At 40.3% G+C, this 68,907-nt stretch overlaps 9 protein-coding genes across 11 annotated transcripts in view; 1 reads left to right on the forward strand and 8 right to left on the reverse strand.

The window, feature by feature from the left end:
• Positions 1-129, reverse strand: part of snx29 (sorting nexin 29) — a 141,358-nt gene extending 141,229 nt beyond the window's left edge. The window contains exon 1 of the mRNA XM_053340905.1: positions 1-129. This exon is cut by the window's left edge and continues 232 nt beyond it. The gene's annotated coding sequence lies outside the window, so the exon portion shown is untranslated.
• A 2,582-nt stretch (positions 130-2,711) lies between these two features.
• On the reverse strand, positions 2,712-5,205 carry LOC128381002 (transmembrane protein 238-like). The gene has a single exon (XM_053340925.1). It carries the CDS (start codon positions 5,083-5,085, stop codon positions 4,579-4,581), a length of 507 nt encoding a protein of 168 aa, XP_053196900.1. The 5' UTR covers positions 5,086-5,205; the 3' UTR covers positions 2,712-4,578.
• A 2,936-nt stretch (positions 5,206-8,141) lies between these two features.
• On the reverse strand, positions 8,142-11,809 carry rsl1d1 (ribosomal L1 domain containing 1). Of its 2 annotated transcripts, none has more exons than XM_053340916.1 (9): positions 11,746-11,809; positions 11,338-11,477; positions 11,078-11,216; positions 10,617-10,765; positions 9,768-9,869; positions 9,255-9,348; positions 8,879-9,001; positions 8,593-8,766; positions 8,142-8,486 (listed from the first exon to the last, which is right to left on the reverse strand). In XM_053340916.1, exons 1-9 carry the CDS (start codon positions 11,782-11,784, stop codon positions 8,349-8,351), a joined length of 1,098 nt encoding a protein of 365 aa, XP_053196891.1. In that variant the 5' UTR covers positions 11,785-11,809; the 3' UTR covers positions 8,142-8,348. The 2 variants fall into 2 exon arrangements, with proteins under 2 accessions (XP_053196891.1, XP_053196890.1); XM_053340915.1 differs by having other exon boundaries at positions 8,142-8,489.
• Positions 11,810-12,515: 706 nt separating this feature from the next.
• On the reverse strand, positions 12,516-25,100 carry gspt1 (G1 to S phase transition 1). Of its 2 annotated transcripts, none has more exons than XM_053340911.1 (14): positions 24,744-25,100; positions 24,432-24,485; positions 21,986-22,252; positions 21,862-21,895; positions 21,389-21,466; positions 20,290-20,470; positions 19,876-20,030; positions 19,570-19,710; positions 18,683-18,776; positions 14,749-14,829; positions 14,354-14,527; positions 13,692-13,781; positions 13,433-13,601; positions 12,516-13,272 (listed from the first exon to the last, which is right to left on the reverse strand). In XM_053340911.1, exons 1-14 carry the CDS (start codon positions 24,937-24,939, stop codon positions 13,220-13,222), a joined length of 1,767 nt encoding a protein of 588 aa, XP_053196886.1. In that variant the 5' UTR covers positions 24,940-25,100; the 3' UTR covers positions 12,516-13,219. The 2 variants fall into 2 exon arrangements, with proteins under 2 accessions (XP_053196886.1, XP_053196885.1); XM_053340910.1 differs by having other exon boundaries at positions 18,683-18,800.
• A 228-nt stretch (positions 25,101-25,328) lies between these two features.
• On the reverse strand, positions 25,329-28,753 carry dmc1 (DNA meiotic recombinase 1). The gene is made up of 13 exons (XM_053340924.1): positions 28,697-28,753; positions 28,326-28,370; positions 28,085-28,231; positions 27,891-27,973; positions 27,489-27,541; positions 27,336-27,377; positions 27,153-27,225; positions 26,844-26,935; positions 26,680-26,753; positions 26,352-26,466; positions 26,119-26,179; positions 25,907-26,023; positions 25,329-25,539 (listed from the first exon to the last, which is right to left on the reverse strand). The coding sequence occupies exons 1-13, from the start codon at positions 28,751-28,753 to the stop codon at positions 25,470-25,472; spliced, it is 1,029 nt and encodes a 342-aa protein (XP_053196899.1). The 3' UTR covers positions 25,329-25,469.
• A 1,078-nt stretch (positions 28,754-29,831) lies between these two features.
• tomm22 (translocase of outer mitochondrial membrane 22 homolog (yeast)) lies at positions 29,832-33,049 on the reverse strand. The gene is made up of 4 exons (XM_053340930.1): positions 32,780-33,049; positions 32,300-32,418; positions 32,027-32,144; positions 29,832-31,068 (listed from the first exon to the last, which is right to left on the reverse strand). Exons 1-4 carry the CDS (start codon positions 32,867-32,869, stop codon positions 30,994-30,996), a joined length of 402 nt encoding a protein of 133 aa, XP_053196905.1. The 5' UTR covers positions 32,870-33,049; the 3' UTR covers positions 29,832-30,993.
• A 2,221-nt stretch (positions 33,050-35,270) lies between these two features.
• On the forward strand, positions 35,271-46,279 carry tmem184ba (transmembrane protein 184ba). The gene is made up of 9 exons (XM_053340912.1): positions 35,271-35,565; positions 35,660-35,717; positions 37,667-37,903; positions 38,933-39,098; positions 43,467-43,557; positions 43,676-43,843; positions 44,161-44,330; positions 44,418-44,612; positions 45,609-46,279. The coding sequence occupies exons 3-9, from the start codon at positions 37,667-37,669 to the stop codon at positions 45,836-45,838; spliced, it is 1,257 nt and encodes a 418-aa protein (XP_053196887.1). The 5' UTR covers positions 35,271-35,565; positions 35,660-35,717; the 3' UTR covers positions 45,839-46,279.
• Positions 46,280-49,650: 3,371 nt separating this feature from the next.
• On the reverse strand, positions 49,651-56,002 carry maff (v-maf avian musculoaponeurotic fibrosarcoma oncogene homolog F). Its single transcript, XM_053340927.1, has 3 exons — positions 55,938-56,002; positions 52,984-53,051; positions 49,651-52,737 (listed from the first exon to the last, which is right to left on the reverse strand). Exons 2-3 carry the CDS (start codon positions 53,014-53,016, stop codon positions 52,294-52,296), a joined length of 477 nt encoding a protein of 158 aa, XP_053196902.1. The 5' UTR covers positions 53,017-53,051; positions 55,938-56,002; the 3' UTR covers positions 49,651-52,293.
• Positions 56,003-60,350: 4,348 nt separating this feature from the next.
• The window catches only part of csnk1e (casein kinase 1, epsilon), a 9,096-nt gene continuing 539 nt past the window's right edge, over positions 60,351-68,907 (reverse strand). The window contains exons 2-11 of the mRNA XM_053340914.1: positions 67,977-68,074; positions 67,776-67,886; positions 66,509-66,657; positions 64,610-64,838; positions 64,279-64,449; positions 63,986-64,134; positions 63,682-63,880; positions 63,446-63,588; positions 61,838-61,903; positions 60,351-60,526 (exon numbers count right to left, since the gene is read on the reverse strand). Coding sequence (XP_053196889.1) covers positions 61,871-61,903; positions 63,446-63,588; positions 63,682-63,880; positions 63,986-64,134; positions 64,279-64,449; positions 64,610-64,838; positions 66,509-66,657; positions 67,776-67,886; positions 67,977-68,052 — 1,260 coding nt within the window. The 5' untranslated portion in view covers positions 68,053-68,074 and the 3' untranslated portion in view covers positions 60,351-60,526; positions 61,838-61,870. The remainder of the gene's footprint in view (positions 60,527-61,837; positions 61,904-63,445; positions 63,589-63,681; positions 63,881-63,985; positions 64,135-64,278; positions 64,450-64,609; positions 64,839-66,508; positions 66,658-67,775; positions 67,887-67,976; positions 68,075-68,907) is intronic.

Below are 68,907 nucleotides of genomic sequence, written 5' to 3' on the forward strand. Positions count from 1 at the left end.
GTGACATGTAAGAGTTGTACACAGACTGGTGAGCAGCTGATCTGCACTGTGCACAGGCCGGAGAGTGATTTTAAAGTCATGAAGTCAGTTGTCTACAGTGTTGAGAAAAAGAAATGAAGTGTTATCAGTTAGGACCCTGTGACACTGCGAAAAAGGGAAACGGAGTACTGACTGATCCGTATCCAGGTCACATGACACAACACACAGCTGTCATATGATCAGGAAGTCCTTCCGGGACTTGTAGTCCTACGCGAAAGGTGTTATGGGACTACAAAGGTATCATTTTCAGGATGGCAAGTAATGTAAGCCTCAGATGGAGAAAGTGATATTGACTTAACTTCATTTATTGTCCAGAAGGAAGGGCTTCTTTTTTTTTTGTTACTGAAATTAAGCTTCAAGACTTTCATCTCTTCTTCCTGCTACACCAGGGGGGCCACGTGGATCTGTGTTAGCAACCACTGTGATGACCACTGCTGTTTTATATATAGGCTGTTATAAGACAAAATACAGTTACTGTTCATCAAACTTTAAAGTAGGGACTCTAATGTTAAAAAAATAGACAGGAAAGGCTCAATCTCAGTCTGTGGTTACTTTGTTACTGTCCCAACTTTCTTGTACAACAGCATGAAACTAGATAACAGCAGTAAAACATATTTGACATGAGAGGTGACAAGAAGCTATAGTCTCATACAGAGGATCTTCCTCAATTTAAAAAAAAAAAGTAAACTAAACTAATATATAAATACAAAGAACAATGACAAAAGAGACACACAAAATGTGCAGAAAATGTCAGCACCCATCATCAGACAATAATCACATAAAAAAGAAAATATAAAAGAAAAAACAATATGAAGAATGAATTAGGCATAATGAATTAACTGTGAGGACTATTTCTTTTTAAATGTTTCAATATATAGCAAGTTCTTCAATAATATGTAGCTTGGCGATCCGTATCTGTACACCACCATATCTGAGATAAAGGTTTTCACACCCAAATCAATCAGATAGTTTCTTTTTATTTCATTAAATTGTCCAATATAAGCACAGGATATGTTTTAATTGTGTCGTCTTCAGTGTGCAACAGCCCCATATGCTTGTATTGGACAGTTTAAATGTGATAAAAAGAAACTATGTACTTGATTTGGGTGTGCAAACCCTGCTTTGTACTTTTGGACTTTGGACAGCTCCCCCATGTCTTTTGGTTGCTCATAATGTTTTGGACATTTTCCTCTACCATGTTAAGTTTTGTGGGTATGTTTACATTATGGGTGATAGGTGAAGATCAGTACCCTCTTAGTTATTAAATATAGATGTTGGATCTGATGAATATTCATATATACTGAAAAACATACTGGGAGGATTCGATGTGAGGGGGAAGAGGAAGCAGCAAGAGAACAGTTTATCACATTAAAACCAGCAGAACAAATGGCTTTGTTTTAGAGAACAGCCATAAAGCAAGGTGTGACATTTCATTTAGTCTCAAAAGCTGAAATAATTCAGACAAAGCCACAGTTGACAGAGATACTGATTTATGGATATCAGATGACCTGATCAATGGGAATCAGATGACCCGATGAGTTCACCATAGTGTGTTGAAATCTGCACTCTGATCATAGTCATATCTAATCTAACTTGTGTTTTAGTGTCTATGTATATTCCAACAAGTCCTCATCACTTTTTTTTAAAAGAACAGTCTTGTATGTTCATATCTGTGTGTGCTGCTTACAAAAACAGACAGTCAGACCAGAGCTGGAATAAGAGATTTACTTTGCTTTGCTTTTAAATGAACACTTTCTTCTTTCAGTGCTTCACACATGAAGTACAAAAACATCATTTTGAAATAACTCTAAGCATTTATTGGGCTTTTTTACTCAGTAAACTGACAGATGAATATTCACACTATGTGGTGCTTTACTTTCACATGGTTGACTCTGTTTCTGTTCATTTATACATTTCTAGCACATATAGGATATTCAACATTACTGTAAAATGATAAATCAGTGAATAGTTATCATAACTTTTAACCAGGTTGGGAAAGAAACAGTACAGAATTCAGAAACCTCTCATGTTGACAAAGAAGGAATCACTTAAAACCAGTAGTGTATATTCATAGTACAATTAGGTAATAAATTAAATTAATTGTTATTGTACACAGATTATACATTGGCCTCTCTTAATAGTTTTTCACAAATATCTGGCTATAAAATTAACTGGACCAAATCAGACGTTATGCCCATATCAAAACCTGAGTATTAATCTTATGGGCAACATTAGAAAAATGATGCAGGCTAATCTCCCACTAATCATATGAAACATTGAGTCCTTTTTACATAACTTGAGTGAACTGAATATATTACTATTGGGTAGGGTTAACACTTTACTCAAAACCATATAAAACATCTAAACCAGACTTTGCCTGCAGACACCACACAAAAGCCATCAAATACACTGATATACTACAAAATAGCCATTACACACTGAATGTTTAATTCCTCAATATGCTGTAAAATATACTGAAATTTAGTGAAAAAGAAAGTTCTGTAAATATATGCAAGTGATAGCAGAACACAGTAAAATTATTTCCATGTATTTACCAACATTTTTTTTTAAGTGTTTGTACATAAAGGAGGAAACCACATGTATTCAGCCTCAGGTCTTTGTGTATCCAAACAAGTGAATTGATCCATAGGTTCCAGATGTGATGACTTGAGTTAATGTTATTGAATGCCTGTGCTTTCTCAATGAGCACATGAGTGAAAACACGGTGATGGTGTTTATAGTTTTCTGTATTTTGGTAGACGGTGTCATGGTTTGGGATGTTTAGTTAACAGGCCCAGTTTTAGTGTGTAAGCAATTAAGTGAAACTGTAATAAAAATGGTTATAATACCAAAGGTCAACTACATAATTACTGCATGTGATACCACTCTGCCTTTTTGAACAGCTCCTCAAAGAATTTAATAAATGTGTTGAATTGTTTAGATGTCAAGGGAAATAGCCTTTCTTTAATTGCACTAAACTATACTCAAAGACATCAGGGGACTCTCTCTTCATATAGGTTAGATTGGTATCATTGCTCATTCTCACTTGCACGGCTGTCAAAATGCATCAAACCCCCTTACAGAGCCCCTGATATTCAAACATTTGTGACACAGACAGGTCGGTCTTTGCCGGTTCATAACCCGGTATTAGAATTTTCTAGAGAAAGTTGGAAAATGGCACACAGTTATGTTAAAAGTTATCTGTATTTGACATCTGAAACATCAGTATGGTTTAACTCTAAGATTATAGCCAACAAGCTGTTCTGCTGGTACTAACGAGACTAAAGCAGGAATCCTGTAATTAAGGGACTTATATGAAGACGGTCACATTTATCTTTGAGTATTTATAACAATATTACAATCTGGCAAGTAAAGATTTCTGTCTCTCCAGCTCAGGCATTGCCACCTCTCACTGCTAAGATCTGGTCTCAACACAGTCTCTGAAATTCAAAGCCAACTACAACATGTCAGCCTTAAAGAGCGGGGGCACATCAATTTTCTATGACTTCATCAGACGTGCCATTGTCTTGGGAGACAGATATTGGTGGAATACACTGAACAACAACAATGGAATGAAGCTGTACTGCATTTCACCAAGATCCTTAATCATTACCACTGGTACCCAAGCGGAATGAATAGACCCAAATCAAGAGATGATTTATGTTGGCATTGTCATGAAGTTGGAACAATGATAAGCATGCTATATAACTGGGACATGGTTCATGATCTGTGTGCCTGATATGCATTTTAAGTCAAACAAAAATGTAAAACTTTACGAACTTGAACACCTATTAACTAAACAGTGTAAAGGCAGAAATAGATTAACTTTATATGTATTTTGCTTACAAGTTAAAATAGATGCCTTGCAACTATCTATCCTGGGAACTGCCTGAGTGAGTGTATCTATCATAGGTTACAAATTTCAGACTTGGTACCAGTTCATTGGGAACAAAAGCTGTGTCCCCAATTTTGGGTCAGTGGTTAAGGTTAGGGTTTGAGTAAGTCTCTAGGAAATGAATGTAACTCTATGTAATGTCCTCAAAAGTGGCCTCATAATAAAAGTGATATTGCTCCAGAGGAAATTTAGGTTACATTTGCTTCATAGAAGATATTTATTGAAATAAAAAACACACGTTCACATCACCGGTGTGTTTAGTTTTTCTGTACTTTATCTATAGACAGATGATTAAATAGTAAGTGTGAAGTTTAAATGTATCTTTAGATATATATAATATATAATAAACAAGAAAAAACATCCTTCAGATAACATATCCTTATATAACAAATATAATAAAATACCGACTAACGAGAAAGCTATGGTCATTTGCAGCACTGTGTTATGGTGCAAGGTTTAAACCTTATCAGGTAGATAAGAGCATGTGGATCTTATCTAGACAAGACTTCATTGCTGTGTAATCATTAGCATATTAGCAGAGCAAACACAAAATCCTTTTCAACAGAATAAACTAATGAGAAAGGACACAAATATTATCCAAGCTTAGAGTCTCTTGGTGTTATTAAAAGTCTTTGATGGTTAGTTCATATTGACAGCGGCTCTCTCACAAGTTCTTTTGATGAGGAGGTAAAGGAGGAGTCAAAGATAGTGGAGAGCGAAAATTCTGTGCTTGGCGGCTGTCCAGTGTTTGAAGATGTGTTGTTGCCCGTGGGGCCCTCTCTGAAAGGTCCACCATTCCTTCTGAAAGAGTTCCTGAGCCCATTGGAGAGGCGGTCGGACATGCGCCTCACAGCCCGGCTTATTCCACGTTTCTTCAGTTTCATCAAGCCCACGTCATCCTCCAGCTCCTCAGGAGGTACCTCAATGTTCCCGGAGTACCAGAACACCCACCAGATCAGGCTGAGAAAGATGATGATGGCCCCGGCGTAGATGAACAAGTCGTGGATAATCAGGCCTCCAAACACCCCCACCATCATGATGAACACACCGAGTATGTCGTGGGCCACTGCAAACCAAAATGAGCACTTGCAGCGTCCAACTCCTCCATACGTCCTCTCCATGACTGGCTCGACCTGGACAACTGTTGACATGATGACAGCAGAGGTCCTCCAAACCAAAAGCTTTCTGTGAGGCTTTTCCCCAAAATTAATCCAGATGTGGAAACAAGAAACAAGAGCAGGTGCTGGCAGCTGCAGGACAGCAGAGCCCTGACTGACAGACTGACAGACTGACTGACTGACAGAAACACATGAAACAATCTGCAGTGGCAATGACCAAAGTACAACGAGTGCGAGTGGTTATCAGCAAGAAGTCACACCAGTCATGTGACCAAGTAAACAGTTGCATCATCAATGACAAAATGACAAAAAATAGTGTTTGCACTTTCATAGGATCAAAAAGTGATAGTCATCTTCTCATTCAAGCTCCCTGGCTGTACCCTTTCCGTCTCTGCTTCTCTTTGAGTATGGGGACCCACACCAGCCCCACCACCACAAACATCAGTCCTATGGACAAACAGGCGGAGGATACAGAGCGGGGTGCCTCCGTCACCCCTGAGGACTGAAGCAAGAAGAGGATTGCGCCTGCAGCAGACATCAGAGACCCCATCACCATCGCGATGATGGGCTTGTGGAGGTATGACCAGCCTGGGGCCACTTGGGCGCCTACGTGAGGGTCTGGACATAGGCTTTGACTGCCGGAGTCATCTGGAAATGAAGTTTCTCCAATTGCTTCCATGGTTGCTTCACAGAAAGATGCCTGGGTCCGCTTTGTTTCTTCCCTCTGAGAACCTTTAACACATGAATAATTAAAGAAGCAGCCACCGAACGTGCATACCTCTCCAACTTTCCTCCTTAATTCTATATTGAGTCGTCCTGTTCGCTCACCCAGTCCCTGATGAAATCAACTGTAAAAACGCAGCCACCTCCCAGCAGTCACATGAAGAAGATACATCATCTGTAAGATCATCAAGCGAGTGTCTGCGTGATGCATCGCTTATTCTCTTGCCCAGAAACCTGTTAACACACTGTAATTCCAGATGGCCCGCCACACCCACACAGCAGAGGGAGGGCCTGGATGAATACACAGACCCATCCCACCTGTTGACAACAATATCATCAAACCCATTTTCTGGCCATATCTACTGATCATCTTGTCACCACCAAAAACACACAGTACACTGAATCCTGGCTCCTTGAAAAATGTAGAAAAATCCACCTTCTGATTCACCAGATCAGTTTGTGGACAATATGATAATTTGGTCATTTTGCTACAGAGAACATTCAAGTGTTGTAAAGATGAAATACCCAATAAAACATAATAAAAGTAATCTGCCCCCACGTAGCAATATTGCACGGGAGTAGCAGGCAGCAGCTGTACAAGCCTGAGCATAATCCCATTAACAATAGGCATGTCATTTGATACAGCTAGCAGCTATACATGCTTTGCTCTGATGGCCAAATTCACTGTGAGTAAACACTTCCCAAGGCTAATACACCTCAGATGTTACAGCAAACTAAACAGGCCATATTTAATAGCTCCATGACATTTAGTAAACTGTATAGCCTTCACCAGGTGATTCTGAAATAACCTTTAATGTGAAACCTTGTCTTGCGGATGTAAATGGGCAGATCTGTTTAAGACATCTACAATAAGTGAAACAAATAAATCATTCACTCACAAAAGCTAAAGGCATCATAATTCAGTTGGATGCATGTTCATTCATCTTTAGTGAGCCTTTCTGCTACATCATGATGTGTCAGTTCCTATAGACTGGGATATGCTATTTTGAGCATATTTAACCACGAATAGCTTAAATCAGTGATGATTTACGTAGACTGGTTTAGCTGGTGGTGGTATTTTCATTATTTTCATGTTATAAACAATATCTTAAAGGATAGTTTCACAAGACAACAGTGAACTGAAACAGGTTGTTCTCACTGTAATCATTCCTCTGTTCATACTGAACATTAGAAGAAGCTCTTCAAATGGGGGACAAAATCCACTATTCTTCATAATCCAGGGTTCTCATTTTGAGCAAAAATTTATTTAAAGGTTTGTGTAAAGATAATATAAGGCTTCAGATGCAGAACATAAATACATTTTTTTATTACGATTGACTCTCTTAATGGTCAGTATGAATAGGAGGAATTATTACAGAAACAGGAACGTGTCAACATTCATTTGGGCAAAATTATGAACCTATCCGCTAATTCTTGTAAATTTTAAAAGCTTAATTGATTTTTTTTAAAAGTGCCCAACCCAATATTATGTACTTTAATAATCTTCACTCATGTGGAACATATGCTACAATGAGCCCACTCCATTGTTCCCTAACATCGGCAACATGTTGAATTCCCCATAAGTTAGTTGAGTTTTTTGTGTACCAGGCCTTTTTTTTTAGTCTTCTTCATTGATGAGTCCATCTCAGGGCAACATTTGGGAAGCAGCCTGCCTCCATTTGAAACAGATGGCACAGATTTCACAATCTCCTTATTTCAGTGATAATGTTCTTGCTTTTGTTTTTTTCTGTATCATTCTGGAGGTGGTGATCTTGTTACGGTCACATAGACTTCTCAAGTATTCATCAACCCTTTTATCAGCTTTGGTTTCCTGCCAGGACTTCTGGTTGTAGGCTGTACCGCATGAAATGTAAGATTTTGAGGAAAAAACAGTGTGCACTTTCTCCAATCTCTCTGCCCTTGCTGATAACATTGCCTTTGTGAGTGCAGTTGCCAAAAAATGAAATCTATTATAAACTGCTGCTAGAAGTCTTTTATTAATGTGCATCGTCTGAGTTTTGTTGATGTTCAGACCTGTTTACTTGGCAAAATCTCAAGCGTGTCTACTTGTTCTGTTGCATGCTGTAGTTGTGGCAACAGTGGCTACATCACAGACAAAGCTGCCTGAACAAGGTCCACTAAAGCCTCTGGCTTTATCTGCTGTGGTGTGGGACACGCTCCAATCCACAGTGAGGAGGAAGAGGACTGCTGAGAGGATGTAAGCTTGTCTCACTTCAGGCTGAGTGTGGAACCACAGAGAGGATTTTACCCATTATGACATTGTAGTCAGTTTTCATATAATGATTAAAAATTAAAATTCCAACTCAGTATGTAGAACATCAATTTTACTGTATATGAATACTCACTGAGCGTCATAAGCATTTTATTCTTACAAAGCATGTAGAAAACACAACATAGCCATAGATCTTTTCCAATAGAAACGTTTATAATTTGCTTCAGTCGAGCAAACAAAACAAACCAGGCTGAATATACCCACCAATCACTCTATAAACAATCTGCTCCTAGATACTGTGTCAAAAGTCCATGTTGAAAAGGTGATGTGCCACTGATGGTTATTTCACTTTAGGCACTTTCCTTTTTACTTTGGAGTCACTCTTGCCAGCCTTCTTGGTCATTTTGCCTTGAGCTTTTGCTCCTTTCTTCACTAGGGCAGGTTTGGGTGCTTTCTTCAGCTGCTTCTTTTTAGCAGACTGCTGCAATAAAAAGACAAAATTATTCCAAGCACAGAATCCAAACTGTCAGATGAAATACTTTTAGTTTAAGTGTTTAAATCTTATAGCTGTGAACAGTGCTGACCTCCAGTTTGGGCTTTTTGCTCGGTGTTTCTATGGGAACCAGCTGTGGGATTTCTTCCTCCTCCTCCACCTTCTTTTTCTTTCCCTTCGCCGCCTTCTTCCCCTCTGCCTTTCCCTCTGCGGTGGTGTCTGTTTGCTTTACGTCCTCTGTGTTTTTCTTTTTGGCAGCATCTCGCTGTAATTCACAAATCACACAAGCTTTTTGTTTTACAGAGTATTTATTTTACAAGTGCTTTCAATAAATATAGCTCAAACAAAAAAAGAAATATTTTTATTTTTATTCTCACCTTTTGCTGAGTCTGCTTCTGTGCTTCATCCAGCACGGTGAGGTCGCCCAGGTCTGAGGTGTAGATGGGCAGCGCCACTGAGGTTTGACTCTTTAAGTGGATAATCTTCACCAGTGGTCCTTTCTACACACAGTAATGACAGAATCAATCAGTGAAAACAAGCCAAAATGATAACATTTGCATATTATAATTTGGTGTATAAGTGCTTAACCTTGTAAGAAAACGTGAACAGTGGCGAAAAACTGAATTGTCAACATCGAACACATTTTATGAGTGAATTAAGGGAATGTTGAAGTTGATTTTCTTCTCCTAAACAATTTGGTCCTGATCTTTGATGTATTTGCAAAACTGGATAAACGCAAGATAATTCTCTCACCATATTTAGTTTGGCCACCACTGTTTGAACAGCAGCCTCGATGTTTTCTGTCACCTCATCTGCTGTCATGCCGGAGTGAGCAATACGAGCCATGCTGCAACACAGACCACCATGTGAGATAATGCTGAGTTATGGCGTGAAAATCTCAGGTGATATTGTAAAAGGTAAACAGGGATTGTAATAGTTCATATGAGCTAGACGTTAGATATTGTGTATCAGAGTTGTAGAGACAGGCTCCATGGGAAGAGGAGGTCCATCTGGATATACAGTGAAGTTTCTATGGCACCAGCGTTTGCCCGAAACAAACACTCAACACAGTTTGAAAGGGTTGCTGTTGGTGCATTTTCTAAAGACAGGCTGCGCACGCACACACACACACACACACACACACACACACACACACACACACACACACACACACACACACACACACACACACACACACACACACACACAGGTGATTAAAACTGCCTCGACTTATATTAGGAACATGAGCAGTAGAGAAAGTCTCACCAGCAGCAGCCCTTGTTTGTGACCTTCATGTTGGTGCCCTGGATGACTCTGTGGATGTCTCTGGCCAGCTGTTTGCTCTGCAGGTTCACAGACAGCGGCTCCCTGTTGAAGACAAGAACATGGTAACAACACTGCCACACCATACAAACACACACCAAAAACCCAGTAGTGTCCCAGTCTATCTGAACTGGTCGACTGGACCGAAACACAATACAATTACTGCTCAATGCTTTAAACCAAGGATTTTTTGCTTTAATTTATAGGCTTAAAGCATGTAATATATTGTATTAGATAGATTAGACAGATATTGTGTATCAGAGTTGTAGAGACAGGCTCCATGGGAAGAGGAGGTCCATCTGGATATACAGTGAAGTTTCTGTGGCACCAGCGTTTGCCCGAATCAAACACTGAACACAGTTTGAAAGGGTTGCTGTTGGTGCTAGTAAGAAATTCATTTTCATTTATTTCATCACTGACCGTTATTACTAGAGAAAAAAGTGAATAATTTTGATGATAAACCAAGATCTCGGTTTAAAAAGGAGCATATTGGTTTTTCAAGTGCATTTACTGATGTTTATTTAATATAGAGTCCAGAAAAAATTTATTGATATGAGTCGGTTCCACTGATTTCTAAGGTGTGTACGTTTTCGGATTCTGGTTTGAATTATGGTTTTGAAATGAATGCCTCAGGCCCAAAGTATTGAAGAGCTGTCAAAGATTAACATCGGACAAATATCACGCACAAAACTGACCATGAAGTTGTTAAAGTCATGTTTGTGGTGGGATTGTTTTGAGGATACTGAGTTATTAAAGGCAAAACACGAGTAACCGCAACATGATAATTCTTACTTCTTCCTCTCGTAGAAATGTTTTCCGAGATGGGAAGGCAGCAGGCGGCGGATGCGGTCATCGGAGAGGAACATGTCGAAGTTCCCCAGCAGACGGCGTTTGGCTTCAAATGGTTTGTACTCTGTCCTCAAGGTCTTGTAGGGGATGATCTGCCCCGGATACAGAGACACATCATGTTTAACACTTGATGCTAAAATGAAACAGATCTAAGAAGACACATTTTCACTGCTGTAAAATCTTGCGAAGAAAGTGCAGAGGTAATGGAGTGTTTAGTTTCTGTGTACTTTATCTATAGACAGATGTTTAAAGTAGAGAGTGTGAACTTTAAAGGTATCATTTTTTATATGTAATAAACAAGAAAAAGCTAATATATGCTCCTTATTTGAGCTGATCGGAGTGTTCAAGCTCTACTGATCAAATCAGAAGGTGTCAGCGCTCATTAAGAATAGACTGGTTGGTACCTCAGTGACATTTTTGACGCCCCTCTCCTCCAGCAACTTCTTATAAAACCTCTGGGTCTGGTCTGCTGTCATTTTGGGCTCATCTCTGGTGAACAGACAGACCTCCTCTGCCTCTGATCGCTGGCCATGGGGCAAGGGACTAAGGACAGGACGGTAAACACAAGAATGACATTTAGGGACATAAGCACATCTCAATGAAGTCTCTGGTTAAGAAATGCAGGTGAAGCACGAAGCTTCATGTTCCTGCCTGATGTACTCACATGCGGATGGTCTGTGCTTGTCTCGGGATCTTCCAGAAGGTGAAGAGCAGGCTGATCTGCTGAGACTCGTCCAAGAACAGAGAGGCACTGGTGGACTTAGTTTTTAGGAAAGCCTGCAGGGCTTGGACGGCTTTTTTCACCTGCGGAACCAATTTATGTCATTACGTGTCAATTCAATACACACCAACAGAGTTTATAGAAGTATTTTTAACAGTGTCGACGGGATTCAGTCTTGTTACAGTGCCACTGTGAATTAGCTTCGTGGCTAAACTAGTCAAAGCTACCGTGTTAGTTCGTTGTTTAACTTCTAGCTGCTGTCAACTCATCATTAATTTCTCACAAACACATAAACAAACTTGTATTTGCCAACGTTTGGACGCAACAAAGCAAAAAGACGGTTTATTTTACCTGTGACCGGTCCAACGCTAACTCTGTTTTTTCAGCCATGCTGTCTTCTCTGCTTCACGTGTGCTGCACCGCCACGCATGCGCAGTAGCTTTGCCCCGACGTCACACAATACAAACTGAAACTTTATTAGTAAGAGGAAACTAAAACAAAACAGGCACAAACCCTGCTAGAAAATGCTTTTTAAACAGATATATTTACTATACTTTTACACAAGATAAGATTTACTTTAAAAATGTCAGAAAATGTATTTGTATTAAAATGTATGTATTTTAAATTAGTTGCTCTTCACTCATTTGGTCCTTTTGTGAGACTCTTCTAGAAAAAATTGAGTTTTTATCAGCAGCCATATTGATGAATTATTTTGGAAAGATGAACTTTTGGAATACTAGAAGAAAAAAATATATATATATTATTTTACCAGCTTTATTTCATAGTCCTAATAGCAGATTCACAGGTAAAATTATTAACTTGATTTTCTAAAAGGAGGTCAAACAGTATTCAATTTAATTTTTCTATGATATGAAGGCTGTAAAAACTATGAAAGCCTATCTTTTGCTTGAATGTTTTTATATGATCTGTAAGTTTTTTAACCCTTCCTCTGCAAACCACAAGATGAATACCTTGATATTCTGTATATGATGTGTATATATATTTAATTAATATTGAATCTTTTGGTATCAGTATTCAAAATGATCAGAATTAGTAGAATTGATTCCCATCGGCTATTCATATGTCCGTCCCTTCATAGAAAGAAAACAAACACGTTTCTGTTGCAACTTGATCATTTATTTTCAGTTTAGATTATGTAACAGCTGTGTGTGTCTGTCTGTGTGAGCGTGTGTGTTTATCCTTGGTTCATCAGAGTAGTATGTGAGCTCAATCCAATCAAACCATCTCATGTGGAGAGAGACCAAACCAAAAAAAATTTGGTACAGCAATCCTTAAAATCAAATAAAACGTCCGTCGGATTCTTAATCCCACTCTTAAAAAGGGAGATGTTCTTTGCAAATTATAATTACAGGCTAACGCTGGTTTGTTTTTGCAGGATATGAAATCATTCTGTAGTGTTTTATTTTTTTTTAATTTTCATTTTTCTTCCCCAAGCTCAGTAACACTGCATCTCCATTCTAAAAACAAATGGCGTGGCCGGCCGACAGCGCCGTCAGCCGTGTGAGTACACAAGGGGGGGACATGTAGCTACATTAGTGGCATAGCTGAGCTCTCAATATGAGAAAGCTGACACACTGGACTTGGTCTCTCGTTTCATATTGTTCGTCTAAAAAAACTGATTCAGTCTCGTTTTCTTCATTCATTTGATGCAGTTTATTTCTCCCTCTTCGCTCCTTGTTGTCGTTGTTCTTCTCTTTCAGCATAGTTGTGTGTAAAAGAGAGAGCAGCTGTTTGGGTCGGCTCTAGCAGCGTTTCTCCTCTGGTAACGAATTGATCGACTCCATGCAGGCTGCCACTTTAGTATTTAGTCCTTTTCTGGCACCAGCTTCAGCACTTTGCCGATGGCGATGGTTTTGCCTGACGGAAGGAAGGAAGATGTGAGACGTGAAAACTATTTCTCATTGAATTACTTAACTCACTCGTGCATTTAACGTATATAAATACACAATGTTATGTTAGCAGCTAAAAACTGAGATGATTTTATATTACAAAACACACACTCCCACAGTGTCCTAACCTTCATCCCGCAGTGTGAATCGTCCCATCTGAGGGAAGTCTTTGAAGGTCTCTAAGCAGATGACTCCTGCTGCCCGGAGCCTGGCGATACACACCTGGTCCTGCTTAACAAAGCGTGGTCGTGTTTTGCTTTTCTCGCCCGTCTTCTTGTCCACCAGACAGATTAAGGCCTGCGGTCAGGAATTCAAGAGTTCAACCAGAGTCCGGCGAAACCAGGAGGTGACCAATATAAAGACCTATGCTTGTAGGCGGTAACTTACTGTGATCTGCACTTCTTCGATGCAGGTGTGGATGTGAAGGACCGCGTTGTAACCAGGACAAATGATTGATTTGTGCTCGATGATAACGATCTGAATCACACAAAAAAAGGGAGAAAATTTTAAAATGAGAAGTCACAATCACAATATATGTTCAGGATATACTGGAAATCACATTTAATTCACTCGTCATGTTTTCATATATACTTCAAAATTTAAAAATTCAAAGTGCCACGTGTCAGTAAAATGTGTCTGTATCTTTGAATGATAAATAAGGAAGTGCCAGTCACCACAGCAGCCTGCTCTGCTAACATTGCATCCAAAAAAAATTTAAAAAAGAGAAAGAAAAGCTGCTGACTGCCGGCTGCCTGTTAACAGTGGCTCCGCATAAACGTCTGGCTTTAGAATTGATCAGGTTGCGGCACAGACATCCCACCCACAAAAGCCCTGCTTGGACAGACCCTGACCCCCCCAACCATTTGTTGCTGTTGCTATGCCAACCTGTAAAAAGGATGCATGGATTGTTGGAGAGCAGCAGACAGGAGAGGGGGGCGGCAGTGGATTAAATACAGGAGCATATGGTGTGGAGTTTATTTGTTAGTAATTTTTTTTTAAAGGGATAAATCAGACTACTGATGCCAGCAGGAAGGGATTGTGGTCTTCACCTGTGCGTCAAAGGTGCGGCCGGAGTGGCACAGGTTGTCAGGGCTACAGAGGATGAACCCAGGTAGGATCTCCTCCTCCTCAATGCCCTTCAGCCTCAACTTCAGATTCTCCCCTGGGGTCGCATCATCTGTCTCCACGTCATCGCTCAGCAGACTCAATACCTCCACTGTGTGCTGTAACACACAAAGAGGCGCTTGTAAATATGTTACCTAAACACATTATCGCTGCACTGGAACCGGATCCAAATAGCTGAAACCTTTCTGATAAAAGGATCGTCTTTCTGTCCACGCTGCAGTACATTTAATACAAGAATGAAGCCTCTGAGTTATTTCTGGGAGGAGGGGTTTATCGGTCTCATGTGAGAAGGACCAAAGTCACACAGAGGAGAGCTCACCCTGTTTGGCATCATGATCAGCTGCTGAGCTTTACTGATGGATCCGGACTCCAGTTTCCCGAGGATGACTGTGCCCATGTCCTGCACACACACACACACACACACACACACACACACACACACACAAGCACACACATAACAATTAATTGGGAAATCAAAAATATAACATAAAAGTTCCTACAATTGAAACAAGGACAAGAATCTTTGTTTCCTTCAAATGTTTTTCTGTCTGAGAAGTCATCCTTGGAAACTGGAAAGGGGCAGGCACTTCCAAAAAAAATACTTGGCAGGTGATTGGATGAACAATCTGTCTGAACAATCACTGTCTTAACTTGTGAGGCAGTTGGCTTTGCGAGATCACAACATTACGTAAGACTCCTCATAGGACGCTATTCAGACACAAGCGCATAACTTTAAGCCTGACGAGATGGATTCTTGTGTGATCTTGTGAATCCAGCTGCCTCCAAAGGTAAGGAATGTGCATCCTGTTTCATTAGTGTATGGCTGCAACTAATGATTGTGTTTCTTCTTTCTTCTGATTATTTCACAATGAATCAATTAATTGTTTTGTCTATAAAATCTAAAAAACTGTGAAAAATAACAGTTAAAAAGGTCAAAGGTGACGTCTTCAAATGTCTTGTTTTGTCTGACCAACAATACAAAACACCAAAGATATTGACTTATTATCATGTAAGACAATGAAAAGCATGGACAAGCAATTAGACAATTTTGCTTAAAAACATTAACTGCGTTGTGATGGACAATGGACAGATGTGTGTGTATATAAAATACAACATTACACTGGTGTTTTCTGACTATTAAACTAATCTGACAAACATTTGCATAGTTCAAATACCATGTCAGAGGAAATCTGGCAAAAACCAAAAGTGAAAACCTAATTTTATTTCAGAAAGATTGGAAAACTATTTTAAGTTGAACTAGTGTAAAAGTAAATCACCATAAACACACATAAGATTTGGAATATTACCATGATATATTGAATCTGAAAGATACAGGCCGTTGGACAGAGATGATAAAAATCTGTGACTATTACTTATATAATGAGGTAGATTTTTTTCCCTGTAATATCCTTTATATCATGTTTTACAACAAATATGGTTTTAAAAAAAAGTTCAAAATTCAAATTTGATCCGAAATGAGGACGGAGCATTAAAGGGTTAGTGTGTAGGATTTAGTGACATCTAGTGGTGAGGTTGAAGATTGCATACATTGAATACATGTCCCTCACCCTCCTTTCAAAATGAAACTATGGTGGCCGCAAAAGTTACAAAAAATGTGAAAGGCCCTATAAAGAACTCATTCTAAGGTAACGAAAACACAATCATTCTTAGTTTCAGGTGATCACACACTATTTAAAACATACTTCTGAATATTATATTCCATTTCTACCTCAAGTCTGTTTGACAAGATGCCACTAAATTCTACACACTGCACCTTTAACTGAACTTACTACAACGGCAATGATTAGTAGATTGACAGGAAATGAAAGCAAATTATATTGATACTTGAACAATCATCATTTTCTTAAGACAAGATGATCAAATTCTCTGGTTCTAGTTTCTCAAATATGAATAATTTCTCTATGAAAGTAAACTGAATATTTTTGGCTTGTGGACTGTTGATAGGGACAAAATAACACTTGAGGACATCACCTTGGGCATCAGGAAACAGTAATTGACTTTTTTTTTTTTAATTAAAAAAACATTTTATAGACCAAACAACTAATCAAGTGATCAAAAACAACAAAATCAACAATGAAGCAATCGTTACTTGCAGCCCAGCATGGAACAGAAGAAAAATAACTCTCCGAAAAAGCCTCCCACTTTATGTGGATTACATACTATAAATTATTCATTTATGACATTTATGTCAGCAAATGGTTCAACCACAGGCCAATGTTTCCACCATCTTTCATTGAGGGAATAGTGGAAGGGCTACCTATTTTTAATTTACTTCTTTTAATTAATTTAAGAGTAAAAAAAGATTTATAACACTGTTTTGGATTGTATTGGAAGGCAATAAACAAATAACATCCACATAAATCTGCTCTGGTCCAATAGGTTAAAGTTGTGTAATTAAAGCAGTGTTAAAATTCACACATCTAGATGTAATTTGGGGTAGATTTATGAGGCTTAATTCTAACATCATGTACAGTTCAAAAAGCATGGTGCAGTCACTTTTAATGCCTCTTCTTATGTCGGAGCTTTATTAGATGCAACAAGATTATATTCACTGGGATTATCACGCCTTGTGTTTATTTTGTTGTCGACAGAAGATTTTTTGGAAAATTCTGTAAAAGTTTTGATGTTAATTATGAAAGTCAAAACTTCTGCTTTCATCAGGGGGCCAAATATGTTTTGCAGGAGGGGAGGATTTGGCCCACAGGCAGCTATTTGCCCACCACTGTTTGATGAGTTATGTAAAATTAAAGCTACCAAAGCTGTCACAGTACATATTCATTTAACCCACAGAGTGCCACACATAACATACCACACAATCAGCAATACTGTTGACATATTGAACTATGACGTTGTTATGTAAGTTTGTGTTTATTTTTGATTCTTTTCGTAATAAAATATGAATAAAATGGGTAAAGAATACACACTTGTAATCTGTAACTTTTACCCATTAAATATTCTTGCATCATAAGTTGGGCTGCTCCCTTGATTCTTTTGAATAAGAGTCATTGAATATTAGTCTGTCATGCAACACAGAATGAAAGTTTTTCCCATCATCTGAAAAAAATGCCTTGGAAATGATCCAAAATGCCCCCGAAGCATATTTCACGAGGCCAAAAAAAAAAAAAGCCCTCCTACCCCGGTATGAGCTCATTATATCGTGATTTTAGATGCTGGCGGGTTTACATAGTGGGATGTTTGGTTTGTTGTTGATTAATGTGTATGAATAATTCCATGAGAGGTGGGTTATGTAAATGACAAGACACTGAATACATCCCAGCTCCGGAAAAAAATAAATAAAAATGCAGAGCAGTGGAGCACACAATTATTACACAATACTTATAATACATGGAATTTTGGAGGAGAAACCACTGAACGCTTCCTCTTGTGTATGCAAATTTCAACAATGTGTCAGTGATAATAATAAAAACATGAATCACTTCTGCAAAAAACAAAAAATCAGCTATAGATTTCTACATTAATACAAACTGAATGTCTTTTACTGGGCTAGAAACTGCTCGGAGCCAAACACGAATTAACGATCCTGCTTTGAAAACCATTTGTTTCCAACACCCCAAATATAATCAGGGTGTTTTTACCCACAGCTGTGTGAGGATCTGCTGTGTGACGACCACAAGTATGCAAGCACCCAGTTAACTGAACCGTAATCCTGTTACATCAGGCGAACAACCAGTTGGGATTACTTAGTCATATAACCACTACATAAGGCTCTTATGCAATCTTAAGAAGAGGGGAGCATTTTAAACGACGACAAGACAAGAGGATGAAAGGAAAAGATGACATACTGTTAGAAGAAAAGGAGAGAGCTGATGATTAATGAAGCGGCGACTGACGCGGCTCCAAAATAACTCAATTCCAACAACACTTACAGTACGTGTTGAACTGCTTCCAATTTCCAAACCGCAGCGAGTGCCAAGCAGCTGAATTATCTTTAAGAGGAATGACTATGCAGAGGCTGTGTGTGTGTGTGAGCGTGTGTGAGCATGTGTGTGTGTGTGTGTGTGTGTGTTTGTGTGACAGAGTGTGTGTTCTTGGAAAAGCACCCGAGAGGAAGGAGAATGACAAACTGGAGAGGGAGGAAAACAGATTTTGGCCAAGTGAACAAAAAAACTAAAAGAAATGTAATACCCACTCATCCGCTGAGTAGAGAAAAAAACAAGTCTCTGCAGGTTTATGGTTTTTCTCTCCTCAGACAGAGAATTATAGCTGCTCACCTTGTATTTGTCTACTATAGGTAGTCTGACTGGTCCGTCATTGGATCTGGTAAAATTTGGCAAACTGTCCAAGTGGGCGATAAATGGCAAAGCCCTGGTGAAGACAGAAAAAGACAAACTATCCATTAACGTAGTCGTTAAAGTTCATGAAATACATTCCAGCCTGTTGAAGTAAAGTCAGAGTCAAGCTTCTGTGTCCTCGTGTGTTCAATGGCTGATTTGTGTGACCGTGACTCTTTTGTATCAAGTGCATTCTGGCACAAAAGTAGGAAGCCTGAAGCAGTAAAAAAAAAAAAAAGCTGCAGTCTATGTCTGTTTATTTAACAAGAAGATCTGAATTTGTGTGGAAAAACTTTAAATCAGAAGCATTAGTACCAAATAATGAGGTGAAAAATAACACCTGGGATTTCAAGCTTGAACCTGCACTGCACTGCTAATCTGTTCAAAATCAATGAAAAGTTCATTAAAGTGAGTAACTTTGCTGAATGTCTGAATACTTAAGTTAAAACAGCTCAATCCACAGCTCTGTGAATTTAGCCCATAGCTTGTTTACATTGTGGCAAATCTGCTACTGAGGGGATAAGGAGAACCCTTCAACACATTCATGGACGTTTTTATGATTGATGATCAGAGTGTACAAAGAAAAAGAGTTTTGAAGTATTGGTTTGGAGTGTAAGGACAAACTGGTGTGATATTTGTGACAAAAATGGTTAACTGGGGGAAAAACAACCCCACGAAAAAATTAAATATTAACCCAAACATTCAGATACTGTCCGAGTCATGTTTTCATATTGATGATGTGTGTTGTTTTTGTTTACACAGTGTATTACATTATTACAGAGTATTCCCTGTGGATCATGTACACAGTGTGCAGCAAGAAAACTTACGTGTACCATGGGCATTCAGTCACGGGGTCCTTGAGATTGGCACCTGTGAGTCCAGAGCAAGGCATAAAGTGGATGTCTTTCTTGGGGTTGAAGCCCACCTTCTTTAGAAATGGCACCAGCTTCTCCTTACACTCCTCATACCTGCGTGAGGGTGAGGAACAGATGGGGATTATTTACTACATAAATGCATGACATTGTGGATTTTTACAATTTTCAGCATTGTCAGCATTTTTTATGATTAGTGTAGAAATACCGCTCCTAACATGAGCATTAAAATTCACGTCAAATCTTATCGGCCCTGCTCACCTCTCTAGGCTCCAGTTGACAGTGGGGTCATCCATCTTGTTGATCAGGACAATGAGGTGTTTGACTCCTGCCGTTTTAGCCAGCATGGCGTGCTCCCGTGTCTGTCCGCCCTTCTCAAAGCCCGTCTCAAACTCTCCCTTTCTTGCTGAAATCACCTGATACAAACGCATAATCACATGTTAGAGCGAGCATCATCTTCTTTATCTATATTCTGTGCTTATAAGATACATGACAGAGATGGACCAGAAGTGGATTATTCTGAAGGAGTGTTCTAAGTTAGAAGAAGTTAGACAATAAATATAAAATGTTACAAGCACCTGTAGTATGCGTGAGTACAGGATTTAATCTGTGTGTGTCTGAAGTTTAGGGTCAGTTAGGGTTAACTGTACGTGTGTCCATGTTAGTCCAGCTCACCAGGACTGCCAGGTCAGCCTGTGAAGCTCCACCAATCATATTGGGGACAAAGCTCTTGTGTCCGGGGGCGTCGAGGATGGTGAAATGTTTTTTCTCAGTCTCGAAGTAAGCCCTCCCCACCTCCACCGTCTTCCCCTTGTCTCTCTCCTCCTGGTTCGTGTCCAGAGCCCACGACAGGTACCTGCAGTAGCCGCCGTTATTCATTCATTATTGTTGTTTATATTTTGCAATGACACAAGAAAAAGAAGGCTGATGAGACCAAAAAACATATTTGGGTAAATGTCGACTTACGGCTGCAGATGACAATTATTTTCATTATCCATTAATCTGCTAATTATTTTCTCAGCTCAATGATTGTTTTGTCTATAAAATGTCAGAAAATATTGAGCCTGGAAAAAGCAGAAATTCCTCACATTTCAGAGGCTGGAATCAGTGAATAATTAGCCTGAAAAAAAACAAACAAACTCAAAACTAGTTGCAGATTAATTCTCTGTTGATTGAAAAATGGATCCAGAATCGCTGCATACTTTTTGAAATCAAATATTCTTAAATGCATGAGGGGTCAGCTTGATGTTATTACATTATAATAGGGATATATTTTATAATTTAATATTCCTATATATGATACATAAAGTAAACAAATTAATGGAAAATGCAATTAACTGTGTCCCAAAGTTACACTTTACATAAAATAAAACTTTTTGTGTTAAAAAGGCATTTCAATTTCTATTTCAATTTCAATTTTTTGATTTGCTTGAAAACAATACAGCTGTTTTGGTCATTTTCACACTAACAGGGTAACCATATGTAAATCAGTGTATCCTGTGTGGGGATATTTCTCAAGCAACAAGGCATCACCTCAAAATTTAAGACTTATTGTCATTAAAAATAAGACTTTTTAGCACATTTTGTGACCTTAAATTCTTTTTTAAGGATCTTCAGGAACCCTGTAATTGATTGACTGATTGAATGGAATTTTATGGTTAGGAGCCGCTGAGTGACTAGAAAAAAGTAAAATAACACAATCTTTCAAATGTAAAGCTACTGATAGTATTCATGAGCATATTTTATACTGTTTAACTGATTCAGAATCTCTCACCATGTCTCCCTGTTCTTCTCTTTCGCTTCTCTTTCATATTTTTCCAGGGTTCGCTTGTCCACCATTCCAGTTAAGTACCTATATAGAGAGAAACACAACAAAAGGAGAGGTTGGCAAAGCAGAAGTCGAGAAGGACTGTAATAATGCACACAGGTGACTTTATGTATATCTGTGGCGCCACACACTGAAAACTGTGCAGTACTGTTGAGCAAAAGGCGACCCTTTGCACTCTGGGTAATAGCCCAATGATGTAATACAAGCGTGGACGTTTTTTTTCCCGACTTTAAACACTGAATTTATTTTTAATTTTCAAAATCTGAAGGCAGTTTTAAGTTTTCCATAAAGTGTTGTCATTTAAAAGACACACAACACCACGCTGAACATGACATTTAAGTACTTTATATTTTTTATTTATCGTGAGCCTCTCAGCGTTGAGATCCGCCAACACACAACATGAAAAATGTATTACTCACATGATCTGTCCTCCAATTGTCGATTTTCCAGCATCTAACAAGACAAGAACATGTATAAAAATGATAAGAGGGAAACAGCTTTACTTAAATGAATGAACATGGACGTAAAAGGAATGAGACGCACCCACGTGACCGATGAAGACAACGTTCACGTGTTCTTTCTTAGGGGCGTTTGGTGGTGCGGGGGCCACTTTGGGTACGGGCAGCTCCTCCTCTTCCTCCTCCATCATCTCCTCGTCCTCCTTCCTGACGGCGCCCTCCTCACAGGCTCCCCCAGCCCCCGGGTCCTCCTGTCCTCCACCTCCTCCGTCTCCCCCCGGCTCTTCCTTCTGCTCCCACGTCTCTTCCTCTGTGGTCATGTCTGCCTCCGTGCCTCCGTTCTCCAGTGGAGCTGCAACCCATACAGAGTTTATTTACTAAAGATGTCATTCTACTCGTTAACCCCCATGTTTTTAATGCACGAGGTGGGAAATTAATACGAGACCTTCAACGTGCTTTAAAATGTGTCATTTATGCTGATATACATCTACCAGTTTTCCTTTTTTTTCACCAAACTTAAATCCACTTTGCACATTTTTGCACACATATTTCAAATGAGATCTCCTCCTGGACACTTCAAGCAGGCACAGAGGCCATTCCAACTTCAAAGACAGAGCAACACTGAGCAAAGTCTTCTTATTCATCTCTATCTGCTGCACCACTATCAGTCACACGCCTATCTAAGACATTACAGCTGCAATGATTAGCTGATGATTATCTTTTTTTTTAAAGAAGAAAATGTGAAAATGTTCTGATTCCAGCTTTCTTTAATCTTTTATGACACATCTTTAGCCTGAACGTCTGATCAGTTCATCAAGAAATATAATTAACAAATGAATCAAGGCAGTTTATTGAATTATATTCTATTGTGAATTCATCTTGATTGTGAATCTGCATAATATTTTTTAGTTTTTAATCCTGTTTAAATGAAATAAATTGCAACTTCATTAACCAATCTGACTTAACAGAGCTCCATTTATTATTTCTCGAACTCGACCGATGTACCGCTCAGTCGATATTGGCATATAACAGATATATCAGTATCGATCAATATCAATATATGTCTGATATGCACCAATATATTTTAAGTTATATAGGCAACATTTTATATATATCTGATCCTTATTCTTAATTCAAGTTTAATATATATGTATATATTTTTTGTTGTTGTGTTTTATTATTTTATTTATAATTATTTAATTCCCTGTGTAGTTTACTGTTTCGGTGCACTAATGCCATTTCATACAATAAAGTTCATAGTTATAACTGTAAAATATACTGCATCCTTTGTCACAAATGTTTGATAACCACATTGCACATATATATAAGATTATCAGTCAACATATAGATCAGATTTTTTTACACCATAATATGAGGCATCAGCCCCAAAATCCAGTAACAGTCGGGGCACTAGTTATTTCCATTTGAAAAATCTAAATCAATCTACATATGCCATTAAAAAAAGGCCTTGAGGAGGGCATATGCTTAAAAATTAATTTGCCTTCACAATCATCTCAACACATTGTATCTCTTCATTGTGTGTGGTCTGCTGTTTATCATTTACTCATGCTGTCCACTTGTTAAAAACACAATTATCTGCCAGGAAAACAAGCACAACTCGTATAAATAAACAGTAACAAGAGTACATGGAAATCTGCGAAGAAGAGGCAGCCTCCCATGGCAACAAACAAATAAGCTTCCCATTTCCATAACTATGAAATTATGCAGCCCAGCAGTCATGTACAATGCCTATTTTCTTCTCATCCCTCGTCCTTTATAATCAGCCTGTGAGAAACTGCTGCTGGCAACTCAGAAAAGCTATTCCTGCCTTGACTTTGTCCACGCTCTAATTATAATTTGTCGTTCAGACATGTTCATAGGAATTTGAGTGTATTTTATAAAAGGAATAACAAGCGCTGGAATGAGTGTCGCTGTGAATATCTGTCATTTAGTGATGAGAGGGGAACAGTTTCTAGACACCATTCATACTGTGTGTCTATCTTTTCTATACACGCTACATCTGATCATGTGATCCTGTGTCTGTATCTCACTCAGTCTGGCTACAGCTGCCTCTCCATTAAAAAAAAAAAAAAAACATCATCAGTTCTCTGTAATTCAAGTGGAGGGGAACAGTGTCCCGGGTCAGGCCAGGAATGTGAACAAACCTAACACAGGTAAATTAAAACTAGTGGGAACCAAGGTGACTGTATTCATCTGGAATAAGCAAATAAAGGGGTAAGGTCTTGGACATGCAGGGCTTGACAGCGATCACAATGTGTGCCAAATGGTACGTCTATTTCGGGCATGGACAAGTGAGGTTGCATCATATTGAACATGAGTCCATGCACATGAGTTTACCAGCTATCCAAATATGGTACCTACAAGCAAGGGATTCAAAGTGAACCTCAAAACACTCCTATCAGCATTAAGTTTGGTCTGAGGTTTCAAACCTGGCTGCAGGTACATGTGCACACCAGGGTTATGACTCAATAACCTAAACATGCAATGCTTACAGTACATTGTATACATACATTGCACACAGGCTGTTTCTGCCACCTCCATGCTGGCAACTGGATCAGGGGCACCTTTAAGGAGAGAAAAGCATGTCAAACTTTCATAAATATTTATTAGGCAAGAGGGGTCACGTTTTTGGTTTGGTTGTGACAGATAATCGGTTATATGGCAGTTATTCATCTAGTGCAGCACATGACAACCACTCTGTCGACTTGTTGATTAGTTAGTGGAAATGCAATAACTGTGACACTGGTTTCACACAGGAAGGCTAACTTAGCTGGATTAGCAGGCTAAGCTAACTTCCAGGCAGCTGTATGACATTCACCCACCGTCTGAAGGAGGCATTTCCACAGCGCTGGCTTGAAGGAAGCTCGGCACAAACACCGGGGCGTTAACGTTGGGGACAAACGGCTTGGCGTTGACGTTGAGGGCGGCGAAGGCGGTCGGGAGCCCCGCCGCGGCAGCCGGGGCCTCGGCATCCTCCTCCAGCTCCCACGAATCCGGGGCTGTGTCTCTCGAGTCCATCGCTGCGTTTTCCAGAGTTGACAACCTGTCCGCTGCAGGGAAAGGTGTATGATTTTTACGGTTCCGTGAAAAGGCGTTTAGTTGCTGGTGTGTTTATACTCTTGGCAGCACATTTGGTGAAGTTCCCATCGCTTTGTGAAGCCCGGCCGAGGAGAAGTGGTGCTCAGCTGCTGCACGACCACCAAACACCGCTAGAGGCCAGCAGCTGACCTCCTCTGGCTGTACCACCAACTTCACACCTCTGCAGATAAATGGAGCTGTCTCTCTCATACATGAAACAAAGATGACAAACTACAAATATGTTGTCTTTTTTTATTGTAATTTTATTGTCACACTAAAACAAATACAACAAAACAAAACATATAAATACAATTAAATGTCCCTTAAGGATCCTTCAACGTATAGCTTATCAGGTTACACAAAGTTATAAAACTGAATAAATAAATAAATAAATAGGTTAAAAATACCTTAAATAACTTAAAATGAGAACAGGTAAATGTGCTAATGTGTGTTTGTCTGCTTTTAATGGTTCACTCTTTGGCATCAGCGACTCCTCCAGCAGTGATGGCAAAAGTGGCCTCGTTCTCTGGCATATCAGGACTACAAGACATCAGGAAAAGGATATAAATTAGTAACTTAGAGATGAAACTTAGAAGTGAAATCACAAACCCTGAGTCCAGTGTCAGAGGACTTCAAATTTCAAATTTGGTCACTGATATATGTGTTCGTAAGATATTCAACTATTTAAGAAATCTTTGTGTAGGAAATATGAAATTCTAAGTCACTGAATCAAAAAATCTAGCAAAATTATCAACTTTATACAATCTGTTATATAATTACAGTGATCAAAAAGAATGTTAAAAATATCCTTGAATTCTGGCAATAATAAAAAAACAGTAATAAAATGTTTCAATGAATTTTCAAAGACCTACAGACATCATGACTTTCCAATAAAACTGATAACTACCTGTCAAATATCTTGGCAATCCTCATCTCTCCACGCCCCTTCCTCAAGCTCAACCTGGTGGTGGAGGCGTGGGCCAGGATGTGTCCACCGATTGGCTTCTTGGGATCAGCTTGAAACCTTAAACAGAAAAAAAAACCTCCTCAAAGCTTCAGACAATGTTGTGACGAAACAAAATTTCTAGCACAAAACTGAGGAAATTTGCCATCTCTTACGTCATTCCTGCACCAGGATCAGCTGTCATTTGGTTAGTAATGAACACACCTACATTGTACTCTAAGAAAAACATGAATGAAAGCGTCATGCATAGGTAAAATATAAAGTAATTATCATTGCAACAGTAACTGCAGACACACCCTGTTAAAAAAACATGATTGAAAGAAAAACATAAAGCTGTCCATGTTCCTTTTTTTTCATAAATACACATCAGCACACTCCTGGTTCAGACCTTCAGAGATCTTCTGCAGCCTGGAGAGCATCTGGGCCAGTTTCTGTTGCCGCTCAGCCAACTCTCCTCGACCAGAGAAGTCTACTCTGAACAAAGCCATGATGGAGTCAATGATCTGATGACAGGGAGGAGCAGACGAGGAGAATGAAAAAGTTAGGAACACTTACTTTCAGGGAGGTTATACCTGCTGTTGATCACATACATTTGCTTGAATAAAAAAAACTCCAGTAGCTTCACAGAGAGGGTGATTTCACAAACAGGACAAAATAAAACCAACAAAACAATGAATATGTGATAAAGAGTTTACAGACTTTGTTTTTTTATTTACCAACAGTTTGAAGACTCCTCCTTCCTCATGAAATTTGGCTGCTACAAAATCCAACAGCTCCATCTGGTGTTCACCTGGAGAGAGAGAGAGAAGATACTCAAATGTCTCAACTCAAACTGCACACTATCAATGATTTTCAGTCTAAATGAAGTGTATGTTCGCACTGGTGTAGGCCCGGGCATAAAGCACGTTGTCCAGCACAGCCTCATGGTCCACATTAAACCTGTCAGCTATGTCTTTCAGTCTGTCTGGGCGACTGGAACAAGACAGGTACAAGTCATAGAAGTCAAGGATCATAGGAAACACAAAAAAAGTAGCACATAGGAGTTAGATTCTTATACCTGCTGAAATAATATCGCTCATGTTTTATAAATGAATACACGGCAGGATGTCACATCAGTTTATGATTTTACCACAATCCAAACTGCAAATGTTATAATGTTATATGATTGTTCTCATCAGTGTGAGGATACAAGGTGTTCTCTGTGTCAATGAAGATGATCTTCCCGCCTGAGTAGCCATCCTCTCCTGGCAGCTGAGCAGTCACTGGACAAGAACAACCCAGAGTCTCAGAATTTTATGTAATTGATTTGATTTGTACCATGTTTACAGTCAGACACTTAAAAAAAAGAAAGAAAAAAAGATTCTTTACTCACCACAAAGAGTGTGAGAGAGTTGTGTTTTCCCAGTGCGGAACTCTGCAGGATGAAATAATGTTGTGAGTTTTGAGCCTGCACTACAAACTGAGTGATATTTGATATTTCTAATGACACACAGGCAGAACAAATGAAAGTAGGGTGTCTCCTTACCTCCAAAGGCCTCTGTGATAGCCATACTCTCGATTCCTCCACCCAACAGTTTACTGCAGAGATTAAGTCAAATGTTGACTCAGAAATATTTCAATAGATACACAATCAGAGATACTAACTCTTTATTTTTATCCATCCAGCCACAGTATCTAATGGTGAAACCCCACTTTCTTAATTTTACCAAATAAATTCTGGTATAAAACCAATGTCACCAATGCCAATGTAATTAGTAAAGGTGAATACTTTGGCATGGTGGAAAAAATGTACAATAATTTGGCATTTCATTGTTACTTTCACTCTGTTTGAAGACTAATAACTGAAGAAAATTGTATGAATTAACTGAAGCTACTGTATCTATATCTACATTCTCCATGTTCTCAAACATTAAGAGTAAATCTTAACTCGAACTCTTGGCTCCCAGTCGTGATGTGGAACACCTGCTTCCTCTTGGCACTGTACTCGAAGGCGGTCTGGAAACCAACACTCTATAATGTAAAGAGAATGATCTAATATCTAATAACAACATATATACACTTGTTATTTGTTCATCTTATTTCAAAACCGATTCATTCCTAAGACAATGAATCATATTTTACCAGCATTTTCCCAGCAGCCTCTTTGATTTTTTCCACTTTTGCCTCTGACAGACCCTTGATGTTGCACAGAGCCTTGCGAGTGGTCATCTGGATGCCCTTCACGGTGCAGATACCCACTGACTTCATCTTTTTGATGTCAGCCATATTCTGCGGTCAAAGGTGGGGAGAAATGGGTGATGCTCATATAAACAGCTGACTTTTGATGTGATGGGTGTATGTTGTGACTCTGCTGCTTACTCACAATCCCATGTTTCTGTAGGAGGTCAATGTCTTGGAAAAAGGACTCCTGTTGGGTGGAGGAAAAAGTATATTTAAGACAGTTGTTGAGCGGTAAACATGGCTTTTTTTTTGGATTCTCTAATAAATTATACTTGTTCATTATGTAACATAGGTCAAAGTGGTGATTGAGTGTAGTTGTGGTACTGAGATAATTTTCCAAAGATTTGTCAGTTTCACAAAAGCTTTATCAAAAAGTGTGGTATAAATTGCAGTAGTTTTAAGGTGGGCTGACACACTAATATTCATGGCATTGAGTATAGCTGTAAGGGGGTTTTGTACATATGTTGCTTTAGTTAATGGTAGCTGAGATTAATCAATACAGTTATATCTCACCTCATCATCCTGAAAAGCAGCCTCATCTTCAACCACCTGGTCCTCTGAAGCTTTCATTTTCATTTTTGACAGTGAATTGACCTTCAAACCTTTAGCTGGGGTCAAGTGAACAGTTAGCTAGCTCTCCTCTGCTCTTTCAACAACTCACAGAATCAACAAAACCGTTCAGTAAAACCATTAAAATTAACTAATTGACTTATTTCAATATATGAACACGTAAACCACAGAAATATTAAGCAATGACGGAAAAAGCAGTTTTAGTTAAACAGCAAACTACTCTTTGGTATGAAGTCCTCGCGCTACTGGCGGGAATATTTTGATACCTATGTACTGATACTTTCTTTCGACGCATTAAAATGCAACTGGAAATTACAGTTTTTACTAGTTGAACGAACATAAATATGGCTGACCGCTTCCTGTCTGTGTCGGCGTCAGTGTGGCACTTGAAGAGGCGAATATGAACAACTCCATAAAGTGATTTCTAGCAAGAAGAAAAATTTTCTAAAATTCCAAAAATTCCAAATTGAGGCAAAATTAAACTTTCTATTGCAACGCTAAGGACCAGGGGCTGAAAAAGATCCCTGAAGGCAGCATTTGACACATACAGTACGTTCTTCTGATAATGTAAAAACGTTTTGTTTTTCCTGGACATCTTGTAGAAATGTTTGGAAATATATGCACTGTATTATGGATCTTTTTCCTATAATTGTGGGGTCTTGTAAGCCCATGCGGCCTGGGGACTGTTGTATGCATATGACACAGCGTTATAACCTATGTGTCATCACTACTATAATAAACCTTTATTACTACAAACATGTCACAGAAGGAGAAGCACAGATTTATGTAATACTGATAACAGCTGCTTTGTATTGATGTGCTATATTCCCATGGCTCTGGCAATCAGTTGTTATTAATAACACCTATGTTTTTCCTGCAATGGCAAATGAAAAATGTCTAATATGAAAAAAGGTGTAGAAATGGGTCACATAGCAATTACACCATTTTGTTTTTTGTTAGTTATGATATAATTTAAAACTGCAGTAAAAACTAATAAGCATTCAGGCTACATGACACCTTACATTTAGTTTAATATTAGACAACGTTATATGTTTATGCCTTTAATAATGTAATAATCACATCTGGTCTTTTTATAGATCTTAATTATGCATAGTTACATAATTTCCTAACTCATGTATTTGAACCAATACACATAAAAACAAGACTTTCCATTGATTTGTTTTAATACCGCAGTCATGTTGAACACAGAACAGAGACATGGGTTTGCTAAGTGAACCGAGGCAAAAGATTGGAACATTTTCACATGAATAACAACAGAGTAAAGAAAATAACATTATCTAAAGACTGGACATGGTAACATTGAGACATTTGGCATCACAATGTTACCACCAACCGTCACTATCACACTTGTCCAAAGATATATGAGGCGTCTCCTATCTTAACTTCACATGCTAGCAATGGAAAACGACGATAATCTTTGAATCTTTTGAACAGCATGAAATGCGGTGTCATTGACTCATACAATCCATTGTTTAAAACCAGAAAACTATCTTTAAAAAAATCAATTACTAGAACCAGTTTTGAGTGAGATTGCACTTTGATATATATATACAGTACAATAGTGAATTGTGACAAACAGAAAAGCACCAAGAGAAAAGGTGCCATTTAGTTAATAGGACTTCCAGAGGCCAATCTATTTTTTCCTTCACTATAAACTTATTGTTGTATGCTCCCCTTGTCATGTTGCATCTGACCTGTCTGTCAGATATTCTAATAACATAATTCTCCACATACAAGTGAAACCAAGCAAGCACATGATGATGGAGTGAACTTAACCTTCTTCAGACTGCAAACACTGAGACATATTGGTAACCTCTGGATTTTTTTTTCTTTTAATTTATCCACCTGTACCCGCTATCCCCTAAAGAACACATTATTTATGTTATAGAAGTATTCATTTTAAAAAAAAAGAAAAAAGAAGATAGAAGCACAGTGCTCCTGCAAATCAGTCTCTGCATTATGTTGGAGTAAGGAGAGACAGTGAGAGAGAAGTGTTACACACGCATCGCATCCTCCTCTTCCTCCTCCTCTTAGTCAACCCAATACAGTTGAGTCAGCCTAAGGTTTGTGTGGTTGTCACGCAGTGTTTGCTTCTTTTTAATCACTGCAGTTCTTTCTCCTTCTCTTTGGTCTCTCTGTCTCTCCTTGTGGCCGGCCTCCACATTATTGTTTGTTATTCCAGCAGATCTCAGGCTCGTGTTTGGTCCTTCTTGTCTCCCTCACATTTTACCAGGAGCAGGAGGCATCATGCCCGGCATCCCACCAGACATTCCAGTGTTGGGACCCAGCAGGATCTAAAGAGGCAGAGGGAGACATTCAGGTTGTTCATCTCATTTTTGTTTATCATAACATCTGTACTTATAACTGCATTGGAGCTGCAATGATTAGTGGATTGATCAATTAGTTAATCACAAGACAAATTATGACCTATGATTTTAAGCATGGATTAATCATGTCAGAGATTTTTGAAGCAAAAAAACCCCCACCAAAAATCCACTAACTCTTTTCAAATGTGAAGACTTCAGGTGGTTCTCTGTTTTATATCATTATCATAATAAACTGAATGACTTTGGGCTTTAAACTGTTAATTTAACAAAAGAAATTACTTTTTGACATTTAATAGACTAATCAATTAATTGTCTGATCAAAAAGAATTGTTACACTCTGGGTAATTTTGTTATAGACTGTTTCAGTTAGGGCAAATATGCGACTACAGATGTTTTTTCATATAAAAAACAAAATGATTCACTTCAAGGGAAACTTCTGTATTTATTAACATTTTTGGTACATTTAACCCGGACCCTATTTTTCTATCATTTTGGGTTATGTGGGTGACTAATAGCAGCAACAACTTGTGAAACTGGTCCAGCACTGAGCACAAGTGCTTCAGTCAGCAGCCGTGAAACAGAGAATGAGACTTCTCCTTGAGCGAGACCTCGTTAGACACAATAACAAACAGATCAAATGAAACAAAAGGTAAAGAAAAACATTGTATTCTCCACAGGTATGGTCCTCTCCTCTCCATAATGTTGTCAGACACTTAAAATAATAATCTGAGCCTGTCAATTGACCAATGTCGACAGGGCGGGTATTGTGACAAAAATTACATTGCAGCCTGCTCTCGCTCAATACTGAACCATTCGCAAACACTGTCCAACTACAAGCACCCCAGCAATAGTAAGTAATTAGTCCCGTAGCATTGTGGTAACACTGTCATCCCACAGGGGTCAAAGTTGGGGGGCAAACACTCACCTGTCTCTGCTGTTGAAGCTGCTGCTGCTCCAGCTGTAGTCTTTCTGTCTCAAACACCACAGGCAGTACCAGGATCATGAAGGAGGTAGTGCCCACCCAGAGGGCCGAGCGGGAAAAACTGAAACAAGCAGACAACCTGATTAGTATCTGATGTGTTAAAATGTGCCAGTCCGGTGTGTAGGGATCTAAAGCGTGACCCTTGCCTAAATAAGGAATGCAAAGACAGGACTGACTGGCTGTGTCTGGGATCAATGATAAGATGGGAGGGCATACCTGTAAAACTTCTTCATCAGTGAGACAGAGCATTGTGCAGAAACCTCAGCAGCGGTGCGAACTGTGTCGGGAAACATCTCTGTCAGGCCCCACAACCTCTCTGTCAGAGTCTCATCCAGCTTAAAGAGAAAAAACATCAAATATGAAACTTAAGTACAAAAAGACTGAATGAGAACATGCAGAGAGGAGAAATCTATATTGACTTGGGGTACATACAAGCCTACAGTTTGAAACAGGTTGGTTTTCCTGGTGTTCATACAAGGATCAATTCTCATGAATACCATCATCACATTTAAGACAGTAACATGATAGTGAAGTGAACAGCCGGTTAAGCTTCAGTAGATACTCAAGTAGCTAGCTGGTTAGCATTTACGCAACGAGCCTTATTCGCCCAAGAAAGGAACAAACTAGAAACGAGATACATGTCTTTTTCATTCAAACACATATGCCCGAGTTGCCCCTTAACAGCTGGCTACTTACATCTTCATCTTCATCGTCGTCAATCTCGTCCTCGGGGGGCCGGGTAGATACCGGGCCCGCAGCGGGGGAAAGCTCTTCGATAGCGGACATGTCTCCCGCTGGCCGGCTCTTCTCTGTCGGGTCAGCTGTGCGCACGGCGAACAAGTCGCTGTAAAACAGTCCTTGGTCAGTTTAAGGTGTTTCTGAAGAGCTCCCAAAGGCTTTCTTTGAAGCTAAAAGCTAGTAGACATGCAGCAAGTCCAGGCTGAGGTCACAGGAGGAAAGCGTGAGGCTCGGTGACGTCAGAAGGGTAGAGGTCATTTTGTACTTCACGTCAATTAAATGGCGCCCCCTGTCGTAGCAGCTGTCTAATAGCAAGAGTCACACATTGAGGGTTTTTGAACAGACAAAAAAAAACTTATATATGTAATTTTTGTCCAGTATTACGTTCTATTGTGTCATATTGGCCGCTAGGAGATAAATGTTACTCCTATGACCTTGAATGTTAACATTTAGAGTGTCACATGAGTTTTTTTCCGAGCTGTTGTCCTAAAAGTATGGAGGATATTTTCAGTCATAATTAAAAAATTGAAGTCCACTTAAAGGCAAATTGAAAAAGCAAATTTAAAACATAAAATGATAATTTGAGAATGTGACGTAGCTATGACAAAAGTGAAATTTAAAATGAAAAAGCTTAAATTGTAAAGATGAAACTGAAAGCTTAAATTGTAAAGATGAAATTAAAAATGGCAAGAAAAAGGAAACATAAAACATAAAACTCAACCCTTTAGCCTTTACCAATTTGGTATTTTATATTTTACCTTTTCTATCTGCCATTTGAGATTTCATCTTTTCCATTACCCAATAGACATTTGCCAATTGACTTTTCAAGCCATACATAAGTGAAGAGGCTGGAGTGAGGGTGTAAAACCGGCTGGGGTGCAGAAGCACCTTTTGGACAAAGGGGGCAGCTGCCTGTTAAAGATCACAGTGAGTTAAGCAGTTTGACTCCAAACTAGAAGAGGGACCGGACTGTGCTCTAACATCCACATTGGCTTCTAGCAATGACAAAGCCAGAGCTAGCCTCATTGCTGAGACAGTTGGTAGAAGGTCTTGATAAAGAGAAAACTTCCAATAATGGTGGGAGTTCCTCAACCACCACCTTTTCATGATCCATTTTATGAAGACTGAACACAGCTTCAACTCCCACTCCTGGTGGTCTGTGTTATGATACCTTTAAGGTATTGACCGAAAATAAATTGATACCCAGTAATATCGAAATGTCTCCAATCAAACGATACTTGCAATCGATCCTTTTTGCACCCAGAGCTAGAAAATATGATTATTTGTATTTACTCACAGCCAATCAATGCAAGCATTCTTCGATTTGATGCACTATGTGATTGACCCAGTGTCACAGCAGCTACAACTTGTCTATGGTGGTGAAGTACCAATTTGATGCTTCTATTCATATGATGTGTATCAAATGAAGGTATCACTTTAAAGGTACTTGTATTGGTACTAGTATTGCCATTTTTTAAATGATACTTAGCCCTAGCTTTGGTATATAAATAGCTGCAGATCTGTATGTCAGAAGGAGCTGAGGTATGGTTGAGTGGTTACTGTACCCTTGGGGACTGAACTTCATGACTGGGTGTGGGGACTTTCTGTTGTTGCAAAAGTGTCTTGAAAAACACTTATTTTAACATCTTGTTAGCCTGAAATTAGAAGTGTAATGAAAAAGCAGGATTGTTACACCTATTTCCACTTTTATTTTCAATAGAAGTACAAACATTTTTCTGCCTCAACAAATTGACATTAGGTTCCTCCAAAGACAGCAGCAAAACTTACTTTTTTTTTTGCTATTTAAGCTATTAATTAGGTATTACCATTTATTATTTCAATTTCCTCAAGCTTTCAATCTGAGCATTTCCATTTAATCTTTTGCATTTTATATTTTACATGTTTCATTGTGTCATTTTAAATGTGACAAAACATGGAGCAATTTTAAAAAATCTACATTTGTATATGTAAAATTTACCCGTAATCAAGATATTATTACACATAAATTCAACATCTAGGCCTAAAACTAAACCAAACTACAATATGAAATTCAAAAACAGATGCAACCATAATGCATGCTATCCTAAAAAGTCTTGACATTATTACAAGTGGTTCAAACTAATTCAGAAGAGTTTCAAAGTGCTACAAATTATAGGCTATAGGCCTAACTTTCAGAGAACCTTCAGCAAACACTCTCTGAAGGTTTCCTGTTTGCTGAATTTGATGCAGGTTAGGGTCACCCACTACCGATGGGCCAAGAATAGACCTGCGCAGGCTCAATTGTCAAAACCCTCAAAAGACTACAACCTGACTACAACACGCAATTTTCCGGTTTATTAATGAAGGTCGGCGTCTGATAGGCTGAGCCGGCTCGTCCTCGCGAAGTGGGCGGGGCTGGTGCGATCTGCAGTTAATCCGACAGACAGGGAGAGAGTGAGAGAGAAAGAGGGACGGCTGGGAATGACGGAGTTTACTCTTTCAACTTCAGAAACCAACACCTTCTCTGGCGTACGTGTACTAACATGAGCGTTAAAAGGATAATATAAAAGTTGTTAAACATGACGTGCAAACTGTAGGTGAGTTTTTGTGGGAGACGCAAAGAGGTTGTCGGGGCTGCTGTCCGCTGTGGACTCAAACATGGATGTCCGGGGAGCAACGGTGCGGCTCTGAGGAGGAATTAAGGCCGTTTCTGGGTTATTTCTGGCCGTAGTGAATCTCTGACGGAGCTAAGGGGGATTTCAAAGGTGAGTTAAGTCTGCAATAGGTGTTAGAAATACTCTACCTGTATACAAACACTTCATTATCTGACTAATAGAAGTGTCTTTTTCTCAATTCCAGGTTTAAAACTCACTCTAAAAGTGAATCTGTGAGCAGCTGTGACAGACTATTAGCAAAGGTGAGTCTTGTATGACTTTGCTATTTGTGTTTGAACGTCATTTACATGTTTATTCAAATCTGTTAAATCAGAGTTACACACTACAGATAGTAGGTATAAATTCATTGCAGCACGATAAAATAACTGTTATGGAGGAAGGTAAAAAATGAAAACCCTAAATGTGTGTGTGTGGCTTCCTGCTGACTAAATCCCAGTATTGTTGTTGTTGCCAGTATTATAATCCAGGCTGGCTGTCACCCACATTAGTGCTTATTATGATTTATAAAACACACCCTGGCTGCCCCCCATCAACCCCTTACCATCTGTTGCTCACTCCTGACCTTCTGCCACACTCATGTATTATTCTTGTGTGTGTGTGTGTGTGTGTGCGTGTGTGACTCCACAGACTGACCCTTTTTGCCTTTCAAATGAAACACACAGATGTCCTTTTGCTTCAGCACAGCATCGTTTCACTGTCACCGCCATTGTGTGTGTGTGTGTGCGCGCGGGGCTGCTGATGCCTTCACTTCTTCTTGTTCACATGTAGATCTGCTGATGCCTCGCAAACCAATACAAATGACCTGCTGTCCCCCACACGCACACACACACACACACTCAAACAGGCAATCCATAAATCCTTTCAGTCTCCCACATATAAAAGCATGAATGCAGCTTAATTAGATTTATGGAACCTCTACATTTGATCATGACTTTGACATGATTAATGTTGTAAAGAAACTGAATTGTGGCTTTTGTTGGGACAGCATTATGCCCACCTGTCATTGTTTCACCATGTTAATGTGACTTCTGGTTGCAGTGCTCATCTGACAGATGAGACATAATGAAGGACAGCATCTCTCATTGTCTCTTTTTCCATTTTTAGAACTCATGCCCACTCTTATTATAATTATTATTATTACGTAGCATGTTTCTGTTCAGCCCCCACCATCGCAACATCAATGTCTCCAACTGCCCCGAGCTCTTACGTGATAACTACTGTCTGTCAGTGTACCAGAACAAATGCACCCCGAGAACACGATTGTGTCACCCCGGAGACGGTGATGAGCTGCTGCTTATGTAATGTGTCTTCCGGCTACTTTAAGTCCAGTCATCTTCAGGAGTGGGGAGTGGGAACAGTAGCACATATGACATCTTTTGTTGAGTCTTGTTTGAGTCACTGATCAGATACAGGAAGAAACGCACCTATTAGAGTGCGTAAAAATCCACCCTGATACATATTTTATCACTGATGTGTATCATGATTTGCATCCATTCTGTTGTCTGATACTGTGTTCACTTATTTATTTATTTGTTTTAAAAGGTTAGATAGAAGAAAATGTCAGGTCCTCCAGAGAGGAAAAGTAAATCTTCAGGCATTTTATCCAGCAGTGGTTAAAACATGTTCTGTGACATGTAGTCTCCTTTACATAGAGTCCAACACAGATACCATTGTACGAGTGTGAGGTACACACACATTCCTAACTCAGATTACGCATTACATCGATAACACAGTGTGTGATCTATATTCAAGGTTGATGATTACTAGTGGAAGTGGATGTTCATACTTTATGAATTAAGTCACAGTACAGACAGTGAAAAGAGTTTCATTGGTTTCTATACACAGTATGTGAAGACACTCATTTGACCCTCACTGGCAAAATGCATTCTGTGACCCCTTACCCTAACCTTAACTATCACAATTAAATGCGTAAACCAGCCTCTAAACCAAAACTGAACCTTAAACTAACCTTAAAACCAAGTTGCAACATTCAAACTGGCAAAAATATCCTCACTTTACAAAAATGTCCTCACTTCCCAGGTTCAATTAATATAAACGCACACACACACACACACACACACACACACACACACACACACACACATGGTGAGCCACTTGGCTGATATGTCATCTTATCCTGTCCAACTGGTGCTGTAGAGACTTGAAAGTTTGACACACTGTTGTTTTCCAGATGTTGAGGCTGTGGAGGCGAGACGTCCCGCTCTCAGAGAGGCTTGGGGAGGACTCTCCTCTGGCTGCTGCACCAGGGGCCCCACCCACAGCAGCCCTGACAGGTGGCCCTAACATTTCCTGGCTCCCTGAAGCCCCTCTGCTGAGCTCAGAGCAGCCCATCTTCCTCATGACTCCTGCTGCACAGGCTGTGTCTGGCTTCTTCGTATGGACAGCACTCATCCTCACCTGTCACCAGGTAACGGCTTTCAAGCAGGGCTTTACCACACTCACTTAACTGCACAGCATTTGCTCAGCTGTGTGCCTTGGCAAATATTTAGATACCAAAAGTATTAAAAGCACAAGCCAGCATGTTGAGTCTCCAGAAGCTCACATTTCCCCAATTATGAACATGACTTACTGAAAAGTCACAGAACATAAAAACATCTACATTTTTTAAAAATGATTATTTCTTAATTAAACTTATAATAAACTATAATACTTAAAACTATACTGGGTAATTGTACAGTCGGACTTGTGTGAAGCAGTTACACTTTATAAACTGGATATTTAAGAGGCAGCTTTGTGTGTTGTTTTATGCACAGGTTGATGTGATCCTGCAAACACACACATCTGCTCAGGCCCAGACAAGGGCAGGGGTTGCTTGGCAACATCCCTCAGCGGGTATTTGCTATACGGAGCATGAACGCACATAAACACACACGCACATAAACACACACACACACACACACACACACACACACACACACACCAACACACATGCAAGGGTGAAATTTGATCTAGATGGATGAAAAAAAGAAGTGCAAATGCTGAATGGAGTCATAGATTTTCCTCTCATACATTCCTGTGAGATGACGTCAGGTAATGTTCTCATTAAAGACACCGAGATTGTTCTTGTGTTCACACATACAGCATACAAAGTTGAAAAAAACATTTAAGCAAATTTGTAGCAACTTATCAGCTTTTGTACAAAATGTCAGGTTTCCTTGAGTTGTGTCTCTTCTATTGAAGCATTCAGATGACACTCAGGTGGATTTGATCTACTCATCAGAGGCCCGTCCACGTAACTCACCTTGCAGACAGTGCTCACCTGTTATAAATATGACTGTGCCTCTGGGAAATCATTAGCAGCTCTATTGAGACTTTTTTTTAAAACCCTATTATATTATATTTTATAGGACTATTTCAGCTATTTCAATTATTTTCAACTCTTTTTCAGTTTAAAGTTAAATAAAGACGCATTTCCACATGTTTTTCTTTGTCCCAGATCTACATGCACCTACGTTTCTACAGTTCACCGAGGGAGCAGCGTCACATCGTACGGATCCTCTTCATTGTTCCCATTTATGCCTTTGACTCTTGGCTCAGCCTCCTCTTCTTCACCAACGACCAGTACTACGTCTACTTTGACACCGTCAGGGACTGTTACGAAGGTAAGGACATGCGCTGTCTCTCTTTGTTCTTCTCTTTCTCTGATAGATAGATAATTGTCTTACCTAATGCTCGCTTGGTGGAGTGCTGTTCTGGGGTTCAGTATGGTAGTGTCAGAAACATTATGTATGGCAAATGTGTAAACAATGGCAACAACACTGCCCTGTTTTACTAGTTTTTATTCCCACGCAGGGTCCACATAGCTCTCATGAAATCGTGGACCACTTTTCCAATTGAGTTGTTGAACCACATTGTGATCACATCAGATTGGAGATGAACAACCTTCCTTAACGGATTATTCCACCCACGATGAAGGTTAATGTAGCAAAGTGCCACATTTACATCTATTAGATTTCTGCTTTTCATGCACACTGGATTGCTATTCACAGATCTCCATGTAGTGTAGTGTATATCAGCTGAGGCTTCATTTTGATATTAGTACGAGTTGAATTAGTGTTGTGTTCTCTGTAGCTTCATTTACTCTTTATAATAAAGTTTGTTTACTTGTCTCGGGTCAGTAAAAGTTGAAGGAGACGGTGAGCTGGCTGCAAACACAACAATGCTTCCTAATGCTTTGAATATCTGTCTATTCTTACACCCTTGAATTGGCAGAAGGTGGTAAAAAGCAGCTGACTGCCTCCTCTCCTCCTCCTCCTCCGTCTCTACACTCAGCCATGACGTTCAGGATAGAAATAGTCCAAACACAGTGACACTCAGCCCGGTCGTCACTTCCTGTATAGAGTAAGCGATGATGTCATGTTTAGATGAATGCAGATAGGGAGGCGCTCTGTGTATGGTTTTCTGTATTGTGGTCGTCATATCCCTCCAACAGACAAAAATTACCCCTGAAGTTTCCTTTTTCTTTTCTTCCTTCTGCTTTTTTCTTTTTCCAACCTTCGGCTTGTTTTCATCCGAGTCTCTCCTCCTCTTCTTCTCCACTCTGCCTCCACTCTTCCACCTGTTTGCATTACCTTCCCAAGTGGCTGCAGAGCCCTGCCCAGATCCTTTCTTTAGAGCGAGCATGACTGTCTTGTTGCGTGGCAACGGCGCTCACAAATCTTCCTCGTCAAACCGTACTGGCTACATCAGATAATGAGTGCCCCTCCACCCCCCCACCCACAAACTTGCTGCAAAGTTCCTCTTCTCATTGTATGTAGGCTTACTGTATCACCGTGGCAACCACCAGTGCTGACAGTGGGTCCTTGGGGAGATGTGAAAGAGCGAAATGGTAAACAGCTGAGACATGCAGAGCTGCTCAAAGCAGATCCACCAGTTCTCATCATAGAGTCCACAGCAGCTTTTGTTTAGTCTGACAGTGAAGACGGCATGTATGGCATGAACTGTTATTACCTGAGCATCGCCTGACAGGCGCCTGACGTCAAGCAGGACACCGTGGAGGAGACCGTGACGAAGTTTGAGTGTATGTTTGTGTGTGTGGGTGGAGTAGAAGTAAAGGCAGAGGGTGAACAGGAGATTTGAATAACTCTGCTACAAAGAGCTGATGTAACAAGAATCACTGCCAGCGGTATTACAGAGATCTGCTTTGAGATGTGTGCTGTGACGCAACATTGCAACGCACACACACACACACATGACACACATACAGCATATTTGACATTTTCACACATCCACTGTTAACTGATACGCACCCTCACCTTATTTTACCTCACAAACAATCACACAAATAACAAACACATCCTCACTCTGTGTGTGGGTGTGTGTGTGTGTGGGTGTGTGTGGGGGGGGGGGGGGGGGGGGGGGTCACATTTCAAGCTTGAGACAAATTTCAGCACCAGTTGATTGACAACAGCTTGTTCACCAGGGTGGTTAAGGTTGAGCAAGCAGTGGTGATGGTTTGGGTTAGGATGTGTGTCCAGGAAATAAATGTAAGTCTATGTCATGTCTCTAAAAGTGACCATAGTCTGATATGTATTTGTGTGCATGTATAAACACACACACACCCACACACAGACAGGGATAGGAAACTCTTCGGGGGGTTAACAGGATTAGCTCGGCCTTGTTTTTTATGATCTTCTTGGTCGTCATCGCCCTCTCACTGAAGCAGCACAGAGGAGAGATAATCCACCACAGTCACGAGAGACAGTCAGGTGAATATCAGACACAAGGGCAAAGGTAAGAGACAGGGGTTTATTCTTCTGTCCTTGTGAGAACCATTCTGATATTTTCTACCCTGAAAGTGAAGATGTTTTTGAGGTTTTTTTTTTATTGTAAAGACTCAGATGATTATGAAGAGTTAGTGGAGGGACTTTACAAGGGTGTTTGTGTGTCTGTGTGTTTGTACATGATTTATGAGAAATCCTTTTCAGCATGAATTCAGTCATCTGTGCTCTGTTTTTTTTTTGTTTTTCGCTACTTGAGGCATACTGTGTGTGCTTTGTTTTGATTCACTAGAAAAAACACATCATATCTCCTGTGGTCATTTAATCTCACTCATAGTTTCAGCAGAAACAAGCACATACATGCTGGGATTAGTGATACTGGGAGGAAGTCAGGTTTACTGTATTCACTCTGACCTCTCTGAACACTAACCTGCACTGTGGAGTTGAATCTGAATCCTTTAAGCAACACATTTTAAATTAATGTTAAAGATTGTTGTTAAAAAAAAAGCTACATTAATGTTTTGTATAATGTTCTTTGCTAATTAAACAATTGGAATTGTATTAGTTTAGCTTTAAATAATATATTAATGTATTTGGTTTAGCTGCTCAACTCTAGTCCTAATCCTAATTCCAGCTGTGAGAAATGGAAAAATGTTTTTTTTTTACCCACAGTGGCATTTTGACATCATAGGAAAAAAAATCACAAACTTGGAGATATGTCCTAGACAAAAATGAGAGATATCTTTCTGTCTTATTGAGTGTGTCTTAAAATAACATAACTTTGTATCAGCTGCACTTTATGATGGATGACAAGCTTCATTAAGTCTGTATCATTAAGGATCAAATTAGACTGGTGAACAGTTTTTAAGTACTTGGCCAGCAAAAATGATTTCATGCTGGATTCTTTTTTGTTTAGTTGATCAACCTTTGTGTACGTAAGGAACAAAAGTGAATTCATGACATTGGTAATCCAGGTATGACTTATGATGTTTTTGGGAAATTTATCGTGTAACATGAGTCAAGCGTACAGCCTTTTGAAGTCGCACCTCTGTGGAGTTTCTGCAGCTGCTGAAGGTGTGACCTTTCCCCAGTGAAATATTCTAGAAATGACGTTTCTCATTATTCTGCAGAAATGATATAAATTTGACATCTTTCGTCTGCGTTCAAGCATGGTCAGCTGCTGTTTTCAGTGGTTAGAGCATAACATATAAATAACACATTATGATTGTGCAACGTGTTTCCCAGCAGATGTTTAGAGGAGCAGCTGCTTTCTGTGTGACAGGAAGTGATGTGTTTTGTGTTGTGTGTTGTGTGTGTGGGTCTGAGTATGAGTCACTGTGTTGTATTTGTCAGTGGTTGGTATCACAGTTTCAATCTGTATAAACAGCTGTCAACATATGAATGCAGAATCTGTAAGAAACTAGAGCAAGAATTTGGTATCTGAGGCGCTCTGGTTAACTATGTGTAGTCTGAGTAGTATTGACCAATCACGTTTGAGCGGGCTTCGGTTGCATGCACGTAAGAAGTCCATGTGGAGAGAAAAGGGGGGGGGGGTACAAATTGGCCGAAACACAGTCTCCATTGGCTATCATCTGACAACAATTTAGCTCTTTTTGAAAATGATCTGTATTTATATGCATATATCTGTTTATAGAGATTAGCTGAAATGTGGTCTGGAACATCTCAAGCTACTAATCAGACTGTAAACATGAAGGAGGAAGTCTTAGCCAGGATATCCATTATCCGTTTATCTGTTGGCTACACCAGGAGCCTCGGAAATATTGGCCGTTGTCCCCAGAAGCTAAATCATCATCTGACAGACAGCTGATTGGCCCCCGACATTATTACAGATCAAATTGTTATCTCGCAGTTATCATTTTTTAAGCTGCCATTCTACCAACCTGACAAATGTAATGCTAATATGTTATAAATATGAAAATGATGTAAATCTCTTACAAAAAGTTGACATATAAAGTATAAATCTGTTTAAAGTCATATTTTCCATGTAAATATCATTAATGGAAGACTGATGAATACTAATATAGCCACAAGTGTAACCATTACATCATGGATGAAAAGTGTGAAGAGAAACAAAGCCCCCCACCCACCTATCGACCATCCCCCCCATATCAAATACAGAAAATGAATAACCAGGAAAGTTTTGTCAAAAGCAAGAAACAGAAAACACAGGGGTAAAAAAAAAACAAGGAAATAATCATAACCAGCGCTGTCTCTCTGTTTTCCCCCCAGCGTTTGTAATTTACAACTTCCTGAGTCTGTGCTATGAGTACCTGGGAGGTGAGAGCGCCATCATGGCAGAGATCCGAGGGAAACCCATCGAGTGAGTCTCAGATTTCTCCTGTTTTGCTGCTACATCATCGTCTATCCCCCAGAGATGCAACGCCTCCTTTTCATTGCATCAGGAAGTGTAAACTCAGTGTTTTTTTCCCCCCCTTCAGGTCCAGCTGTATGTACGGTACCTGCTGCCTGTGGAGGAAGGCCTACTCCATCGGCTTCCTGCGCTTCTGTAAACAGGCCACTCTGCAGTTCTGCGTGGTCAAACCCCTCATGGCTATCATCACTGTCGTCCTGCAGGCGTACGGCAAATACAAAGACGGAGACTTCAAGTAAGAGCTTACAAGTCTATCATCTAGCCTGAATTGACAATGGGTGTGATGACAGCAGAGGAATAGTTGCTTATTTAGCCATTTTAAAAACCGCACAGTCATCAGAATCTGGCAACTAAGATTACATAAATGTAAAAAAAAAAGATGAATTTAATATCCCGACCTGATCATCAACTCCTCCCTTCATCTGTCATTCTGGGGTTTTAATCTCTAATGGGAAATGTAGCTTTTATGGATAATCACAACACAACCACATTAAAATAACCCACAAATAACCAGCGGTGACATAACTCTGTCGTCTTCCTCTCTCACCACAGCGTTGCCAGCGGTTACCTGTACATCACCATCATCTACAACATCTCTGTCAGCTTGTCACTATACGCCCTGTTCCTCTTTTACTTCGCCACGCGGGAGCTGCTCAGCCCTTACAGCCCCATGCTCAAGTTCTTCATGGTCAAGTCCGTCATCTTCCTCTCCTTCTGGCAGGGTACGACGAGCACGATTTAAAAACAAGTAATATGATAACGTAATAATTGTTTTATCTTCATTAAATCTCGTTATTCATTTTTTTAAGGCTTGCTGCTGGCTATCTTGGAGAAGTGCGGCGCCATCCCTCAGATTAACTCGGTGGAGGTGTCCGTAGGCGAGGGCACGGTCGCCAACGGTTACCAGAACTTCATCATTTGCATTGAGATGTTTTTCGCGGCGCTGGCCTTGCGCCACGCGTTCACGTACAAAGTCTACATGGACAAAAGTCTGGATTCTCGAGGTGAGACGGAGGGACGGAGTTTACTTCCAAAAAGGACAAAAATCTTGGTCACAAACTAAAATATCCTTTCACATGCATGTTTTATTTTCATCTATCCCCATCTGCACAAACACACATTTTCTCTTTCCTTTCTTTTTTCTAAACCAAATTTCACCCTCCTTTGTTTACTTTCTTTTTTTTTCTCTTTTTCTTGTCTTTCCGCCCCTTCTTCAAATGTTTTTCTTTCAACACCACATTGTTCATGTACTTCTGTCGTGTTTCTACACATCCGTCCTCATTTTTCTCTTTCTTCTTCTGTGCTGCGTCACAAAAGGACCCGTTCCTACATATGGAGAGTTTGGTAGGTTTAAATACTCTTTCCTCCACACTCTTGTCCTTTTCTTTTTTTTTTCTTTCACACTGTTGCTGTTTTGAGCTAAAACATGTTGTCCTGAGATGTACGACGATAAGTTAGTCCCTGTTTTTGTTCTTTTTTTATCCCCCAGCTTTGGTTTTTTGGGTGTGTTGTTTACCTGTAACGTTTCGCTCTGTTGACATTGTTTCCTTTTCTAAATCATTCCCACACTCTTTCAGTTTTCTTTCAGTTCCTTCCTGTCCCGCGTCCCTCTATATCACCACAAAGACCATTTTCCCTTTATGTCCTCTCTCTAAATCACATCCACTGTACAGTTCCTCCTTTCACTTCTTTTTTACCCTTTCCTTCCTTTTTTGTCTCGCTGTCCAACAACCTTTTAAATCACTGATACCCCTTTCTTCCCTCCTCTCTATTTTTTGTCCCTTCTTTTTCCTCTCCCAGCCTTTTCCCCCCTTCCACTAAATCACTCCTCATCTCCTCTTCCTCTATTTTCTCCTTCATTCCTTTTTTCTTTTACACATTCCTTTCCTCCCCCTGCTATTATTTTCTTCCACATACTTGTCTAAACCAACCCCCCCACCCCCCACTCCACCCCTCGGTGTCTAACTTCTCTTTTTCGTCTCCCCCCCCACCTCTCTCAGGCCGCTGCGCCCCCATGAAGAGCATCTCCAGCAGCCTGAAGGAGACCATGAACCCGGGCGACATGGTCCAGGACGCAATCCACAACTTCTCCCCGGCCTACCAGCAGTACACCCAGCAGTCCACGCTGGAGCAGGGGGCCCCTCCGCCCGTCTCCCGCACCCTCAGCGTCATCAGCGCCCGCGGCGACACCGAGAAGACCCTCCTGCTCAGCTCCGACGACGAGTTCTAGGAGCGAGAGAGACGTCACAAGAAAGGGGCGGCGGTCTCACAGCTGAATCAGACTGATGTTTTTAAAGGCAGATGGAAAAGTACTTAATCGTCCAGCGCGGCCCCGTCCTCTTCAACGTGTGAATGATCAGAGAGTTGCGTGTTTGTTTGGGGTTTTTTTTTTTTTTCCTTTTTTTTTTTTTGAGCCTGATCACGAAAGCGAAGACCTTCCTGAGTAAACATTTCTGCACCCACATTTCCCCAGAGTCACATTCAAAACTAATTTGGTGTTAAAAACCGTCGGCCAGAAAATGAAAAGGGTTGTGTCCGTTTTTGGAAAGTTTGTGAGTCACACACAGTCGCACGTACTGAATCATACTTGACTTTTGAAACTTGCATTTCCTGGCTTGAATAGAAGCTTAATTTTAGATTAAAGCTCGGTCTTGTTTCCTTTTGCCCAAATGTGTTCCTCAGAGGCAACGAAGTAATCCTATTGGATGTTATTCTTAGTTTAAAGGCCCTATTGTTCTCACATGGTCATTCAATGCGTTTCTGTAAGGTGACCTTGGGTGACTTGAAAGGCGCCATCGAATAATATGTATTATTATTATTATTATTTGTGAATTTGACAAATTTAGCTAATAAGTAAGGCAAGATGTTTTCAGTGTCATGGCAGTGTTGTCTCTCAGTGGTACGAAGTTAAAGAAAATGTACATAGATCTATTGTAAATAAAGTGGGCCGACCCCGGCATATCGCTGCATTATAAGGGACACATTCACAGCAGAGTGGGGGGTACGCTTTTTAAAGGGAAACCAATCTGGCGTTATGGTTGTATGGATCAATGTGTTGTTGATATTGATGGAACACATGAGAGCGAGACAGAGCAGATTATAGATTATACAGTTCATCTGATCCAGCAAGAGTGAAGGGGCCAGAGTTGGGCAGGATTACGCCAGGGTAATTGGGGCGTTATAGGAACGGGTGGGATTAAAGCTTGTGCCAGCTCACTGCTGTAGACCTCTGCGGGCCACAATGTAGGTTAACTGGATTGAGAGGACAAGGGTAGAGGAATATAGGCTAAAGCTAACTTCAGATGCCTGTAAAGCTCTATCACAGAAATGAAGCCGTCCTTTTGTTCATATAGAAAACAAGTTTGGACACGTTTTACCCTTGACTTAAATGAGAAGTTACTTATACTGCACATACATTATACAGTTGGTTGTGACATTTAGGGTTGAACTTATCTTTACAGCAGTTGACTGACATGTGAAGGCTGCTGCTGTAACACACGCCGTCAACCTCAGTGATACATTACTAACTGGAGCACATTGTAGCCCACAAATATGCCGATACAAGCATATTTCTTTCCCCTTTTTCAACAAGTCCACACACGTCGGTCATGTTCGATTAGCAAATCTCATCTCGTCACTTTACAACACTTTTCAACATTTAGGGCTTCGTCAGGCTGCGTTTAACACCAAGGACGATATGTGCTGATTTATGTCATTTCAGTTCAACTATAAATGTGTGTGAATAGTTTAATTTCATCTCACAGCCTGACTTCCTTGAATGATCTGGGAATTGCTAAAAATCAAATCAGGCCAGTTTTCTGCGTTTGCTCTCACACACTCGCTGTAATAACTTCTTTATCTGCTTGTCAGGTTTCAGTATTGCCAGTTTTTTTTTTTTCTTGTGAGGGCCCAAGCTGTCATCTTAACTACCTTTTTGCACATTATACAGACCTTATCCTGAGCTCTTTGATATATATGAAAGTATCTAAAAACTTCACACTGTTGCATCTCTTTGACATCTCTCTACTTCTCTTCCAGTCACTCTTTCTTTCTATTTGGTTTAATTCCACCGCAGTCGGAGCTGTTTTTACTCATAATTGGAGTTCTTGAGTCATCTGAGTGAGTCATGCCGAGTCTGCTGACGTGTTTACTGTAACTACTTTCACTGCTCTGCCATGACTGTGCATGAACACCAGGGGGACATGTGGAAAAGACACATTCACTGTTATCTACAGGCAAGCAGGCAGGCAGGAAGGCTCCTTAACACTTTCAGCTTGATGCACGTGTAACAGGAAGGAAAAAAAGAGCTTTTGTCCAAGCAACGCTTTCACTGTCACTTTCGTATCTTCTCATCACTCTGGCGTGTGTGAGTGTGTGTGTGTGTGTGTGTGTGTGTTTTGTTTTTGTTTTTTTAAATTTCTGCCTGACATAGTTTTAAACAGGAGAGAAGCCACGTCTGTGCACAGGAGGACTGGCCTTTTTTTAGACATCGCTTAGTGTTGTCTGGATAATTGGGTTGCTGCAGTTTGACATAGATACAAACTGTGGATTTCATCTATCATGACCGAGCAACAAAACACCCTGTATTACTTTTATAGCATGTATTGTGAATCTGGTAGTGTGCTTCTTTTATTTTGAACTTTTTTTTTTTGTGCTATAAAAAAAGCAATTTTCCTACATATTTTCTTATCAGGGTGGAAATAGTTTGAGTGAAGCTCCTAAAGGCAGGTTGTCTTGCCTGATGTTGCCTGATATTCTTATTATAATAACAGTAATGTAGACAGCATGTCCATGTTACCGCACTTTGAATGCCATAATTTCACTTTTGAAGCTGCACTCTTCTGCCTCTTTCTCTACTTTCAACATGGTTTGGTGACATGTTACATGATCTTATGAGATGTATATGATATATCGCTGAGGAAACGCTGTAGACTAACATTGTATATGAAGTTTTAAGTGCTGTCTACAGGAGGAATAATAGTGATGTATGTGGAAATAATTATATATATGCTGTAAACATTGAGCACAGGAAAAACATAGTTTTGTACTTTTAATTCATAACTTTTTTTATTATATTATTATTATTTCAATGATTGTTTTGGTTTCTAGTCTTGTACATTATGAAGCTGCTCATGCTACTGTTTCATGTCAAATGGAGAAATATCTGGAGAAATAATAAAAGATATTTAGTCAAGTATTTTTTTACTCCTGTTTTCTATACTGCAGGCTATATAGAATGTAAGGTCTGTTTCACATCATTTGAACATTTTAATAGCAAAACTACATTTAACAGATTTTTATATATTATTCTAAAAACTCTAGAATCTCAGTCTTTGGTTCTCAAATCTTCACAAGCTACCTTAAAGTACTCCATTGCTAGGCTAGGTAAAAGCTCTGCTGAATAAGATGAGCTGGCATTTTTTATATATATCTTTTTACTGGTCTATTGATGTTCTTCTGTCAAACTCAATGAAGCAAATTATAGTAACACATTAAGATCTATATACACTGTACAATGCAAAAATACTGAAAGTAACACCCAAGCCACAGCAGATGTAACCCTGATTAAACACCAAGAATTTAGCAGAAGTTGCCTCAGATGCACCTTAACATGCAAATAACTTACAACTGTATAGTATCAGGTAATGTCTTTTTTTTGCTCTGAATTTGTTACTTAATTTATTAACATAAACATTGGTCACTGTATGTTATGCTTTAAAAACAGAAGCCCATATAACTTCATCTTCTGATCCAGAGTCCAATACATCCTGGAGAGCTACTACCCTGCATGTTTTAGGTATCTCTCCACTGTAACACACCTGATTCTAATAATTAACTTGTTATCAAACCCTTGACACACACTTCAGCTGCTTGATAACGAGTTAATACTTAGAATCAGGTGTGTTAGAGTGGGGAGAGACCTAAAACATGCAGGCTAGTAGCTCTCCAGGATCAGGGTTGGAGACACTGCTGTAGATTCTTACACCACGTGTTCATCTGCTGCTCCGATCCAGCCGACAACCACAAACACACCGTTTTATGTACAATATGTACAACATTTATTATAATTAATATATAAAATAGACAATGTACTTAAATTTTCACAATAGAAAAAATACAAGTAATAAATACAAAGACCATTTTTTGTTTTGCAAGTATTACAAAACATCCAGCACAATTTTGACAGATGTGAGACGTTAAAATATTGAGAATAAATGCTTTGCCACAAGGATATTTATATAGCTAAATATATGCCTCGTATCTTTAAGGAGTTATTTGTCAACACAGTCTAATTGTGTTACAATGCCTGCTTAGAAATGATATTGCTAGCGCTGTTCAGTGGCCGAGACTCCATGAAACCGAAGCCCGCTTGAGCCGAGTTAGCACATCTGGACTCAAACGGGCTTACGGTCGATGGAGGTTTTCAAGTGAATAACCTCTTTCCCCACCTTCTTCCCCAAATCCTCCTTTTTCCTACTTTCTTTCTCCATCATCCTACAACTCCTCAACCTTCTTTATCTCCTCCTCTTCTCCATCCATCTCTCCCAATTTAAGCCGTTCGATTCATCCTTTAAAAACGTCCCGTGTTTCTGCCCCCCTGCCCTGCCGAATTCGGAAGTGACCTCAAATTTTTTGTTTTTTTCACACGACATAACATACAAATCATCATAGAAAAATAATATCCCTCCAAGAATTCACTATGACAAGCCAGTAAAAACGTGGCAAAAACACACACACAAACAAAAAAAAAATCATCATACAGCAATATGGCCATTGGCTTTGAGCATATTTCTACATAGCTAATAATTAACATTTTTGTAAAGTAATCATCATCGTCGTCGCCACACAATAATTAGACATGAGAATATCCCCAGACTAGTCATATGTAAGTACTTCTGAAAACATAGATAACATCACAGCACTCGTTAGCTTGTCTTTTTTCATAATATCTACCTTTAAATACAAATAAAATATAGAATATATCTCTGATAAATGTCACTCAACATTTTCGTCTCTCAACGGCACAAACAAACATTACAAATAAGAACGACAAAAAAACAAACAAACAAACAAACAAACAAAAAACAACAGGAATGTATGCTGAGAGTTTGCGTCGACTTTGAGCGTAATTCCTACCAGATGTGACTCCACTTTGACACGTTTTTTTTAAGCAAAATGACCAACATCTGTCGTCAGGTCTTACCAGATATGACAAAAAAAAAAAAGGAAGCCACAGCAGACTGTAGCAAAGTTACTGCACAGTGGGGAGGTGGGTGGGGTTGTGAAATGAGTAATGTGCGATTATAGTCGAGAATCCTTACAAATCACAAAAAAGAGTCAAAATGTGTGATGGTGAACAGTCGAGAAGAAGAAGCGATTACAGTCCACTTTTAACCTCTTAGGTTTCTTGGATCTCCTGCATACACTTGAAGGCACTGCATTCGTGTGAGGTGTGTGTTCACTAGCAGAAACAAAAACTACTATCCTGCACAGGGATGATTCTCAGGTAGAAGAAGTAGAGGAGTAGTGACAAGTGAATCCCCCCTCCCAAAAAAAAAAAAAAAAAAAAAAAAAATCACTAAATGGACATCTTTTTAAAAAAAAAAAAAGGAATTAGTGATGTGCTAATGTAGCGTTTCTCAACCTTTTTCCAGGACTGTCTGTGATGACTCATGACTCATGAAGTAGTTAGAGAGCTGTCACATGAAATCTGAGCATGTGGGAAGCTCTGACTCCTTTCCAAATTCAAAAGATCATCCATATATTAGTCTTTACAGATCTCCTTGTGATCCGCCTGCTTATCAATCACAGGAGGTTGAGAAACTCTACTTAAACAACCAGTAATGTCACACTACAAATGTACCAGGAGTGCAGATGCTTGTAGGGGGTGGAGGAGGCCGCGCATACATCCGCTCCACCCTTTGAGTTTTGCTGTCAGGTGCTGTAAAAAAAACAAAAAAAAAAACAAAACAAACAGAAGCGGAGCAAGGCCTCGGCCTCCTCGCATCACCGCTGGACTTGCTGAGCGGTGATGATGTACAGTAACTGTGGTTCGGGTTGGTCTGGCTTCAGTCACTTAGTCCACTTGAGTCAATGTCAACGCCCCCCCTCCCGTGTGGGTCGAGGAGGGGGGGAAGAGAGTGTGAGGGTTTTGTTGCACGTGTATGTATGTGTGTGTGTGTGTGTGTGTGTGTGTGTGTGTGTGTGTGTGTGTGTGTGTGTGTGCATGTTCTGTCTGAGTTTTGTGGGTGTGTCAGCGCTCTACGCCTCGCTCACATTAAACCTGCCGCATGTTTCTTTCTGAACAAACTTTGAGAGGCTTTAAAAAAAAATAAAAAATAAAAAAAGCACAAATCTGTTAACTAAGCTGAAGTGTTATAAAAGCAGCATTAAGTAGAGAACAGTGGGACTCAGTTTTTCCAGCTGGTCCTGGCCCTTACTTGGGGAAAACTGAGCATAGTTGTTGTCTGCAAGGTGATGTTACACACCACTCTGACTCCTGGATGTCATAATGTGAACGAGGCGTAATGCAAGTGTTTAGTATTTTCCTACTAATGTTGTTTTCCTGTTTTCCTGTCGTGTGTGTGTGTGTGTGTGTGTGTGTGTGTGTGTGTGTGTGTGTATGTGTATGTAGTTGCATTGCAGGTTGTGTCCCTCCCACTAGTCTGGCTGCAGTAGCTGCTTCTAGGACGGCTCCTGTTCTCTCTGTGGATGAGGTTGTGGTGGACTCTTGACGATGGTGATGACCGAGGCGGTGTTGAGACGCGGGGCTGTGGCCAGCAGGTTGCCCCCGCCGGCCTCCAGCCCTCTGGCGAACCTCTGGAGCGCGGCGAGGCGAGCGCCGAGCCCCTCTAGCTCTTTCCTCATGCCGGCGTTCTCGGCCCCGAGCCTGTCCACCTCTCTCTGGAGCTCCTGCTTCTGCTGCTCTAGGGCCTCGCGCTGAGACACTCGCTTGACCCTGCAGCTGGCGGCGTAGCCCCGGTTCTTCAAGGTGCGCCGGCGCTGCTTCAGCTTCTGGATCTCCTCGCGCGACATGCCGCGCAGGTGGAGGTTCAGCTCCCGCACCGACAGGGACATGAGCTCACTGTCCGACAGGACGGGCACATTCTCACCGCATTCCTGCTTCACCTGAAGTGGAGGAAGCAGGAAGTTGGATGAGGTGATGGAAAAAAAAAAGGAAAAAAAAGATGAGTAAGCACGAGAAAGGAAGAGGAGAAAGGAATGCTAAATGTTAAAGAATAACTCAAAAGGAAGGACAGTAAAAAAATCTTTTCAACATAGCTGTTTCCCCTCTAGTAAAAATATCCCAAGGCCATAAACATGACTCATTCTTCAGATAATAAAATAGGCTTTTTGTTTCTGGCTGCGTGTTACCTTCAGGGCTTTGCTGTTTCTCTCCGTCGTCATGATCTGAAGCACCAGTCAACACAGATACAGACACTCTGGAAGAAGACAAAACAGGACACATTAAATAGGTATGTTATGACATGTGACTCTGGGGGGTGGGGGGGGGGCATAATGTCGCCTTGGTCCATATTTGGCCTGACATTTACCACCCGCTCACAAGACGGCCGGTCATGCACGATAAAGGAGAAAGGAGAAGCCGCTGATCTTTCATGCTTCTCTAAAAAAGCGCTCTCTCATTAAACTCTGTGGTTCGATATGAAAGGAGGAGGAGGTTTTGAAAGGGACATGCCTCTCTCTCTCTCTCTCTCTCTTTCTCTGTGTGTGTTTGCTGGAATAGTGAGGAGGAAGCTATCATGTGTCTGCCCTTTGGTTGCTCAAAGCAGGTGTCCTAACCAATTCACTTCCTCTTGTCAACACAACACCAACGGCTCAAAGCTTTCATTGGAGAAAAAAAAAACGAGGAAAGGAAAATGTGTTTCAGTTTTAAGTGATATTTTAAATGAAAAAGAACACAACTACATACAGCTTGTTTTAAAACTTATTGAATCATTTTTCTAATATGATAATAACAAGTTTATATAAAAAGGGTAAAAACAATGTGTTGACCTTTCTTGATATGATATGAAAAAGAAGAGGGTAACACAGGATTTGGTCAACTCATTTAATTGTTCTTCCCGCTTAACAGACAGCGTGGGGACTTTCTACACCGCTCTAAAGGTCAGCTGTTATGTGGGATTAAAGTCCAACCTGTAAGTGGGCCAACTTAAACTTCAACTTTTTCCCCCTCGTCATTTCTTGGTTGTGGGCTTCAGGTCATCATGCTGATAAAAATATGACTCTGCACTTTAACTAGGCAATTTTTGGCTGCGTTCACTTCACCTCAATTATGCTGATTAAGCAGCTACGCTCACACACACGTTGGCTGCAGAAGCAGAAATATCTCTTGACATTAACATTTGATCAAAATACTCTAACCTTGACATCATCACCACCACAGGGTGTTTTCCCAACATAGTTTTTGGAGAATGAATATTGTAACATTGGGTTTTTTTAAATAGGGAATGGGGTTTTATTATGTCACTCCACAGTGATGAACAGCAGAAAAGGCCTGATACAGCATCTACATGAAGTGTCAAAACACAGTCCTGTGGTTGCCCCTGACCTTTTTGGCTTCTCCTCTGATGACCCAACTCCTCGCACTGTCATTTGTCTTTGAGAGACAGGCTGATCTAGACAAGGTCACACAGCAGCTGAATTTCACCACATCTTAATTACAGTCTACGCTGGGATCTGAGAGCATATTTATGATCTTTTAGACTTTTTTTCTTCTTCTTTCAGTCTCTTTCCTACTGTAAATCATTCAACCACAGAGTCCTGAAGACGGGGGCATGCCCTTTGTTTTCAAAGCACCATGTGAGAGAAACCTATGGGGAAATCCATTATAGTCACTTTAGATTTGACCATGTCTTTTGAGTTTAATCAATTTTTAATGCGGATTATTTTAAGTCAAGGTATGTTGACTTGAAATTGGTTGTTTCCTGTTTGTGATTCAGAATTACAACACATTTATAACCCCCCGATTATGAAAGACTGCTGAACTGAAATTGGTTTACTTTCATTTACAATTTCAATACTACAGCACACTTTCATTTATAACGAACATGACCTATAATGAAAATAGCCTTCTTGGACTCACTACTGTCAACTTTTAAAAAATATATATATATATGAAAGCATGTGTGGACACAGCAGCCTTACACAACAAGTAGATGTAGCTAATGACTACAGACAACACACTATCTCAGTCTCCAGTCAGGTTAACCAGACAGGAAGGACTAACCAGAAGAAAAGAGTGTTGATGAAGTTACATAGTCACATTTATTTGGCAGACTTTACCACCACTTTGTTATGTAAACACTTGAGTTATTAACAGTACAACAACAACAGGCTTTAACAGCACATGGAGGCCTACGACATGTATATGAGCCGTGACGGACATGCTTCAAAAGGCACCTGTTAAAATAGCTTGTAGTTTTCCCCAAACAATACACTTGATTTCCCGAAATACGTGGGGAGTGGAGGTTGCTGAAACAGCCGGCGGACTCCGGGCTGTAAACCGATGAGACCGCCGGCCGTTTCGTAAAGTCAGGGTGATTCAGCAATAAAGCGTTTTTGCTCTGCTCAGCCAAGCCTACCAGTCAGTCCAAACACAGGCTAACCATAAGTGACCACGTCTTTCTGTATTTATACAAACAGCACAGGATATCCACGTTTATACTTCCCCAAAAGCACCACGTTAGAGGACATAAAACGCTTATAACAAAAACGCTAAGTTACCGAAGTAGAGAGCAACAAGTGAACGCAGCACCGCCAAACGCTTTAACTAACACAGTTTATCATATAAAAACACTTAAATATCTATTCTGTATTATATTATACAACTACACAACGACTGGAAACTGTATTTATTCCTCTAGCTACAACTACAATCCACCCTTTTATCCTTATAGGGAGATGAGGCTGCTGCTATAGTAAACAGCCATCACGAGTGCCCCTCGACATCCATTTTAGTAAGCCTTTAAATACTCCCTTTAAATTGTTTTAAAACATTCAGTTACAAGGGGAGGTTATAGAGTGAGCCTCTAGCAGTCAAACTTTGCGTATATAAAGACATAAATGTATAAATGTGATGGTTTATGACCAAATTATCCGCGCCGTTCAACATGCTAGTAATGTTAACAGCTAGCACCTTTAGCATGAACGGTTTGTGACGAGCTAAAGCAGATTAGAGCAAACAGCTGCCTGCTCACTGGTCCGACTCTCTGACGGGTAGCATTCCTCTCCTACTCGGCTCTTACCGACGAATTCAAGCGAAAATAATCTTATTTTTAATATATTGAAGAGAAAAGATTATCATTTACCTGCTGGGTCGAAGCGACTCGGGCGACAAAATGTCAGTCCGCCTTTTCCCGGAATTACTCCGCTGCTCTCTGAGGTTGGATTCTTTCATTCATAAAAAACACAAGCGACAATGACGTCAGGTTTAAAGAATGAGGGCGGAGCCAACCCCGCCCCCGCGGCGTACTCCGGGAGGATGTAAACAAGGAATCCCTGCATCCCAGAAGTTTTCCATGACCAGCCACCGCCCCCCCTCCCCACCGCTCCCCTCCGCTTTTCCCAGCAACAACAACTTCCCTGGAAAACAGCAAGATTTTTAAAAAGATACAAAGTGGGAGGCGACTTTTACTCACAGTGTTTAAAATAGCACAAGAAATGGAAGTGGGAAAATTCAGCTGAGCTCAACAATAAATACACGTAATCCTTTCTTTAAAAAAAACCTATTAAAAAGTCATGAATCTAAGACCACTTCAAACAAACATACAGAACATCATACACATCATACACAATACACCCAGCTAATCACACGATCACACACACCGACACACACATATACACTTAGGTCACTTTTGGGGACATTAAATCTAACCCTAATCTAACCCTAACATAACCCTAACCTTAACCACTAATCCAAAAAAATCCGCATTTTACGATTTAGGGCCACAGCTTTTGTCGCCAATTGACTGGCCTTTAGTAGTCTGAAATGTGTCCCCAAAAGTAGGCTAAGTCAGTACCCTCCACTGTCCCACAGACACAATATAGAAGTTCTCCATTTTGTGTCTGGTTTCATAAAGTCATAAAATTTTCCTGGAAACTTTGTAACTACCAATAAAGGCTGTGATAAATGAAAGTGAAGACAGAGTAAAACATGTTTTAAAACAGAATATGTCTAACCAGTATGACCTACTTATTACATTTATTTCCAGTTCACTATTGAATATGTGAGCAAATCTTCCACTTTACACTGTACAATTGTCCAGTGATGAAAGTCATTCACTGGCTTGTTGATTGCGTAAGTGTCTGGTAGGTTGCATTGGAGCTGACATCACATCTTCTGACTCATAAGTAAATGTGAGAGTGAGTGTGTACGGCACAAAACTGCAGCGTCATCAAAGGTTTTAATTCTGGTCAACCTCTCCCTTCTTCTGCTGAAAGACAGAATTGCAGATGTTGTTCATCTTACTGAAGAAATTCAAATAAATATGAAAAGGTTAAAGTTGGACAAGGGATACAAACTCTATTTTGAGCAATTCATTTTGCTTATTAAGGAAAGTACTGTGCTACCTAAGATGTAAACCCATTTGTTCAGTCTAGTCTCAAATATTATTGCAGGGAAAGTGATCATCACGGCCAGATGCACCAAGAAAGCCTGAGGAACTGCATCAGCTTGAGGTAAATACATTAGCTGATGTTAAATAGTACACTGTTCCTGTTAAACAGATGGTTCTCACTTCCTACCTGTACTCAATAGGCTCAGTGTCCATAGCAACAGCAGTTATACAGTTATAATAACTGTAGCACTCACATTATTGATGTATGATTAAAGTAATTCATTATCTCAATAATTTAATGGACTTCCAGAGCTGAGGGGTCTTGACTGCAAAAGTCTAGTCACTTGTTTAGTGTTGACCCCCTGTCTTACATAGTCTTATATTGCTGGGAATTTTGGGGGGGATTTCATGAAATTAAAGGGGTAAATTGGGGGGGGACACAAGAGCCCTATTCTAAAAAGGGACGATCAGAACTGAAGCAGGTATAGTATCTGAGTCAGGCTTCAAAACACTTGATTCACTACAAACATTCTCATTGTCATTCAACTCTCCCTGTCTGTTAACAAACCTTTCATATCTTTCAAACTGAACACACAATTTCTGTTATAAAATTTAAGTGTCCAAGTCCAAGCTGATATAATATTAATAATATTTTGCAGATTTTAGAAAGCCCCTCCAGAGCCACAGAATAGTTTATACAGCTGTTTTCACAAGCGGAGTAGTATGATGCTGGTGGTGTGTCCCTTTAAGAGGTGCTTACATTTAATGACTACACACATATTTTTAAGGTTAACAGATTTTTTTTAGATCAAATGTGTTTAAATTTGACAGTTTCTAGGCAGAAAACAGCATATGGTATTTAACCAGAGCTGCATACTGCCAATGAGAAGACATTGAAGTTACCTTTAGACCATTATGTGGGCAGATAATAATGAACAGATCTTATAAGTGAATGGTTTAATGGATACATAGTAAGGTCAATTTTTAGTTCCCACACTTTTGAATAAGAGACGGATTCGCTGAGGTAAGGTCAGTTATTTTCCAAAATCCTTGCTACAACAGTTTTTCAAAGGAAAAGTGTTTTACTTCACCGAAAGCTCTGGGGTCATGGATAACATCGTCATGGTAAAAAATTCCATTACAGTGGGAAATCAGGGATTGGCAAATATACTGTAAATGCAATGCAGCCTGTATTAATTACTTACTGTAACCATGAAGTCACTTAACCATTTACCAGGCAAAGGAGAAATTAAACACACCTACCTAAAAGGAACGCCCCCTCACAGCTGGAATCAATCAATCCACTTACAAGCATACACATTCCTTTTTGACTCCAGCCATATTCTCATATCATGCTCATTCATATTCTTGGTTCTGTTGTCAGTGCTTACCTGTTTTATGTAATAATGCTTTATTTTTATGTTTGAGCTTAAACCACACACATACACACACACACACACACACACACACACACACACATACACACGCACACACAAAGAAGTCTACAAAGAAATAAAAATAAAGGGTAAGGGGTAAATAATTATAACATAACAGCATAAAGTCACATTGGATTCCAAGACTTTTAACCAAGTCTTTGTCGTAATCACCATTAGTTTGCTCAGATGTCATTGAAATAGCTCCACCCACTGATGAAGACCATGAAATGCAGTTGAAAGCTCTGGTAAAAAAAGGAGCAAGTAGATTTTAAAAATTCAGATTTCACTGTTTCAAATGTCAAAATACTCCAAATTAATGGAGCTATTGTATATGACAGCAACAATTTCAGCATTTAAATGTGTCAAATGAACGTTTAAATGGTTAAAGTGTAGAGATCATTCTTAAATATATATTTAAAAAATATATAAAACCAACATATATTCACTATGGGGTTATGAATAGGAACAATTGAATATATTATAATGTAAAACATACAATTAGAATTCTGTTTAAGCTGTGTATATTTTTATTGATTCAGAAAATATACACAAATATCATAGTAATAAAGTTGAAGCGTGGTGAAGAAATGTACAGGACATCAGTGACATCCATACATCCTGACAGGCCTGGGTCAAAAACACTCCTCCCATTGGCTTCCACACACACACACACACAGACACAGACACACACACACTTCCCTTTTTTGTCCCAGGGCTCTCAGGAGGTGAACAGTACTCTCCTCTCGAACCTCACCTTCAAACAATCTGTCACATTTTAGCCAAACAGTATCTATACATTTTACATTTACAAAAAAGCAAATAACCAAAAAATACAAATGTAACACCAGACTTGTTCACCACCAAGATCATATAACTCTCTCAAGTCTTTTTCATACCTGGAGTTACAAGCTGGAATAAGGCTTTTTTTTCATATCATACAATCCCTTACGGCTCTCCCTTTATCCCGCCTTTCTCCTCTTCCTCCTCCAATGAGCGTGTTTTCTTTGTCAACATCTAACGGGGTAAGACATTAAAGTATGCTGTAGAGGAGGAAGTACTAATGAAAAGGTTACCTCAGGGACAAATCTCCTGTTATAATTCATCAACCGTCCCTTTTTTCCCCTCCCCTCCCCTCCCCTGTCTCTCCCTTTCCTCAGACTCTAAAGCAAAGCTGGAGGCAAAAAAACGAACAAGACAATAACACACAGACGCACACTGACATTTATTGACAAAAAACAGCCTTGCTCCCATCTTCAAAATTCACTGCGGACTCTCCTACATTCACTCCCTTCCTTCTGATCTCTATTTTTAAGCATTTCCCCCGTCTCGTCCTCTCTGTAGGCCCCCGGATACTCCAAAGTTGTTTACATGTTTGTTTTTGTTTTTTTAACACCACAAAGCAGCAGATGTAGCTCTTTAACTTTAGCAGGCTAAATGTATTCTTATTACAGGTGGAAACCACAGAATAACTGAAATAGAGTCAATTTTGTGCACTTTGATGTATGTCTCTTTTTTTTTTCCTTTTTTTCTTGAGTTGATGGTGAATATGAGTGAAGACGGGGGGTGAGACCTCCATGTTGTTTCACCCCCCCCTCTCCTTGCCCCCCGCATCCCCAAATTCCCGTCTCCGGCCGCGCCCGCCAAAAGCAGAAACAAACCAGTTCCAGCCAAAAGTTTGTTTGTCTGACTGGTTTCCATCATGTCAGGGCTCCTCCTGGTCACCAGCATACCGACAGACACGCGGACGCCCTCGGCACCCCCCTTTTAAGGGCCTACAACGCCTCCTTCTCCTCCTCCTCTTGCTTCCTCTTCTTCTTCTTCTTCTTCATCTCCTTCTCCTCCTCCACTCATTCATGCTTTCATTCACCTTTTGAAAAGTAAAGGGTATTTGATACCCTGCAGCTGCTGCAACACGACGACAAAGCAAAGCAAGGAAGAGAAATGTCACCTTTTTTTTTGCAGTTTATTAAAAGATAAGACTGGAAATATTCTATATGTTTGTTATTGTCAACAAATACCACAAAAAGACCAACTTCAACAGTGGCTTTCTGTCTCATTTTTTTGCATATGTTTCTCGAGTAGTGCAAATACTGAATATAAATTATCAATATGTAGGCTAATGTGAGATCACTTGAAAACTGGTACTGAAGGAACATGTGACGTAGTGTAAAGCTGTGTTTCTGGACAACAATAGAGCTCTATGGCACAGAGAAATAATGCATATCAGGCTTTAGCTACACAAACAGTACTTATAAGAAGGATCAATTCATTGCTGGATTATGGGATTAGCAGACAATAAAAAAACAAACAGATTTATCCTTTAAATTCAGAAGAAAATGTCTGACTGGTGAAACTGTATACATCCATTCCAAAGTACTGTGACACTGTTGCTGTGACACTGATCATTTGGAGCATGTTGTTTTGCAAGTGTTATTATTTATTAGTATGTGAGCACACATGCATGTCCAAGCAAAGCATTGTTTTGTGGCTGCATTGCATTCTTGTCTGAGATTGCTTTTGATTGTCTGACACCAAAACAGATGTGTATCCTTGATGTTTGAAATTGTAGGAGGAAGAGGGAAAGCAGCAACATGTCAACTTTGAATTCTGAAAGAAACGAATTTAATAAAAAATAAAAAAAAGTAGTGCATATAGAATTAAAGCAATCCTCTTTCCTAGCTGTTTGATTTTGCATAGATTTTGAATACTTTGAGTAGCACAATAATTGTTATTTGTTGTTAATTGTTATGGAACCAAGGTCAATTTAAAACTTTCGAGGACAAATTTCAGACTGAAGACCAGTTAATTGGGGACAGCTTGTCCATTGGGGACAAAAGCCATGTCCCCCATTGAGAAAAGGCTGATTTTTGGGTCAGTGGTTAAGGTTAGGGTCCGGGTATATCTCCAGGAAATTGATGTACAAATATGTAATGTCCCCAAAAGTGACCTAGGACACGTGTGTGTGTGTGTGTGTGTGTGTGTGTGTGTGTGTATTCCTCATATTGTGGCACATCGCCTCTCTTATGGGGAAGAAGAAGCAAGTCCCTTTAATGTAAATGATTCTTTTTTTGGGTGAAGACTTGGTTTAAAGTTAAGGTTAGTTTAGAGTTATGTTAAAGTTCTGATTAGGCATGCAGCAGTTATGGTTAAGGTCAATGTCCTCTGAAGTGATGGAAACATGGACTGTGTGTGTGAGTGTGTGTGACGTGACCATACCTGCCACTGACCTGCAGGCCAGCCAAGAAGAACTCACTTTGCCAGATGTTCAAATGGCACACTGACCTGCGTGTGGAGGGAAAGATGAAAAGCTTGAAGCACAACAAAGACAAAAAGTGGAAACTATCTATCAGCCCTGGATGTACGCCCTGTCTTTATTTCTTTGGGCTATTTAGTTGGAACGTGGCTAGTTGTGATTAGGTAGCTATTATTTTGTCTATATCGTGCACATTGTAAACTGAGTTGTATTGTATTTGTTTGAATTTGGAACATCAGCTGCCTCTAATTATTGTCCTGCATGCAAGATTCTTTGAACGGTGATATAAAAGCACAGCGGGATTCATTTGGAGAACAGGGTCGATGCAGTCATTGCAGACAGGATCACTAACAAATGAAGAACCAATGAAGAGAATCCAATTACAAACTATGAAGAAGCTTTGGGACACAGGGGGCCTGGCTCAGTGGATTAGTCTGTGTTCATATCACAATAGATCAAATGGAAACTGCAGAGTCACAAAAACGGTTTAACATCTTGGTGGCAATTATGAGCAGATTATGTCTCAATATTTCCCAGCTTTGATATTTTCAATTTGGCATTATGAATTATGAAACAGAGAGATATCTGCTGGAGCTGATTAAATACAAGCCCACTAATTTTACACATCAAAATAAGTTGACTCATCACAAGGAGGACTGTCTGTGGAAACAACTATATAAGGTGTGATATCATCAGGGTTATCTAAGGTTAAGTTTGGAGACTTGTGACGGATCACCTGCTTTATAAACTAGGGAAGTGACTAAATGTGACTAAAAGTCAGGCATTCAGAGCTTCTGCTGCCTCAATGTGGATCATTCTTTCATTTTATCTGTCTCTTGTGAGTCTCCCACATTTTAGAAGAGTTCCCCTTTAAAGCTAAATCATGTCATTTGTACTTCCCGATCTGAATTTCCTAATGACGAAAAGACTCATAACGCCAACTCCATTCACAACATCATGAAGGGAGTTTCAGCTAACTGCTCCAACGAGGAGTTTAGGGCTAGGTGTCACAGGTGTAACATATGCATGTATTTTAACTGCTTTACTTTTGACTAAGGTCAGGGGCGATTCTAGGATCAGACCTTTAGGGGGGGCTTACTCATTTCTCTGGATAATGTAAATTACAACAATAAATATTAATACATAGTTTAGTGGTCTACTATAGTGTATTATAATAATGGTTCAGAATAAACAATTACAGATTTCTACCCTACAGTAGTTAATAAAGCTGCATATGACAGAATTATTTAAGTATGTTAAACATGTTAAAATGAAACCATTTGAACCTGTAGCATAATTGTTTGTCCCATCTCTAACAGACAGGTTTGAGCCCCCATAAAAAGGGTCTAAAATCACCACTGCTTCAGGTAGGAAATTTTTAATGAGCTGACGAGAGTTTCCCCAGTGTGGGATTAATAAAGTCCATTTTGTTTTTGTTTCCTGATTGGTCAGCTGACATGTCATGTGATTGTTGTGTTCGATCTCAGGTCTCCCTCTCTCTAACCAGGAAAGCACACCGCATGGAAAGCACCTGTACTCTCACTGAACATGTAAAACCACAGCCTTCCAACCTGTGATGCATTGATGCGTGCTTGGTCGCGTGCTGTGAGGTCAGAAGAGGACACGTTGGCCGGGGCCCCGCGATGAAGCCTCATGGCCACCTTCCTCTCCCTCTCGGCTCGTTCTGCTCTGCCCGCCTGAGGAGAGCGGTTACCTGCAGACACACACATACACACATTAAAATGAAATGAAAGCTACAGTGTTTTCTATGCTTCGAATGTTGCTTCCTTCCAAACGAAGTCCCGACCTGACTGCTGGACCACACGTGTGACCGGGTTAGAAGGAGCTGCGTCTGCCTCGTTCCTGACTCTGTTGGCTGCTGAAGGGTTCGGCCCAGACGGCAAAGCTCGACCCCCGGCTCCTCTTTGGCCTCCTCCTGCTCTCTCCTCTCCGTCTTTTCCCTCCCTACGGTCCCTCTCTCCGTCCTCCGCCGTCCTGCTGGCTCCCTAAAAACACAACGGAAACACAATGGAGAAGATGTGAACCTCCGAGCTGGTTTATTCTGCTAAGAGCGTGACAGGAAAATGAGATTCTGGAGGAGAGCCACTCACAAACTTCAGCATGCTCCAGTCAAAGACGTAGTCGTAGGAGAAGCCCTGCCTGTGGAAAAGGTTCCTGAAGAGCTGCCTCAGATACGAGTAGTCTGGCTTGTCGTCGAAGCGCAGGGAGCGACACAGGTTCAGATAGGTGGAGAATACAGCTGGAGGGCACAAGAGGGAGACAGTCAGGTATGGTGTTAATGGGAAAAAGTAACAGAAATACTGCCCTCTCTAAATCCCCTTGTGTGTGTGTGTTTTTTCCTTTAATATAAACTCCCGTGTTGCCTGTTCTCATCTTTACTCACAGGGGTATCCTTTGCAGAGCACCTCAATGGGAGTGGACATTTTCTTTTCGCTGATACGTTCATACTTCTGCCTCTTGGTGGCGGCCTTGAGCCCCTGCCAGGGCAGAGAGCCCAGGTTGAAGTACATGAGAACGTAGCCCAGAGACTCTAGGTCGTCTCGCCTCGACTGCTCTGTGGAGGAAAAAAGACAGGGTCAAGGTTAGGGTTAGAGCATGGATAGAGAAAAAGAATGGAGAGAGAATGAAAAGGCAAAAAAAGGCTGAGGGGGGGAGGAGTAGATGACACCTGCACAGATATCTAGGTCAGCCTTCTTGTGTGTGTGTTGTCTCACCGATGCCCAGGTGGGTGTTGATGGAGGCGTAGCGGGCGGTGCCGGTGAGGTTCTTATTCTCGCGGTAGGGGATGTGCTGGTGCGTTCGGGCGTCGCGGTATTTCTTGGCTAGGCCGAAGTCGATGATGTAAACCAGGTTGCCTTTCTTGCCGAGCCCCATCAGGAAGTTGTCAGGCTTCACGTCTCGGTGGATGAAGTTCTTCAGGTGGATGTATTCAACCCGACTGATCTGGACCAGAGAGACGGGGAGTGGATGTAGAGACAGTTAATATATTGTGTCAATTTTCTGTTAAAGTCAACTTGCACAGATTGCTTTGGCCAGGAAGTAACTCATGTTAAATATTTCTTTACTTCAAAGTATACTCTTTAGTACTAAACCTTCAAAAAGGTTGAGGTACTGGCGACAGAGTTTGAAAAACAGAATGGCCAAATATCCATATTTTTAGAATATGGGTCAAAAACACTGGATCCTACACTTCCCATAATACAACTCAACAGTGTCTTTCTTGAGATCCTCAGCACCTGCTAAAGGCCCTCGTCTTTCAAGTTCGTAATATGTCTGATGACATCATCAAGGTTATTTTTTCCAGATTGTAGAGAGCTCCTCCAGCACCATAACGAATGATGCAACTATTTTCACAGACTGAATAGTAAATGATGCGAGACAAAATCCACAGTCCTCCATCTGTGCACATTTATTAAAAAAATGATTTGACACTAATATGAGGCTTCAGCCATCCAAATTAGTCAAATAAATCAAGTATATTTCAAAGTTGCAGTATTTTATTTTCTATGTTATGGTCCTTCTACTGCTGCTCAACAGGAAAACACTGTTGATACACAAAGAGCTAACTGTAACTGTGGATGATTTACACTTTATTTGACTAACTCAGACTGCTGAAGCCTCATATTATGACCTCAAAACAAGGTCTGTTGATTTTGTCCCCCATCAGGAGGAACAGGTATGAACACGAGGAAGAAAAGTGAACAAGGACATGTTCATATGTGCATCTGACTGCTGACTTTAAAAATGGTCAACTTTGATCCTCTCTGGTTAAATGCATTCAAAACACTCAGTGTAGAATAAAATCTCCATGTTTCCAGATGAGTACACTCTTTTAATGACTGGCAGTCAGTTGCTCTACTTGAGATCATCAATTGAAATTCAGTGGTGTTGCATCTCTGGTGGAGAGTGATTTTATAACCCCATAGTTCTAAAGTCTTTTTCTTATTTCAAAACTGAAAGTGAATTTTAAAGTCTCATTGGGCGGTGAAATAGTTGAGTCATTGTTATTGAACCATAACCCTGTCATCCTGTCTGCAGACACAGTATATCGAGGTCATTTTCCGTTATGGGACAGTTAAAATCTTAGTTATTGCCCCTTTACAGGAGAGGAGAGACAGCAGAAAGTACAGCTGGGAAAAAGAGGGCACGGCAGCTGAGAGAAAATGGGACGAAAAGAACAAATGTGGCAGCTGTAGACTAAAAAATGACATATGAGGGATTAAACGGGCTCATGAAAGACACAGCGGACCGACCTCTGCGACGAGGATTAGGCCGTCTTGCAGAGCTTCCGTGTTCTAGATCGGAATTGACTTTTATGGAGGAGCTAAATTGTTGAAGATACTGAAGGGATAAGCTTCAGAGCTTTAGATGAGCGTTATTCTCTCATTCCAAGTGATCCATTTAGTTCCAGTCCAAAAATAGCTGCGTCCTTTTATTGAAATATGTGTAATTTCCCAGCCTGAGGTCGACTTCAGTGCAAGGTTGACTAGTAACGGTGTAAGTTCAGCCTTTTTAAACATGCTCAGAATGGTATATCTTATTGTTATCTTTCTCAGATGAACCCCTGATGAACTGTTAGATTTTGTGGACTCGGGTCAGTCAGTCTGTCTCACCATCTGGTCGGCCAGCAGCAGGACTGTTTTCAGACTGAACTTGCGGGAGCAGAAGTTGAACAGGTCCTCCAGACTGGGGCCCAGCAGCTCCATCACCATAACGTTGTAGTCGCCTTCTGCTCCGCACCATTTAATAGATGGGATTCCCACTGTTGGGAGAGGAAGAGGAGGGCGATATTGTATAAAACATCATAACTATTAACTCTGTATGTGCATCATTCATGGACAGATCTACCATATGGGCTATCCAGGCAAGTGTCCGGGGGCCCTTGAGCAGACACTCACTTTTATTTTACTACCAGACTCTACAGAAAGACAACACAAGGCATGACCCATTGTCTTGATGTGAAAAATGATGGTTGCTGTCGGAAACCTAGTATATCCAACACGAAATACGGAGTTACAAGGCTTCTACCCAACTGCAGCGGTATCCTATCAAAATAAAAGAAAATTGAGTCTCGTGATCGGTTGTTTTATTTGTCTATTTGACAGCTGGGCAAAGTGATGATTGGTTAGCAGGCCAAACAACTAGCGGAAAATGGACAGCACCATAACTAAAAGCCCTGCAGGGCTGCCAAAAGAAAATGAAAAGAGAGAAACAGTCGCAATAAAAAAAAAAGTCCTGCAAATAGATAGCTGTTTCAAAAAGGCTAAAAAAAAGGAGGTTAGAACATAAATGAATAATGAGGGGGGGGGGGGGTAAGCTTCAGAGCCCATTGGCCTCTGGGGTACTAATCAAGCCTTGTCATCATTAAACTCAAACATCTACGTGAAGTAACTAACACATTTCTGAGCGTGCGTGTGTGTGTGTGTGTGTGTGTGTGTGTGTGTGTGTGTGTGTGTGTGTCAATTTAAGTTTATTTTCTTCATTCAAATTTGTATCTGCTTTTCTTACCTTTTAACCTGCCTCGGTGCTGCTGTAACATGTGAGTTTCACAGCAGGGATGAATAAATCTTATCTTATATTATCTTACATCTGTTAATTCCAGCTCTTCAGCACCCCTCAACAACATGACCACTGTTATCACTCAGCAACCTTAAACACACTTAAATATCCATTAATTGCTTCCTGAACGCACCCTTAACTGCCCTGAAATGTTTTACAAATGTTTCCCATAAAACCTCCCAAAACAACTGTAATCATTATAAATACCGCTCAACAACTGTAACTACCCCTCAAAAGCCTGAAATGCCCCTTTGTGCCTATAAAACTCTTCACTACTGCTCAGCGCCCAGTAATAAAGCTCCTAAACTTCTCACTCCTCACCTCCGCCCTGCATCATCTTGTAGAATTTGCTCTCAATGTGGAGCTGTGGATGTTTGGTTTTCACACACTCCAGCTTGATGGCCACTTCCTCTCCTGTAGCGATGTTAGAGCCTGATGAAGGAAACAGCAGAGTGAATACAAGGAAAGGCGTCTGTGTGTTAAAAAAAAAAAAAAAAAAGGGAAAACAGGCCAAATTCTCACCGAGGTAAATGTCTCCAAAGGATCCGCTCCCTATCTTCCTCCCGAGGCGGTACTTGTTTCCCACTCTTAACTCCATGGCTCCTGACCTTTTCAACTCACTGAAAGGGGCAACACACACATGCACACACACACACACACACAAAGAAACTGTCATCAATCGCTATGATCAAACTGTGGTGCAAAGCTGCAGACTTGAAACTCAAAAGCTACGGGCTCTGAGGCTGCTGTATCATGACAGAAAACGACGTTGGAAGCTTGAGATGCATCGACAGGAGAGATGAGAAAGAACGAAAAGAAGAGAGAGAGAGAACTCCAGAGCCAAAACGGTGACGTAGTGCACCCTGAGTCCAATCACTGGAAATGTTGCTCAATCCATGCTACGAAGCTTCTTATAATGCGACTGAAACCCCAAACATAATGTAACCACCTTGCTCCCATCAGCCACATGTGGTGGAGTTGCAAGTCGTGACCCCTTCAGGGGACGCGTGTGATAATAAATCCTCGTGTCTCAAGAGGATGACAATGTAGGCCGGCGCTAGTGTTTGTAAAGTGCACGAGGGAGAAGGTGAGAGCAGAGGAGGAGAACAGAGCGTGGAGTTGTGTAACATGATTTATTCAGAGGTGCAAAGGAGAGGGTTGGAACGGGGTGGGACGGGGAGGAGGAAGGAGGAGAAGGGGAGGAGGGGGGGGGGGGGTGTTTGGCTGGATCAGCATCTCACACACTCTTCCTCACAGCACTTCAAAGGAGTCTGGGCCTGTGCACGATACATTTGCATAAACTCCCAAATTTCTGACTGGAGTCCCTTGACAAAATCCGAATGAGTCATGCTCCCCCCAACACTCTCATCCCCAAACCGTCCAGTAAGTGGGACATAACAGAGGGCTTTTTTAGACAGAGGTTACAAGCCAGTTTGACATTGCAATTGAATGC

This window comes from Scomber japonicus, chromosome 20, assembly GCF_027409825.1.
Source record: "Scomber japonicus isolate fScoJap1 chromosome 20, fScoJap1.pri, whole genome shotgun sequence".
NCBI classification, from domain to species: Eukaryota; Metazoa; Chordata; class Actinopteri; order Scombriformes; family Scombridae; genus Scomber; species Scomber japonicus.

What these genes read in the sequence shown, in the direction of transcription:
- LOC128381002 (XM_053340925.1), bottom strand. Translation starts at nt 5,085, where the DNA reads ATGTCAACAGTTGTCCAGGTCGAGCCAGTCATGGAGAGGACGTATGGA.
- rsl1d1 (XM_053340915.1), bottom strand. Translation starts at nt 11,784, where the DNA reads ATGGCTGAAAAAACAGAGTTAGCGTTGGACCGGTCACAG. An exon ending in TGGTGGCCAAACTAAATATG is followed by an intron (nt 9,002 to 9,254) that starts GTGAGAGAATTA and finishes TACTGTGTGTAG; the next exon opens with AAAGGACCACTGGTGAAGAT. An exon ending in AGAAGCAGACTCAGCAAAAG is followed by an intron (nt 8,767 to 8,878) that starts GTGAGAATAAAA and finishes TGTGAATTACAG; the next exon opens with CGAGATGCTGCCAAAAAGAA.
- gspt1 (XM_053340910.1), bottom strand. Translation starts at nt 24,939, where the DNA reads ATGGACTCGAGAGACACAGCCCCGGATTCGTGGGAGCTGGAGGAGGAT. An exon ending in TGTCTTCATCGGTCACGTGG is followed by an intron (nt 21,896 to 21,985) that starts GTGCGTCTCATT and finishes TTGTCTTGTTAG; the next exon opens with ATGCTGGAAAATCGACAATT. An exon ending in GCCGCACCTTTGACGCACAG is followed by an intron (nt 13,782 to 14,353) that starts GTGAAGACCACA and finishes TGTGTGATTCAG; the next exon opens with ATCGTTATCATCGAGCACAA.
- dmc1 (XM_053340924.1), bottom strand. Translation starts at nt 28,753, where the DNA reads ATGAAAGCTTCAGAGGACCAGGTGGTTGAAGATGAGGCTGCTTTTCAG. An exon ending in AGGCTGCTGGGAAAATGCTG is followed by an intron (nt 27,974 to 28,084) that starts GTAAAATATGAT and finishes TTTACATTATAG; the next exon opens with AGTGTTGGTTTCCAGACCGC. An exon ending in GATCCTGGTGCAGGAATGAC is followed by an intron (nt 26,024 to 26,118) that starts GTAAGAGATGGC and finishes TTTCTGTTTAAG; the next exon opens with GTTTCAAGCTGATCCCAAGA.
- tomm22 (XM_053340930.1), bottom strand. Translation starts at nt 32,869, where the DNA reads ATGTCCGCTATCGAAGAGCTTTCCCCCGCTGCGGGCCCGGTATCTACC. An exon ending in CTGATGAAGAAGTTTTACAG is followed by an intron (nt 32,145 to 32,299) that starts GTATGCCCTCCC and finishes TGCTTGTTTCAG; the next exon opens with TTTTTCCCGCTCGGCCCTCT. An exon ending in AGCTTCAACAGCAGAGACAG is followed by an intron (nt 31,069 to 32,026) that starts GTGAGTGTTTGC and finishes CTGCCTCTTTAG; the next exon opens with ATCCTGCTGGGTCCCAACAC.
- tmem184ba (XM_053340912.1), top strand. Translation starts at nt 37,667, where the DNA reads ATGTTGAGGCTGTGGAGGCGAGACGTCCCGCTCTCAGAGAGGCTTGGG. An exon ending in CGTCAGGGACTGTTACGAAG is followed by an intron (nt 39,099 to 43,466) that starts GTAAGGACATGC and finishes TTTTCCCCCCAG; the next exon opens with CGTTTGTAATTTACAACTTC. An exon ending in CTTCCTCTCCTTCTGGCAGG is followed by an intron (nt 44,331 to 44,417) that starts GTACGACGAGCA and finishes CATTTTTTTAAG; the next exon opens with GCTTGCTGCTGGCTATCTTG.
- maff (XM_053340927.1), bottom strand. Translation starts at nt 53,016, where the DNA reads ATGACGACGGAGAGAAACAGCAAAGCCCTGAAG. An exon ending in GAAACAGCAAAGCCCTGAAG is followed by an intron (nt 52,738 to 52,983) that starts GTAACACGCAGC and finishes CCTCCACTTCAG; the next exon opens with GTGAAGCAGGAATGCGGTGA.